At 41.0% G+C, this 72089-nt stretch overlaps 1 protein-coding gene and 1 long non-coding RNA gene across 4 annotated transcripts; one reads left to right on the plus strand and one right to left on the minus strand.

Moving 5' to 3' along the window:
* Positions 1–16903: 16903 nt before the first annotated feature.
* On the minus strand, positions 16904–47594 carry LOC149450130 (NELL2-interacting cell ontogeny regulator 1-like). Of its 2 annotated transcripts, XM_089692259.1 has the most exons (5): positions 47428–47594; positions 36600–36636; positions 30382–30532; positions 24700–24788; positions 16904–18007 (listed from the first exon to the last, which is right to left on the minus strand). In XM_089692259.1, the coding sequence occupies exons 3-5, from the start codon at positions 30503–30505 to the stop codon at positions 17936–17938; spliced, it is 285 nt and encodes a 94-aa protein (XP_089548385.1). In that variant the 5' UTR covers positions 30506–30532; positions 36600–36636; positions 47428–47594; the 3' UTR covers positions 16904–17935. The 2 variants fall into 2 exon arrangements, with proteins under 2 accessions (XP_089548385.1, XP_089548384.1); XM_089692258.1 differs by lacking the exon at positions 36600–36636 and having other exon boundaries at positions 47428–47589.
* Positions 45664–48015, plus strand: LOC149450131 (uncharacterized). Of its 2 annotated transcripts, XR_016315293.1 has the most exons (3): positions 45664–45775; positions 47286–47500; positions 47716–48015. It is a non-coding gene; the product is annotated as an uncharacterized LOC149450131 (long non-coding RNA). The 2 variants fall into 2 exon arrangements; XR_016315292.1 differs by lacking the exon at positions 45664–45775 and having other exon boundaries at positions 46815–47500.
* The last annotated feature ends 24074 nt before the right edge of the window (positions 48016–72089 follow it).

Here is a 72089-nt window from a genome sequence, read left to right on the forward strand (position 1 = left end):
GTTGACTTTTTGCTATTAAACATGTCCAGTAAAAAAATTAAAAACATTTTATTTTGTCATACATTTAGGCCAAAACGTATTCTGCTACATGTCTTTGCTAAAAAAAAAATCCCAATACGTTTATTTTAATTGGTTTACGTGAAATTTATAGCATTTAAAAATGGCAGTATACATACTGGTATTTTTTTGTATTTTTTTTATTTTTACTAGTAATGGCGGCAATCAGCGACTTATAGCAGGACTGCGGGACTGTGGCGGGCATTCTGACACTGGGGGGGGAACTTACTTGGTTTCATTGACATCCCCAGTGACACCAATACAGTGATTGGTGCTATTAAAAAAAGCACTGACACTGTACTAATACTGGGCAGGAAGGGGTTAACATCTGGGGCGATCAAAAGGTTAACTGTATGCTGGGAGTGTTTTTTTTTCTGGGGGGGGTGGTGTGTTTGTGCTTCCCGGCCGGGACCCAGTGATTGACAGCCGTGTCCGCAAATGTTCTGCTATAGGGTGGACAGGAAGCGGTTAATTTTATTGCTGGCACAAGGAATGAAAACATCCCTTGTGACAGCAATAGGCAATGACAAGTACTCTTTATTGAGAGATCTATTAGACCCCAGACCTCTCCTCTGGCCTCCAAAGCTGCTGATCAGGCACAAATCGGTCTGATAGGCTGCTTTACTGGCCAGCACATGGCCAGTAAACACAAAGCCGAAAAACCAGAAATGACAAAATAATCTTCTCTTCCGCTTTCTTAGACCATAGAGATCATCGGGGACCTTCCGTTGATGATCTTTATGGTCAGCCAGAGAAATCTCCAGCTACAATCCCCAGTTTCCCAATTGAGCTCTGATGAAGAAGGGATGCCCTTCGAAACGCGTCAACTGTACTGAGTGTCTACCCCCCATGATGGGACTCGTGCTGGCTCCTTATCTTTCAAGTCCCTCTGAGGACTTACATGCCTAATTTTATTCGCTGTTTGGGAGTATCATTTTGCATTAATAAATTTTGGTTACTGAAGTAATGCACAAGGTTGGTGCGCTTCTCATATTTGCATTCTTTGCAGTATTGGTCGGGCTTCCCCAGCCTTGTTTGGAGCTGCACAACTCTATATGCGCTGGTGGTCGATTTTTCCGGGTCTGGTTCCATCCATCCGCCACCTGCCTGGGTACTAGAGCGTAGGAGAATTAATTTCCAGCCGGAGAAATCTCCAGCTACAATCCCCAGTTTCCCAATTAGGGAAATACCCAAAGACAGCAATACATACATACATAAATAATAGCAGTCTCAACCATTCGCTATCATTTCCAAAATTAAGAAAATAAAAGATTTGGCTTCACATACATGTTCACTGTGAGTAAAGGTTTTCTTTAACTCCAATATATTCATGTGTACATTTTAAAATTTGTAAAAGTTTAACAAGCTGCACTCTCTTCTCTCAGTGAAAAGAATAAAGAAATAAAAAAATGGATAGCTGCTTGAAGTCAATATGGGTGCGCTGGTCTGGGGAAGCTTTAGTAAATCAACTGTTATTTTTCTTCTGGAATCGTTCGATTTATTTTTCCGGGTAAAAGAATAATGGCCACCAAAGAAGTCAACTTCACGGATGGTGGAAAAGCCATTTATTGTCTAATTCATTCAATCTGCTCCTAAGGAGTGGACAGTGGGGCTACTCTATTTCCAAGTCGCCAGGCTACAGATTTCATAGAGGTAGAGGTGCACTCCAGAGTGTCTAAGCAGCCTGCCTATTGTCTGATGGCTCCAGGCTTCTAGTGGTTTTTGTAAACTTCTCATTTTTATTACAACCCAGTTCTGTCCAGTTTCTGTTGCAGACACACAGCATGTCACCAAGAATAAGAAATGTGGCAGAATCTCCCTTGTAAGACACTGACAGAGTCTCTAACCCCTCTCCATGCTACCAAAAATTGAGTTTTTTATTACTGTTTGAGTTTGTGTTAAATGGGTTTTTTTTTGTTCAATTAAATATCAGTATCAGAAGTAAAGAAAATAAGGATAACCTTCCAATGGGAAATACATATATCAATAAATAACTGACAGAGGTTGGGATCCTTCCACAGGAAAACAATAGTTTTGAGTGGAATAAGAGTTTAATTAACCACTTAAGCTCCAGGAGATTTTACCCCCTTGATCCCTTTGACCAGGCCATTTCTTGCTATTCGGCACTGCGCTGGTTTAACTGGCAATTGCGCGGTCATGCAACACTGTACCTGAATGAAATTTATATAATTTTTTTTTTGCACAAATAGAGCTTTCTTTTGGCGGCATTTGATCACTGGGTTTTTCATTTCTTATTATATAAATTAAAAAGACCAAACATTTTGAAGAAAAAATGTATTACTTTCTGCTATAAAACATATCCAATAAAAAAATAAAATAAAATCAAATTTCATCAGAAATGTAGGCCAAAATATATTTTGCTACATGTCTTTGGTGAAAAAAAAATCCCAATATGTGTATTGGTTTCTGTGAAAGGTATTGTGTCTACAAACTATGTGGTATATATACTGGAATTTTTATTTATTTATGTTTATACTAGTAATGACTGTGATCAGCAACTTATAGTGGGACCATGGTAGTGCGGAGGGCAATCTGACACTGGGTAGGAACTGACTAATTGGCACTGACATCTTCAGTCATCAGTGATAATATTATACACTGTCACTATAATGACACTGGGTGGAAGGGGTTAACATCTAGGGGCAATCAAAGGGTTAACTGTGTGCCTAACAATGTGAAATGTATGCTGCTTTTACTAAGTGATGCATTTGTTTTTTCTCTCTGCAAAGCAGGCAAATCGCTGATCTACATACACAGCCCAGTGTTCTTAGTAAACCTCTGTACTGTCATTCACTAAGCCGATCAGCAGGTCCCGGCCATAAATCTTTGGTTGGGACCTGCAGACCAACTTGTGTTGTAGCGAATGACGACACAGATGGGGCGGTGTGCGCTCCCCCTACTTGGAAATGCCGGATCACGTACATATACATGATCCGGTACAGAGAGGCCGACTTGCTGCAGTATATGTACCTGTCGGCAACTGGTTAAAACTTGAAATATATATATACAACATTTTATTGATTGTGTTTTCTTTGCTTAGCATCTGGAGACAGTCAATGGGACATATATTCAGCATATATTCACACATTCAGCATTTCATACCCTTAAACAAACTATAGAGGTATCATTTTATTTTTTTATTTGTTTAAATTATATGTTTACGAACTGATGTTGTAGTATAACTCTTTCCTTTAATTATTGGTATGAATTATTTATTTTACAAGAAAAGCCTGATTACAAGTTACCTCCATGATTCTGTGTGTTCTGTCCATGCATGGCTATCTAATAGGAAAGCTCAGAACTAGGTCTGCACTAGCTGACTGTTTCTGCAGGCTGAACCTCTAAATGGCACCATCTCTACTAGGGGAAGAGATGGGGGTCCCAATCCCATCCAACTAACTCCCTCAGTGTGTTTGTGTAATCCAAGATTCTTTTTGACATATCTACTGTATATTCTGAATGCAGCTGCACACCTGGCCTTAATCAGTAAAGTATAAAAAGGTTGTAAACCTCAGACATGAAATATGAACAAAGCATATCCTTCTATAGTGTATGCTTGTTTCAGTCCAGAGTACTAGGTGTCATTTCACTGTGTGCTGCCTCATTTTTCTGCTATCTCCATGAGTCCCTTCTGATAAGTTTTCGTTACACCAAGAGAAAAAAGGTGACGGGAAGGGCACAGCCGGTGATTGACAGGCTTAGCTCTGTTTCTGTGTGCTGTGTGAAGGGGGGGGTGTCCCTTTCTCTCTAATCAGCTTTCAGAGCTCTCCTCACTGATATAAATGCAGCTCCCCACCCCTGCTTTTCAGAGCTGAGAGATCCTGTGTAAATTCTGTACTTTCAATGGATGTAGGGGGAAGACGGCCGCAGATACACCGGTACAACTTATGTAGGAGGATTTGTTTTATCTCTGTATATCACCTGAGGCCAGTCACTTCACTAAGTATATGTAAGGGTTTACAGCCACTTTAAATTAAGAGCTGAGCATTTTGCAAATACCTGATCAAAGACACCTGTATAAAGGAATCTCAAAGTTTGTAATTGTGAATCATGGATCTGGTTTCTTGTTATTGACTTTGTTTTTAATCATCTCTTTCTTGGCTTATCTTTGGAATCTGCTACTTCTGAGAACAACTCACACTGCTTTTGGTTTATGATTACTGCCCACCCTCTCCTCCTGCTGCAAGCCGTGACCACCGGTTATGCTGGTACCATATTCTGGGTCTGCCTGAACTGTCATCCAGCACCATAGGTAGTCCTAAAGATAGCAATCTATTATCTCCCATATAGAAGAAAAATATATTTTAAAATATTCTTCCCAAATATATTGCCATATATTTGAATTACTACAATTTTGGCCATATTCAATATTTTTAAAAATACATTTCAAATATATGTACAAATATATGTTAAAATGACTTTTTTTATATGTTAAAAAAAATCTGAAGAATATATTTTAAAAATATATATTTTTCAAAATATATATATTTTTTAAAATATACTCTTCAGATTTTTTTTAACATATAAAAAAGTAATTTTAACATATATTTTTACATATATTTGTAAATGCATTCCAAAAATGTAGATTTGTATTTTTAAAGACATACAGTATATTTGAAATGTATTTTTAAAAATATTTTTCATATATTTTGTAATGAAAACATATTTCAACATGCAGTACATATATATATATATATATATATATATATTTTTTTTTTTTAATATATATATTGAATATGGCCAGAATTGTAGTATTTCAAATATATTTTTCTTCCATGTGGGCTACAGCAGACTTTCTCAACCTTTGCAACACAGAGGAACCCTTGAAATTACTTTTTGGTCTCCAGGAACCCCTGCTAAAAATTACTGTATCTACAGTTCGTGGTACATTCGTGTGATGATCAGAGGTAAGAATGTTCCTCACACTTGTGGTTATTGGGAAGAATTACCCTCTTTATAGATAGCTAAACAAATCAATGGTGTCAGCGGTGGATATTGCTCGTTGCTCAAGGAACCCCTAGCAACCTCTGTAGGAACCCTGGTTGAGAAACCCTGATCTACAGTGTAACATCCAGGGGCGGACTGACCATTTGAGCACTCAGGCACTGCCCGAGGGCCCGCGTCAGTAGGGGGCCCCATGAGATGCCCCTGGTACCTTTCATTGGCTTTTTCATAGGCTTTTTTGGGTGTGGGCGAGGACACAGGGGCCCCATGATCCCCTATTGCCCGGGGGCCCCATGAGTTGTCAGTCCGTCCCTGGTAACATCTATGCCACTAACAGCTCTGGAGAAGACCAACAAGGCCTTGGTGAGAGCTTTCTGCTTCGTGTTGGTGGTGCAAATGTTCCACCTCATTCAGAGAAAGATACAGTACACATTATGGTACATGTTGATAAATTGAGACAAAGCAGATGCTTCTTTACTTTTTAGCAAACTTTTTGTTTCTGGTATATGAGGGTTGACTTATTGATCGGGTATATACCCTCCCTCTAGTTTGTAAGCAGGGCCCTCCTATTCCTTCTGTATTGAGCTGTATTGTAAGTGTACTGTCCCCCTTTATATTGTAAAGTGCTGTGCAAATTGTTGGCGCTATATAAATCCTGTATAGTAATAATATACACCGAATGGACCTCACTTGTACTGTAGTCTTCATCGACTCAATCTAAAAACAGTGATGTGTTTGTTCTGATCTGCTGCCTTTTGTTTCTTTTTCTGTATATACAGTACATCCCCATCTTTAGTTTGTAACAGATAAGATCTGGGAGCTAACAATTTAGATATTACGCTCTTTTGGGTTTTTGTGTGAACTGATCATCCTCTTCTAAAGCAGTTAAAATATATCTAATAGCAAAACTTATACAATATTTTGGATACAGTAGGGATGCTTTAAATCCCTGTATCTTCATTTATTTATTGTTTTGCTAGCTGCACCCCATTGAGGAGATTTCTATTCACTTCCTAATCTGTAAACCCCGTGGGGCCAATAGTGTAAGAAGAAATCCCCTCTTAGTCTAGGTTCACACCTATGCGTTTTCCACTGCATTTTGCAAAAACACACTACAGTCCATTTAACATGATTTCCTATGGGACACGTTCACATCTCCGCGTTTTCACCCGGTGCATTTTTTGGAAGGGGTCAGGGACTTTTTTTAAATGCAAAACGTTTTTTGTTCTATAAACTTCAATGGAGACGCTGCAGAAAAGCATGTAGCGTGTTTTTGATGTGTTTTGATGCATTTTTTATGTGTTTTGCATTTTATACTGCCCAGCAACAAGCTGGCAAACACTCCCCCCCCCCCATAAAACGCATCACAAACGTAGCAAAAATGCAAAATGCACCACAAGAAGCACTGCAGAAATGCATCAAACACAAACTGCATAGGTGTGCACCTAGGTTTAGACAGTTGTCACCAGAACAGGTGCACCAACTGGATGATTTCCCCTCTATTTTTAATGAGAGGCAAGGTCTATTCTGGTAAGAATGCCAAATTTGGAGCCTTTTTTTTTACTTTCTATCCCAGTGACGATGGTTAAAAAGGCTAAGCAAGAGAGAGAAAGAGAGGGAGAGAGAGGGGGGGAGAGAGAGGGGGGAGAGGGGGAGAGAGAGAGGTAGAGAGGGGAGAGAGGGGGGGAGAGAGAGGGGGGGGAGAGGGAGAGAGAGAGAGGGAAAGAGGGGGAGAGAGAAGAAGAGGGGGGAGAGAGGGGAGGAGGGAGAGAGAGGGGTGGGGAGAGAGAGGGGGAAAGGGGGGATAGAGAGAGGGGGAGAGGGGGGGTGTGAGAGAGAGGGGGGGAGGGGAGAGAGGGGGGGGAGAGAGAGGGCGGATAGAGAGGGGGAGAGGGGGGAGAGGGGGAGATAGGGAGGGGGAGAGAGGGAGGGGGAGAAAGAGGGAGAGAGAGAGGGAGAGAGAGGGAGGGGGAGAAAGAGGGAGAGAGAGAGGGAGGGAAAGGGAGAGGGGGGAGAGAGAGGGGGGAAAGGGAGAGGGGGGGAGGGATAGAGAGAGGGGGAGGGATAGAGAGAGGGGGAGAGAGAGAGAATCTCTAACAGGGATATACACAACAAAAAAATACCTGGCGGGGGTTCTAACCCCTCACCATATTGAGGAAAAAAAAAAGGTTTTGGAATTAGATACACTTCAAGGTAATCTTCTGCACATGTATATCTAAAATAAAATGTAAAAGAATTCTCCTCAGTTCTTCATCCCTGCGCCCCATTGTTTGATAGTGATAAGAAAGAAGATGGGGAAAGGACACTTGAGAATACCTTTGTAAATGGCCTGTGATCTCCTTTTAGTCCGTTTCTGTGCTTATGGCAGCATAAATTTCCCTGACCTTAGATAAAAAGCAAAAAGCTATTACTTTAAATGTGAAAGAAAGAATCCTCTGTGCCGCATAAAAAAATATATTACATAATCACACTGAAGAACACTTTACATTTCATGGCAGAAGCTGGCCACTTCAAAAGAGCTTCACATATGAAGCCTACAGTAAATTCTTATTCTGTTGGGCATGAGTAAGGTTCATCAATAAATATGTATAATGGATAAGCCGTCTGGATTGGCACATTATCAGAACAATAATTGTACAACTCCAGCTTTCCAGCATCATCCACAATGACTACAAGTGGGGATGAATTAATGCATAATTACTTTCAATGACCGATTTTCTCTCTCTACTTATAATGGACTGTTGTGTGCCAAAATAGATTTCTTATTTTCTTAATGGGTATTTGTTTTATTTAGAGTTGTAATACAGATTGAAACATGGTAATCGTAAAGAGCCCAATCACACCATTGCACTGCAGGAATAGGAATAACACAAGCCGATGGCTGCCATTACAGATCCCAGCTGGCTGTGGCCAAGTAAAGAGCAGAATTGGGACTTTCCCAAGTCTGCTTGGGCAGAGCGCAGGGGAAATGTTAGGGGTTGTATTAGACCCCTGATGTCTCCATATAGAGTACCTGTCACTTGAACAATGGGATTGTTACCCTCCTTGGTATAGCAATACAGTTAAGTAAAAAAATAAAATATGTTTAAAAAAGTATAAAAAAATCTCGCACACTAAATTAATTGAAACAAACATTTGTGCAAACACTGTTTTACATGCACAGATGCCTCCTTAGAACCCAGCTTGCTAAGGAGGCACCCAGAGGAGGGAGGAGTGGACAGCACCAGTGGGGGGGCTGCCAAAGAGGAGGTCTTTAGTATCACTTTTATGCTTGAGACATTCACACAGCAAATGATTTATATACAGTGCATTCATAAAGTATTCAGACCCCCTTCACTTTTTTAAATTTTGTTATGTACAGCCTGATATTACAGTGGTTTAAGTTCATTTTTTTCTTGTTAATCTACACTCAGTACCCTATAATGACAAAGTGAAAAACGCTTTGTAGAAATGTCTGTGAATTTATTAAATTTAAAAAAAAAATGAAATATCACATTGGCGACTATGGCTGGCCATACATTATACAATTATCTGCAGATTTTCTGCCCAATTTCCTTTAGATTTACCTTCAACTATGTAGTGCAAGGGCCTGCCTAATTGGATACAACTGAAAGTTTTGTTTAGGTTTGTCCTCCTATTATATGGTTTTTGGTAAATCTAAACCAAAAATCTGCAGATAATTGTATAATGTATGGCCAGCCTATTCAGACCCTTTGCAACCACCCTTGAAATGTAGCTCAGGTGCCTCCTATTTATCTTGATTGATGCTGAGATGTTTCTACACCCTTATCGGAGTCCACCTATGGTAGATTAAATTGGTTGGAGATGATTTGGAAAGTCACACACCTCTCTAAAAAAAGGCCTAACAGTTGACAATACATACTGTATCAGAGCAAAAGCCATGAGGTCAAAGGAACTAAATGCAGAGCTCAGAGACAGGATTATTGTAAGACACAGATCTGCTGTACTGAAGGGTCTGCAGAGCACAGTGGCCTTCATAATTCTCAAACGGAAGAAGTTTGGCACAACCAGGAATCTTCCAAGAGCTGGTTGCCCAGCAAAATTGAGCCCTTGGGGCTGAAGGGCCTTAGTAGGAGAGGTGACCAAGAACCCAATGGTCACCCTGACTGAGCTCTAGAGACCCTGTGTGGAAATGGGACAAAGTTCCAGAAGGACAACCATAACTGAAGCCCTCCACCGATCTGGGCTTTATGGCAGAGTGGCTAGACAGAAGCCTCTCCTCAGTGCAAAACACATAAAAGGCAGCTTGGAGTTTGAATAAAAGCACACAAAGGACTCTCAGACTGTGAGGAACAAGATCTGATGAAACCAAGATTAAACTGTTTGACCTATTGAGGTCTATTCTAAACTTTATGTCTGGAGGAAACCAGGTACAGCTCATCACTTGCCCAATACCATCCCAACAGTAAAGCATGGTGGTAGCAGCATCATTCTGTGGAGGTGTTTTTCAGCAGCAGGGACTGGGAGACTGGTCATGGTTGAGGGAAACCTGATTGGAGCAAAGTACAGAGATATCCTCAATGAAAACCTGTTTCAATGCGCAGAACCTCAAACTGGGCCGAAGATTTACCTTCCAACATAACAACAATCGAGGCCTAAGCACACAGCCAAGACAACACAGGAGTGGCTTAGGGACAATTCTGTGAATATCCTAGAGTGACCCAGCCAGAGCTCTGATTGAATCCTATTGAACCTCTGTGCAGAGACTTCAAAATGGCTGTCCAGGGACAGTCCCAATCCAAACTGACAGCTCGAGAGGATCTGCAAAGAAGGTCAGAAAATCCCCCAATCCAGTTGTGCAAAGCTTGTCACATCATACCCAAAAAGACTCGATGCTGTAATTGCGGCCAAAGGTGCTTTAAAAAAGTACTGGGTAAAGGGTCTGAATACTTAAGTACATGTGATATTTAATTTTTTTTTAATAAATCTACAGACATTTCTAAAATTCTGTTTTCACTTTGACATTACTGTATTTAAACAACTGTAGTATCAGGCTGCAACATAACAAAATTGAAAGCAATGAAGGGGGTCTGAATACTTTCTGAATGCACTGTATACAAACCCTTTAACAGTTCAGTAATTAATTCTCTTAATGCTGCTTAAAGTTTACTGGTAATAATACTTCACAGGAAGTAAGAGAATCCTAGATTCTGGTTCCAGTTTTTAGAGATAATTTTTATAATTTCAGAATGTATGTTTTCTGTGTACTCTTATTTATACTATTTATTTAGTCTATGCCACTTGCAAGCTATTGTTTTACAGAGACATACAATTAAGCATTTCAGATTAGACTGCAAACATGTAAACACAGCTGTTGTTTGTCTCATTAAGCATTTTTCTTTTCAAGTCAAGAAGAATAAAATCTGACATGCTTTTTTCTTATGTATTATTTCAATTATTATGATAGACTGACATTCTGTTCTATACAATTTTTTTTCATTATATAGCTGTATCTAGTTCCAAAAGCAGCTTAGATGATTCCCCTGCTCTCAAACCAACACCCTGATCACCGCCATATACCATACCAGCATCTGGATCACTGCCATACATCATACCAGCACCCTGATCACCGACATACACCATACCAGCTCCCTGATCACTGACATACACCATACCAGCGCCCTGATCACTGCCATACCCCATACCAGCACCCTGATCACAGCCATACCCTATACCAGCATCCTGATCACAGCCATACCCCATACCAGCATCCTGATCACAGCCATACCCCATACCAGCATCCTGATCACAGCCATACCCCATACCAGCATCCTGATCACAGCCATACCCTATACCAGCATCCTGATCACCGCCATACCCCATACCAACATCCTGATCACCGCCATACCTAATACCAACGTCCTGATAACCACCACACCCCATACCAGCGTTTTGATCACCACCATACCCTATACCAGCATCCTGATCACCGCCATACCCCACACCAGCGTTCTGATCACTGCCATACCTCATGCTAACATCCTGATCACGGCCATACCCTATAACAGCGTCCTGATCACTGCCATACCCCATACCAGCATCCTGATTTCCGCCATACCTCATGCTAATGTCCTGATCACCGCCATACCCCATACCAGCGTCCAGCATTTTAGGGTCTCAACTGATCAATTTTTAAATGTATCCAATAGTTTGTAGTCTCTATAGCTCTCACACAGACTAAATAATATACACTGTTTTGGGTTACCTTTACCCCAAAAATGTAGTAGAATACAGTTTGGCCTACATTTATGAAGCACAATTATTTATTTGCTAAATTTTATAACAAAAAGTAATCAAAAAATGATTTTTTTTTTCCAAAACTTTCAGTATTTTTTCATTTATATAGCAAAAAAATAAACGTACAGTGTTGCATGACTGAGTAATTGTCCCTCAAAGTGTGATAGTGCTGAAAGCTGAAAATTGGCCTGGACTGGAAGGGGGTGAAAGTGTCTGGACCTGAAGTGGTTAATGCCCTTATGTCACACATATGCATCCATGGCCGGCCAAGTTTTCTGTACTAGGAGTATGTGCGTGAATGCACACTCCCAGAACAGTGACCAAGCTGTCATAGAAAGCTGTTGATCTCTGGTCATAATCAGGCGCTGGCTGGCAAAATGAGCTCCTGATCATCGGCGGCTGGAACCGAACAGAATCAGCCAGGGAGAATGTCACCAGCACACCGAGATTCACCAATATGGGTCCAAAAGTTTTAATGAGTGATCACATAGTTACAGCAAGGCAATATTTCGGAGTCTCGCAGGTCCCCTTCTGGGTCACATGCCTGATGAAGGGGTCCTGCAAGACTCTGAAACGTTGCCTTGCTGTAACTATGTGATTGTCCATTAAAACTTTTGGACCCATATTGGTGATCCTCGGTGTGCTGGTGACATTCTCCCTTCCTCTTCTACTAGAAAGGCCCATAGCGTAGTGCAGAAAACATATTCAATATTTTTTAGTCCAAGTTCAGTTTATTTGTTGCATTGTCAGTCATTCAAAAACATAGCACAGTTGCAGCATGTAAAAAATAAATGGTTCACATAAAAAAAATTTCATATACAGCATACTGGAGTGACTAATGGAGAACGTAAAGCAGACCTGTCATGCAAAAAAGTTTTGCCATTAATACTGCAGAATTTCATTGTATAGTTACTGTAACACTGTCAGTTGTAAAATTCCCCCATCCCTCCTTCATACCACAGTGAGAGCTATTACACTAAACTTCACATGAGCACTCAGAGCCAGCCAAGTATTTTAAGGCTCTTGCAGGAAGGTTCTTGTACAGGTTCTGTAGTAGAGTGAGCATGCTCTGTTTATGTCAATGGGCTATTCACATAAATGAGGGCAGCAGAATCCTACGAAGATGACAGGTGATCTTGGCATTAAAGCTGAGCACCGGGCCATCAGCCTCATGCAGTCCCCTGTACATCAGCACTCAGCCTGGGAGAAGGGGAAGCTGAACAAGAGCCAGTGCTGTGGGGTTCATGTGATAGCAGGGGACATGATCATAGGAGGAGAGAGCAGAGAGATGAGCCCATTAGTCTGCTGCTTGTCCTTTCACTGTCCAGTCACTGGCTGAGGAAGGGACAAGACCTGTGAATGCTATTAACCGCAGCAGTGAAAAAGTAGGTCTTTTGTCCTACCAGACAGGGCTGTTCTGTGTGTTGGGGCTGTGTACATCTCAGGACTGGATGGACAGAAATTCAAACCCTTTGGCAGATAAAAGTGCTCATATGTTCTCTTTGTACTTAGCCTGGTGTTCATCTTTACGATGATCACTGTTCTACACAGTCAATATAATATATTTAATCTCATGCTAGGTTCATTCAGGCATTCTTTTGCTACGTTGTATTGGTGACAGGTCTGCTTTAAACCTTCCCTGCTATAAAAGCGTGCTCGTGCCTTCACTTCAGCCATCTAATTTGTTCAGTTTTTAACTAAAAATTACATAATTAACTGTTGTAAACAACACAATATTAAATAATAGACATATCCTCTGTATAATAATAAGTGGTATAGATACTGTAGATATTTGCACTCTGTACTTTTCAGATGTTTTACAATGAACGATTAAGGGATGAACGGTAAAAAGATTCGCCCTCACAGAAGAAGCATGCAATTTCAATTTCGTATAAAAACAATAGCAGTACATATATTTGGGACTGTTGCATTCACAATGCCATGTTGTTGTGCTCATCTAACATCGGAAAAAGTAACACTTCCAAAGTTGTATGTTTTAGTGCCTATTTGCACTATTGTACCATGAAGCTGGTGTGGTGAATGCCTTTTACCTTCATGATGGAAAATGCACCAAATTGTCATCACTACGGCCACCACAGAACAACCCTATTCAACTAAAGAATGCTGCTGTTTTGATGTGCTTTAAAGTGGTTGTAAATCTCAGACATGCACAGGGGCGGACTGACAACTCATGGGGCCCCCGGGCAATAGGGGATCATGGGGCCCCCGTGTCCTTGTCCACACCCAAAAAAAGCCTATGAAAAAAACAATGAAAGGTACCAGGGGCATCTCATGGGGCTCCCTACTGACCCCGAGCCCTCGGGCAGTGCCTGGACATGAAATATAAACACAGCATATCCCTCTATAGTGTGTACTTGTCTCAAATAAAAGTATCATTTCTGTCTACTGCTTCGATCCTCTTTTATCTGTATGAGTCACTTCTGACAAGTTTTCTTGACAGCAAAAGAAAAATGGTGACAGAGAAGGGACCTCCAGCAGCCTCAGCTTGACCTCCTGTAAGCTGTGTGGAGGGGTGTGTGTCTTGCCTCCAATCAGCTCCCAGAGCTCTCCTCACTGAGCTCTGCTCTCATACAAGCTTTTTAAATGCTGGACTTTGAACAGATGTAGAGAGGAGAAGGCTACAGATAAACAGGTACAATGTATGTAGGAGGATTTATTTTATTTCTGTGTATGACCAGAGGACAGTCATTTCTATGTCAGGGTTTACAACCACTTTAAAAAGGTGTGAACTGGCCTTTCAAATGAATACATTCTGTTACAATTAGCTACAAGAGGGGGGTCTAGCTGTGTTCTGAGGTTCTGATTGGTAGGTCTTTCACTGCTGGTGTTATAAAGTTATAACTGGCCAAAGATTGATTTGGCTCTCTGCAAATGTTTATTCTTTATGGTTTTCCCCAAGATGGGTGTTCTATTGAAATCAATGGAAGAGCATCAACAAAACCTGTCAACGCGCACATTTTTTAATTGCATTGCAATGCACTTCGTATTTGATATCAACATGTTTTATAATCCATTGCGCGTTTAGCTGCTTTATGACGCTTTAATTTGCATCATGACGCATTGATATGCATCTTAACACATGCATTAAGGTGCATTTCCATTTATTTAAATGGAAACCGCATCAAGCAAAAACACAAAGGTGTGATTCTAAAAAAACTGGTCCAGCCCTGTGAATGTTTTATTTCTCTAATTCCAATACAAGACTATATACAACAGGTGATGCTCTACGGCTACAAGATGGTGTGCCTCTATCAATGCATGAAATACAGCCTTAAGACTTTTTCTAGTGATGTGATTGGCCACGAATTGGTAGAGATCTGTGATTGGGCAGAGATCGGTTTAACATTAAAGGAAACCTGTCATGACAGAGATTTCACCCAGATATTGCTGGCCTACTCCTGAAATAGCTAATGACTGGACTGTCATGTTGCCTGTCAGTCCTTGACACATGAATACATATACAGACTATAATGTCAGAATGATCTGCACACTTGTTATGGGTGAGTTTTATTTTTCTTGTATTTAAACCATTAATGGAAACACATTCATGACTGATTAACACCGATTTGTTTTCATATTACTATGGGGTTCAAAGGCAGAAGTATGGCCTTATACTGTAGCACATTTATAAAGCACAGGAACATTATAAATGTACTTATTAAGATGAATGAAGCGGAACATCTGTCTGTTTTTTGATCGAGCCTGCTAAGATCCTCACCAAATAGTGACAATGGTACACATGCGCTACTTTGATCCTGTCCTCTAATATTGACAAGCATTCATGTTACTGGGGGCAGCTTGCCAGCGACAGGATGGCTAGGAAAGCAAAAAAGCCATTCGTCTGCTTCTACAGCATCACTGGCTGGACCTGGCAAACTACCAAGTCTAGTTGCGCAGCATTTCGGCAAGGTGTTACATTTATGCAACCTACTGCTGGCAAGTTGCTCGTTAGTCTGATGTGGGCCCTACTCAGACCTACTAGCAGTTAGATTTTCCATCAAGGCTCTATAATATCAATCACCTGGAAATCATTTGTAATTTTCAGGCTACACCATGCTTTACTTGTATGCTACTAGCTACTTCCATCCCCACTATTCACCTTCAATTTTCATTATCCTCCTTCCATCCACACTATCTTTCTTCCACCCCCATTACCTTCCTTCTATCTCCAGTATCTTTGATTCATCCTCCTTCCATCCCCAATATCCTTCTTCCATGCCTCCCACTGTCCTTCAGTCCCCACTTCCCTCTTTTCACCCCACTATACTCTTTCTATACCTACAATCCTCCTTGCATCCCCACTACCATCCTTCCATCCCCAATACTCTACTTCCATCCTCATTATCCTCTTTCCATCCCCACTACCTGCCTTCCATTCCCATCAGCCCTCGATCTATACCCAATACCCAGCTTTTATTCCACTATCCTCTTTCAATTCCCACTATCCTTCTTCAGTGCCCACTACCCTCCTTTCATCCTCACTATCATTTCTTTCCCTCCCCACTACATTCCTTCCATTCCCACTACCATCCTTCTATTCTCAGTATCAGTTCCTTCCATCCCCACCATCCTCCTTCCATCCACATTACCCTCCATCCATCCCCACTGCACTCCTTCCATCTCCACCACCCTCCTTCCATCCCCATTAGACTTCTTCCATCTCCACCCCCACTGCCCTCCTTCTATCTCTACTACCCTCCTTCCATCCCCACTATCATTTCCTTCCCTCCCCACTAGTTTCCATCCATTCCCCCTGTCAGTTCTTTCTGTCCCCACTACCATTCTTCTATTCCCAATATAATTTCCTTCCATCTGCACTACTCTCCTTCCATCCCCACTTTCCTCCTTTCTTCCACATTACCCTCCATCCATCCCCACTAACCTTCTTCCATCTCCACCATCCTCCCTCCATTCCCACCATCCTCTCTCCATCCCCGCCACCATCCTTCCATCCCCACTAACCGTCTTCCATCTCCACCATCCTCTCTCCATCCCCACTACCTTTCTTCCATCCCCACAATCCTCCCTCCATTCCCACTACCTTCCTTCCATTCCCACTAATCTCCTTCCATCCCCATTACCCTCCGTTCATTCTCACTAACCTGTTTACATCCTCTCTTTCCTCCCTTCATCCCCACTGCCCTCCTTCTATCCCCACTATCCTCTTTCCATCCACATTACCCCCTCCCCCCCTTCCTTTTATCATTGCTACGCTTCTTTCAACCTTCTTCCATCTCCACTGTCCTCCTTCCATCCCCACCACACTCCTTCCATCCCCACAACCCTCTTTCCATCTCCACAACCCTTCTTCCATCCTCACTAACCTTCTTTCATGCTCATTCACCCTCGCCCATCCCCACTATTCTTCCTGCATTCTAACTCCCTTCCTTCCATCCCTACTTTGCTCCTTCCATCCTCACTACTTTTAGTTTACACTTAGGCATACATGAGGAAATATATCGGTGCTCGGTATTAGTGACGTATGCTTACAAGCAAAACAATTCCCAGTAAAGAACAAGCAGTGCAGTTTTTGGACAGTACAATGAATTGGCAGTTAATTTCAGTGCTTAGAAGAAAATTAAAATGTATAATGAAGCTGAACTCCATCTTTCTGTAAAATTTTATTTTGTAAAGCAGTAAAATAAACTTGGACAACAGTAATGACTAACAGAATTGCTTTTGAGATCCCTGAGACAGGCTTCAGAAGTATCCCTTGTGACCGATGTGAGATGTTCACATTTTGCTTGTTGCAATGACTTGCTGCTTAGCATTGATGGTGGATATGTTTGAAATGCTCCTATTGATACAATTATCTATGGTTCTAGTTCAAAAAGGAAAATCTGAACAGACTCTTCTCTCAGGGGACACTTCAAGAGCCTGTACAAGCATAAAGTTGCAAGACAAATAATACTGTTTATGTTTTTTTATTATTTCGTTGCCTTGTATTTTATCATAATGAACTTGCCAGAAAGGTGGAGGATAGGCTTTAGATAATCAAAAGGGACGTCACAAAGCTTTAAAAGGATCACTTTACTCAAAATTAATATTTCATTTATACTTCATAGGGACTCCAGTGGTGCGATTTCTGTGCTGCCTACCTGCCACAATTATTACAAGAAGTCTCAATTATGATGGAATTTTTATTTATGTTACATTATATAGGAACAAAAAGGAAAACAAAATCAGAAAAGTTAATGGTAAAAAAAAATCTCACCTCTGGAATCCCCTAAAGAAAGAAGATGGCTGTTGATTCAACTCCACCATCTTCCATTCTTAACTGAAATATCAGTTTTGGGTGGGGGTGTACTTTTAATTACAATATTCGTGATTTTCAACCAAATGCAGTTCTAATCAAAACTGTGTTTTACCCCACAATAACAAAAGGAATACAATAATAAAAAAAAATCCTATGCATTTTTAAAAGAATTTCTCCACGCAAATTCCTCCTCGCACACATGCACAGTTCAGTGTTAGGATGGATTTGTCATGTGTATTTTTTAATTTGTGATATAAGCTGCATTTAACACTTGCGCTGCCAGAGGGAACTAGCCCACACTGCAGAGCAATGTGTTGCAGAACCCTGTCCAGCAGCAGAAGGGTTAAGATGGACGTCCTTGATGCTGTTTGTTCATCTTCAGCTTAGTCCCTCCACGGATATGCAGTCGCATAGAGTCCTCCGCTCCACTTTTAGAAGAAGTGTCTCCGTCTAAATGGGTAAATAGGGAAAAAAAAACACTTGTGTTATAGAGGATCACACTGAGTTTGATAAACAGAGAAGAGGGTAAGGGAAAGTCAGTGGTAGCCCACAGTCAGGTTCCAACTGTTGTATTTCTATTGCAGGTTAGAGAGCTGATCAGGATCATGCTGCCAATGAGGCAAACCAAGACGGCCACCTTAAGTGGCACACGGTAGGGACAGCACTGAGGCCTGAGTATTCATACTGGATGCTCTGTACTCCACGCATGTTCAGCCTTGTGTATGCTCAGCCCCTGGACTGCCCAGCATCATTGGTTCTTATGGCTCAGGCATGCCATCTAAGGTCCCTGTCACTGGTTGCTACGACGCTGGAGGCCAGGCTGCATGGCATCATCGGTTGCTATGAAGCAAGCTGCTGCCTGCACGATAGTTGCATAGTTAGTCTGGCTGAAAAAAGGCAAAAGTCTATCCAGTTCAACCATTAAAAAAAAAAAAAGTTATAATCCTACACTCACAGTTGATCCAGAGGAAGGCAAAAAAACCCAGCAAAGCACGATCCAATTTGCTCCTGCAGGGGAAAACAATCCTTCCTGATCCCACGAGAGGCAATCGGATATTCACTGCATCAACTTTACCTATAAATGTTAGTATCCAGTTATATTCTGTGTATCTAAGAAAGCATGCAGGCCTTTTTTAAAGCAATCCACTAAGCTGGCCAGAACCAACTCTTGAGGGAGTCTATTCCACATTTTCACAGCTCTTACTGTGAAGAAACCTTTCCGTGTTTGAAGATGAAATGTCTTTTCCTCCAGATGTAAAGAGTGCCCCCTTGTCCTCTGTCATGACCTCAGGGTGAATGACTCTACACTGAGTTCACTATATGAACCACTGATATATTTATACATGTTGATCATATCCCCCCTTAATCTCCTCTTCTCAAGAAAGAATAAATTCAGTTCCTCTAATCTTTCCTCATAGCTGAGCTCCTCCATGTCTCTTATCAGTTTGGTTGCCCTTCTCTGTACTTTCTCCAGTTCCCCAATGTTCTTTTTGTGAATTGGTGCCCAAAACTGAACTGCATATTCCAGATGAGGTCTTACTAATGATTTGTTATGATATGATATCTCTTTCTCCAGAGTCTATACCTCTTTTAATACAAGAGAGGATTTTGCTCTCTTTAGAAACCGCAGCTTGGCATTGCATGCCATTATTAAGCTTGTGATCTACCAGAACTCCCAGATCCTTCTCCACCATTGATTCCCCCAGTTGTACCCCCCCTAGTATGTATGATGCATGCATATTCTTATAGCCCCCAAGTGCAGAACCTTACATTTATCAACATTAAACCTCATTTGCCACATAGTTGCCCAATTACACAGTGCATTGAGGTCGTCTTGTAAATTGGAGACATCCAGTAAGGACGTTATTCCACTGCATAGCTTGGTGTCATCTGCAAAGACTGAAATGGGATTTACAATCACAGACCCTATATCGTTTATAAATATATTAAAAAGTAATGGTCCCAACACTGACAACCCTAGACCATTCAGAGTATGAATCGTTAACCACTACTCTCTGAATACGATCTTTTAGCCAGTTTTCTATCTATTTACATACAGATTTTTCCAAGCCTGTAGGCTTTACCTAACACATTAGCCATGTGTGGGGAACTGTGTCAAACGCTTTTGCAAAATCCAGGTATACCACGTCCACCGCCACCCGTGTCCAAGGTTCTGCTCACCTCCTCATAAAAAGAAATCAGATTTGTTTGACAACTTCTGTCTTTCATGAATCCAGGCTGTCTGTTGCTTAAAACATTTTTTTCCAGCAAGAACTCATCTATGTGGTCTTCTTTTATTAAACTCTCCAGTATCTTCCCAACTATAGAAGTTAAACTAACAGGTCTATAATTACTTGGTAAAGATTTTTTACCCCTTTTTAAATATTGGCACCACATTGGCCTTACACAATTCCAGTGGTACTATGCCAGGCATTAAATAGTCCCTAAAAATTAGAAACAATGGCTTTGAAATGACAGAGCTCAATTCTTTAAGGACCTGTGGGTGTATGCGGTCCAGGTGCTTTATTCACTTTTATTCTGTCTAAATATTTCTGGATCATATCAGTTGTGAGCCAATGTGGATCATCTGGAGCTATGACAATACCATGCCCATTATGGACAAGAGCTCCCCCATGCTCCTTTGTATACACAGAGCTGAAGAAGGTATTTAAAAAATTTGCCTTCTCTTTGTCCCCAATCACCCACTGTAGATTATTTTGTAAAGAGCCTACCTGCTCAGACTGAACCTTTTTACTATTAATATATTTGAAGAATTATTTGGCGTTGGTCCTGCTATCTTTTGTAATCTGTCATTCGTTTTCAATTTTTGCGGCCTTTAATTCCTTTTTGCATATTCTGTTATATTCTTTGAATGTTTAAACGATGATAGCGTTCCTTCATTTTTATATTTAATAAAAACTCTTTTCTTATTATCTATAGCTTTTTTAACTTAACAAACTTTTAATGATAACAACCAAAGAGGCTGTTTGACCCAACCAACTGCATCCTAGCAATCAATGAAGCTGTGTGGCCCAGCCACTAGCATCCTAGCAACCAAAGACAATGTGCAGCCCTTGCCTACTGTCCTTTATTGCTGAGATGTAGGAGTCCCCTGTTGCCCCACATCATTGGTTGCTATGGTGCAGGTAGCAACCAATAAGGTTGTGTAGCCCAGCTTCCAGTATCCTAGCAATCAATGAAAGGGCCTTAGTGCGTATCCTCTCCCAGCATGAGCCTAGTGCTGATTTCTTACTGCGGGCAACATTCCTTTTTTTTCCTGTGCCTTTATTTATAATCTTTAGCACTCTTTTATGCTTTTAATGCATGGCAATAATACACAGTAAAACGTATATTTTACTACACATCACAGCAAAGTAATTTTACAAATAAATTATAGTTAATAAAGGCAGTGTCAAATAAACTCTTTGTAATGTAAATAACTACATAAAGTCAATAAGATAACTAGTGTAAGCTATATATCCCAAAACTGTGTAAATGATCCTGTGCAAAATGCAAAACAATGTTATAAAACATTTACAAAAACATCTTTCATTATAAGTGTCCATAAATAAAACTTCCACACAAAAAGTGCCAAATATGCACGTAAGATAGAATTGAAAATTTGTCCACAATCATATAACAGCCATGTGAAGTGATGGAAATCCTCCTTTAGATGTTTCCAAAATTGTGTCCCCTCCACCTGGGGGAAGGGCACTCGCCAGAAGGTATTCAAATTATAGGTAGGTCATCAAATGCACTCAAGCAAAGTGAAAGCTTTATTAAAACTATATATGGTAGACAAACTCACATTTTAGTAGTGTATGTTGCACTATGCTTCAGCTAGCAATATAATATACCCCTGCATGAGGAATGTAGCATAAATTATGACATTAGTCTCACCCTACACATTTCATCATTATGACTTTTACAGGAACACAGAAACCAACAGACTCATCACACTCTATTTCAGCCTTTCTCAACCAGGGTTCCTTCAAAGGATGCTAGGGGTTAATTAAGCAATGATTAATTTCTGACTCCCAGATAAGTAAAAATTGAATTTGACACTAGTTATTTTTTACAGCTACTGTATTTGCAAGGGAGACATTCTATTGATGACCAATGTAACTGACCACCAAGGTAAGGGACATTCTTTCCACTGGCTACCAGTTTAAGGAGCATCCAATCTAAGGGCATCCTTCTCTGTTGACCTTTAAAAGTAGGCACTACACTATTCCAATTTAAGTGGGCATTTCACTGACCACCAGCGCAAGAGGACACTTTTTCATTGACCATCAATGTGAGGGAACCCCATGCTTTTCACTGTTAGCATTTCTTTTCTGATTATTATTGAAAATTATTTTGTCATATAGAGAATCCATGGATGTTAAAAGTATGTCAAGTATGCCACAATTCTTATTTTTTTAATTATTCTTATATCTTAACTTACTGTTCATGCTAATTTTGTGAGTTGTAGAGTTCCCTGAGACCTGACAGTTATTTCAAGGATTCCTCTGTGTGAAAAAGGTTGAGAAAGGCTGCTCTATATTCTGACTAAACTCAATCCTTTACAGTCAACTGCAAACAGTGTATGTTAATCACCAGATACTTTTAGAGATGATTTAAAAAAAAAAAAAAAAAAATATATATATATATATATATATATATATATATATATATATATAGATTCAGGACCCTCTAGCTGCTGAAAATTCAAAATTTAAGCGATCATATTTCATATTACTTTATTTTAAAAAATATACCTTGAGTATGCACAATGACATACAGGAAATAAAATAATAAAACTATAGCATTACATGGCACCATAAATATAAATTTATGTCACATAAATGCAAAATAAATGCAAGTATGTACATAATGATAACAATGTATAATGTATAAAAGTGGCAACAGTAAATATATATAATATTTAAGTTACAATAAAGCTATTTTATTGTATTAAAAATGACAAGAAAAGCTGTTATTATCAACCCTCATATTAAGACCTTTGGGACTAAGGGTATCCAATTAATAAATTCAAAAAAGTCAAATTTTTTCGTATCTCTCTGTAAGATTTTTCCCCCCTATCAATGCAACTGCAGACAATGTGGGTCCCTCCGGTGGCACGGTCTGAAATGTAAATTATGGGCTTTAAGACCTTTTCTAATATTATTAAGAACTTCCCTTAAATGGACCCTCAATTGCCTAGTGCAGTGTTTCTCAACTCCAGTCCTCATGGACCCCCAACAGGTCATGTTTTCAGGATTTCTCTCAGATGAAACAGCTGTGGTAATTACTAAGGCAGTGAAACTGATCAAATCACCTGTGCAAAATAATGGAAATCCTGAAAACATGACCTGTTGGGGGTCCATGAGGACTGGAGTTGAGAAACACTGGCCTAGTGGTACAACAAACATACTGGTAGCCGCAAGGGCAATCCAGCAAATACCGGTAGCCACATGGGCATTCCAGCAAATAAGAAATATAGGTTTTTTCATACAAAATAAAGTGCTCAAGTTGATATTTCCATCTGTTACTAATAGATCTAAAAGTATATTGTCTCCTGCCCCAAAAATATTTATATTTGCACATCTAATACCTTCCACAAGAAACAAATCACACCTTATCTATAAAGGTAGACAATAACCTTAGGGGTAATATTAAGCATTAAATGGTTTAGTAAGTTATTAGCCTTCCCCAAAATACACTTAGGTTGTTCTGGTAAAATAATACTCAAAAACTTGTCAATTAACAAGATGGTCCAATATTTTTTTAATTACCTTCTTTTGCTTTATATTGTGAATTCAAATCAAAGCTTGATTCATTCTTATCTTCATCCTTCCTATATTTAATTAAATATGCCCTACCAATACATACTATTTCCATAATATTCTTATGAATATTACATTTAATATCCTTTTTCTATAAAATATAATATCCCTTTTCTTAAAACATCTGCCTGTTTGTAAACTTTGCCCAGTTTAGTGCAATTCTTATAAATTGGACCCTCGGAACAATATTTTATTCAATTAGTTTGGTGACCATTATGTGTAGAAAAATAGCTGTTATGATCAGTTGTGAACCTTATGAAATATTTTTGCCCCCTGCGTGGGTGAATCTTGTGTTGTATTGCCTTTAAATCTCAATAAAATTTTTGTACTAGAAATATATTTTGTATGTATTTGCATTAGATGAGAATACAATTCTTTTGTTATTGTTATTGATGTGATAAAACTTATTTAGACTATCCTGATTTTCTTTACGAAGAACACGTCATCTGTATACCGCAGTAATGCCAACATATAATTTTATATTTCAGGAACATTTTTTCCCATGCTCCCAAGGTAGTCATAGTGATGAAACATGTAGGGCAGGACTAACTTACATCATCATGCATGCTACACACTGACTTCTGGAATTCTACTGATCTGATAGGAAGGGATTGCAAACATGTGGTTTAACAGCCATGTTTTTTTTTTGTTTGCTGAACTCTAGTGTAACTTAGGCACTACTAAATGAATTACTCTATGGTTTGCAGTTTTAATAGTCTTTGAATAAATACAGGACTATGCTATGTGGGGTTTCTACGTTATTTGAGCAACTTACTTCTGATGAGGAAGCAAGTGTTTTAGGAAGAGCTATTCATCTATTAACATCTAAAAAGCCTGTGTTTGTTTGGTAATCTGGGAAATTTGATTGGGTGACATGTTATGACCTTCCTATAACTTAGAGGTCATGCCCTCTGTTGGGTAATAATCCTATAGGTGGAGGGTCTCGCATGTTGTAAAATGAACACACTTTTGGAAATATCTAAGGGAGGATTTCCATTATTTCACATGATTGTGGACACCTTTTTGTATCTTAAAGTGATTCTAAAGGCTTATTTTTAAGAAAAATGAGCAAGCATGTCTATACTTACCTGCTGTGTGCTTCTTCTCGGGTCCCCCACAGGCTCTCCTGGCCCCTCCCTCCTGTTGGGTGTCCCCACAGCATGCAGCTTGCTATGGGGACACCTGCTGCTCCGTGTGTCTATTCACACATGGAGCCATGGCTCAGCCCCGCCCCCTCTTTTTAAAATGCTTCCCTGGTTATAAGGAAACATTTATTGTATTGCAGTGTTATTGAGTATTTTGTACTGTACCTACCCGTGAGTCTAAGTTGTATGCTGTCTTTTTGAGGTCCTGCAGTGCTCTCTGCATGAATTCAAAGGCATGGCAGTCCACACAAGGCCGACCTGGAAACACAAAACAATTTAAACACTCCGAAATGGCTCTCAAATCTAGCTATTAGTCAGTATCACAATTTATCATGCTGCATTGACTGGCACTGATGTAACCATACTAGTCTATGTTACTGATAGAAAGTCCATTGAGCCAGGGTCCTGTATACATTCATTCTGCCAAAGTGGGTAGTGTCACAGGAAAACCTCTGTAGCAAACTGCGCTTTACCTGCTCCAATAATTTTGTAGTGAATTCTATTAACTGCCCTTGTGGTATGAAGTACGTGGGCTGATCTTATAAGATCACTTCAGGTGCTGTTTGGCGAGCTCCACAGAAGTGTAGAGAATGGTTTGGTCAAATTCAGCATCTCCAGACATTTTTTGTTGCATCATGATGTAGCACCGTCCTAGTTTAGCTAGGGGAAGCTAGACCCTGATGGCTAGTGAGGAGCTGATTAGCAGCTCAGGCGAGATAGTCAGTGGGGTCAAATTCTGGAGTGGACTGAGAGACTTTGCAGGCCAGTCCCTCTGGAATTTCCCCCTGCTCTGAGGCTTTCGGACGATGGCCTTGAAGGCAGTGTATGGATATGAGGAGTGGTTGGCTGCACTTTTGAGGGATGTCAGCCAATCTCCAACAGAAGGCTTGGCATGGGGCTGGACTCCCTTAAAAAGTGTTGGGGCCTATTCAGTAGGAGGAGAGTCGGGTAGAAGAAGGAGAGAGGAAGATGTGAGATTGAGGTGTAAGGCTGCCAGGAGGCCTGGTGGATGGGGACTGCCTACGAGCCTGGAGCTGGAAAGGAGAAAAACTCAGGACTTACTGGCCTCCTGAGAGAGGAGCACCTGTATGACAAGGAAGGAGCAGCCTAGCTGATAGGACTGGTAGCAGCAGCCTTTCTGCAAGCAGTACAGGAGAGGATCTGAGTGAGTACACCTGCACCCCCTGAGCGGATAGGGGAAAGTGCACCCTGGTGGGAAACCAGATTAGCCCTCTGCTAGGAAGAGGAGTCAGATCCCCTGCTCAGGAAGAAAGTCTCCAGATTGCTGGGTGAAGAGGAGTTCATCTAGGGTCTGGAGTAGTACAACTGGAGCTGCTGGCTAGCACTCCAACAAAGACTGTGTCAGAGAGCAGAAGCTGCGAATAGTTCAGGAAGTTGTCCTCAGATTTCGGTTCCCTTGGGCATCCATTACCTCATCCAAGTTTAATCCCCTCAATAAAATAACAAAACCAACACTCAAGGCCTGATTTCTGTCTATGGATGAAAGCTTGTGTGGGAAATGCTAACTAACTGACTATAGGGGGACTCAAATTCATCAGCAACCCTCAAGGGGGTAGTACTACAATGATAAAAACCAAGATTGTTTGAGAGTTCATGTCATTTAATCCATTTAATCCATTTTTGCCTCTCTGCCGTTAAACGATGTTTTAAATCCTTGTGTGCCAGAGAGACATATTGGATTTTTAAACTGCACACCATGTCTCCCGACGGTCTCAATGAGGAACTTGATGTAAACACCATTCTGTAGTCCACACATTGGGAGCAGCCCCCAGCAGCACAATCTGATCAATCACCCAGTTGATCAGGTTTGTAGTTCACAAGGTCCAATGGTGACACAAACCTTTGTCCAACTGTCCAGCTTCTTTTTCCTTACACTTTTCCACAAATGTAATCACTGATCATTGTCAACCGTGCAAATCGTTGTAGATATACAGTACATGCACATGGTTGCATATATGCGTATATGTGTACATGCATATAGACATATCTTCACATATCTACTTGTATGTATATGCTACATCTCTTATTCCTAAATGTATCTTACTATTTTTGATATTCAGTCTACACATCATCCAATATCATGTGTCCATTTACATTATTCATCATATTATGAATATCTTTATTGGTATTCATGTATTATCTTTTATCATCATTTCTTTGTTTACCATTCTCTCCTTTCATTGTTTTCATCTATATCAGCTAGGGTGGGAGTTTAAACCTATTCACGGTCAGCTCCTGACAGGTTAAGTTTATATCCATACAACTCTACAATCCTACTGCTGTTTATTATGTATCCATTTTATTTTATTGACATGATAGCTTGTCGTTTTGATATATTGTCTACTTTTGACAATATGTATTTATTCTTTGACAAACTCCATTAGTCTCTCATTCCTTTCATATTGCTTTTATTCTATGGAGAGATTTGTGTCCATTGTTTATCTAATGAATTGGCATGCAGCCCTTTTTTTATTTCATCTATTTTTATATATTTACATTATAGGATATAGATTATCTTTTTATTATGTAGGTTCACACAATAAGCTGATTTTTTAAGTGAATGAAGTTTCCACATAAAAAATATTTTTTGAATGTCAGGTTTGTTGAGGTATGTCATTATTTTTTTATTTATTTACTGAATTATTTTAACAAATGATACAAATTCTAACAATTTTATGAAAGAAAATATATTACATTGTTTCCCATTTTGGATGACATTTCCATATTATTGTTGTATTATGGTTTATACAACCCCTTCCTGGGGCCAGTGGCTCCTGACAGTTCTGCACTTCCTCCTTCCTGGGAGAGCTGCACAAGCTTTTCTGGATCCTGCCCCCGAGTCAGCCATTATATTCAGCAGGTAGCCCACTTTTTTTACGGGTTGAAGCAGGATTGCTTTAAAACACGTCCCTGTATTTTAGGGTATACAACAGTTCTTTGACTCCAAACAAGGGTTGCCACCTCATCCCTTTAAAACCAAACACATATTAATCACACAGGTTCTGAGGCTAATTTAATGCAGATAAGGCACAAAGGGGTCAATTCACTAAAGATTACCACATGCGATAGCACTGTCACTTAACTCATTTGCATAAATTATCGCACGCGTTAACAAAATGTCCAATTCACAAAAAAAAAAAAGATTCTGCGGTATTTAACACAAAATAAAAAAAAAAAACATGCGGTAAGCTCTTAAGTCCAAATCACAAACACAACAGAAAGTAAAAAAGATGCAATATTTATCACCAGGGTTTAGCTGGCGGTATCACATGCAGTATTTTTTCAGATGCAGCGAGGGGGTCCCCCCAACCCCTAGGGGTCTGGTATGGACATTAAGGGGAACCCTACGCCAATTTGTTTTTTTAAATGGCATGGAGTCCCCCCTCAGATCCATACGAGACCCAAAATCCCTTTGTGAGAGGACCCACACTCCATTTTTAAATTTTTTTTTTTTTGGTGTGGGGTTCTGGTATGGATGGGTGCTGGTGCCCCGCACTGTTTTTTTCATTATTTGTAATTGCTGGCATGTTTTGTTTTTATTCAGCTGTCAGTGGGATACCCGCTGACAGCTGACGAGTTATCCGTTGTTAAGGACACTGCGTCTGGCTCCCTTTACAACCAGCTACTGTGTGATAAATTACCGCATGAAAATATGTGGTAATTACTACAATACAGATATTATACCACGAGAGGTATTTACTGCAAAATTCTTAGTGAATTGCACATTTGCAAAAAATTTACCGTATGCATTATGTTAAGTAAATATAAATGGCGCCACAGAAAAGATCTTAATCTTATTAGCCAAATGGCCAATGCCTATTCTACCAGCTGCAAAATCTGCCCTATAATCATAAGGTGCTCAAACAAAAAAAACAAACAATTTGCGCTAGTAAAAAAATATAAATACAAATATATGTGAATAAATGTCCCAAACAAATATATATATAAATATAAAGTCTAATAGTGTCAAAAAATGCACTGAAAAAAACGTGACAATCCACCACCAGATATACTAAATTATGTTACTGCATTTTTTTCACTTTATTTAACTCTTAGTGAATTGACCCCAAAGTGAGTTTAATTATCACCTTAATCAGCCACAAAAACTATGTAATTATTATGTGCTCGGTTTTAAAGGGGGCAACCCTACTCCAGACCTTGCAGCAGCGCCATCCATCTCTGCCGGCAGTGTCATTTCCACTTCAGCCCGTGCTTTCGCAGCCAGTGGCCAAGGCAGGGATCTAGAATAACTAATACACTGACTCTGGACTTATCCTCCAAGCCTCTTTACCCCATACTTGTTTTTGGGTGCAACTATTGATTTTATTTTGTCCATTAAACTTTCATATGCATGCTACACTATGGGGCGTGCGCTCCTCTCTCTCCTTTCTTATTATAAAATCATTCTGCATTTATTTTAGGCCTCATTCACACAGACATACTGATCCATACGCCCGTGTGAAGGGCCATCTTCATTGTATTACATGCAGACATGTGCCGACAACCTGTTCAAGTCAATGACAGACAACCAGCTGCACGGACTGCACAGATCTCCATGCACTTCCCAGAGTATACATCAGTGCAGGTCTGATGCACAGATCAGAATGATGATTTTCTAAGCACAGTACATGTGACAGGTCCCAGAAGACTACGGGGCCATTCACAAAGCGCAGCGCTTCTCATGCATGTTCAGTGGGCACCCGGCTGTGAAGCCGCAAGCTGTCATAGCCGGGTACCCACACTAAAGATGCCGGCGCTGGGGAGAGAAGACGGCCGGTGAAACCAGCAGTGGTGAGTACATCGCTGGACCGACAGGTAAGTGGCTGTTTTTTAAAAGTCAGCAGCTACAGTTTTTGTAGCGGCTGACTTTTTTTTTTTTCTTTTCAGCTGGAAATCCTCTTTAAGCTGCCTGTGGATGATGCCAAGTCAGCAGGTGACTAAACTGACCAGCCAGACTGGGTTTAAGGAGGTATGAGGTTCTTAGATTTTAAGCTTCAAGGAGCAGGGCCCTCCTATCCAGGGGAGGACTGACAACTCATGGGGCCCCCGGGCAATAGGGGATCATAGGGCCCCTGTGTCCTTGCCCAAACTCAAAAAAGCCTATGAAAAGGTACCAGGGGCATCTCATGGGGCCCCCTACTGACCCCGGGCCCTCGGGCAGTGCCCAAGTTTCCAAATGGTCAGTCCGCCCCTGCTCCTATCCCTCTTATATTGAACTGTATTGTTGCTGTATTGTCTCCCTTTATATTGTAAAGCACTGAGCAAACTGTTGGCGCTATATAAATCCTGTATAATAATAATAATAATAATGTCAATGCCTAAAGTAGCAGTTGAAGCAGAACATTCATTAGGATCTGTGACACCACAGTAATGAGTACACCCTGTATTAAATGCTTATGTGTTCAATATAAGATTTGTTTTATACATAGTAAAAAAAAAAAACACATATAAAAACTTATAACGCTAAATAAGATAAAGTTACCCCAAACCATTCTAGTTCCCCTTTTACATGTTAGTTATGCTCACTGGTTCTATTGTTTCCCAGGCTATACATGATTTCTATTCTAGTAAACCCTTGATATAAGTACCCCAGAATCCATCTGCCATTGATAAATGTCCCGTATCCTACAGTGGCAGCTAAACCTAAAAATAAGTAAATAAACTTTTCCAAAAACCGATATAGTTTTCCTTTCCATTACAATTCTGCCATGTAGAGGTGGACTAGAAGCCATTTTTCTTTTTGAAGAGGCTTATTTAAATCGCCCTCCCAAGGAGCACAGCCTGAAGTCTCCCTGCTTGTACTTAGTATTCCAGTAATAGTGTGACATACTTTCTGGCGGGATTGTGGTTCCATGCAGTTCCTCCGCTAAGACGAGCTTCACGAAGGGCAGCCCCACCGTTATCATCAGCAGAAACAAGGAGTAAATGCAGGATGTCGTGCTCCTGTAATACATTTTATAAACTCCGTGTTTGTCGTCCCCCTACAAAGAAAAACAACAATTTATCTTGTTAAACACTGCCAGCAAGAGACAATGCACAGCTGTGCTCCCCACTATGGATGTGATTAATAACAAAATGGCTTCCTGACCTCCATTCATAATGTTCATTACTGTAGTTTGGAAGGTCATTGGTCACGGCTAGCAGTTAGTCAGATGTCTGCAATACCAGCTGTTAGATGAAGAAATGATTGCATACAATTATTTGGCAGGATGACGGACAAATGGAGGTTGAGTTGCAATACCCCCTCCGACAAACATGGACGTTCTTGGTGAACACAATTTTTGGGATTCTTAAATAGGCTAGAGGTATGCAGAGCAAGTAATCATAAAGAAAAATAATACTGACACCATTTTTAAAGACCCAAAGTCATGAAGTGGACCTGAACTAAAAAAGTATATCTTGTAGGGAACAGAAATGTTATACAGCACCAATGGAGCAACATACTGCACCCCAAAATCAGCATACAAGGTGGTTTCAAATGTTTAGAGACTAGTTTTTTAACACGCCATTGGGAGCTGTGCAACTGGTGCTATTCTGACCACGTGCGTTACCACGTCTGCTATTTCATCATGGACAGCAAGTTAGAACCAAGAGCAAACGTGAAATTCTGTGTGAAACTGGGAAAATCTACCACAGAGACGTTTGACACGTTTCTGCAAGTTTACAGCACTGCTGAAATGAGTCCTTCGAGATGTTTTGAGTGCCATGTGTGCTTCAGGAGCAGAGGAACATCACTGGGAGATGAAGAGAGATCAGGAAGACCTTCAACAAGCTCAACCCCTGAAAATGACCCTTTCCCGAAGATGAAGATCCAGCTCAAAGTTCGCCATTTTGATTACATTGCAGAGATCCAGTGATTTGCCCAGTTTTACATGGAATTTCACGTTTGCTGTTTGTTCTAACTTGCTGTCCATGATGAAATAGCAGACATGGTAACGCATGTGGTCAGAATAGCACCAGTTGCACAGCTCCCAATGTACACATGACAACGTCTTTTGGCACACTGAAGGTCGTTGCTCCCTGTGACTGTGCTTGCACCCTTGTGGGTGTGTTACAAAACTAGTCTCGAAACTTTTTGATACCGTCTTGTAAAATCCACTTTATTCATTTGAATGGTGACTAGTTATTCTTTTTATTTAATGAGTTTCACCCAATAAGGGTTTAAAGTAATATTAAACCCAAACCAGAAAATGTGGCGCTGGACTGCAGCGGCAATGCAGATGGTAGAGGCAGTGGAGGGAAATTGGGTTTCTCTATGACTTCCTCGGTCACATGGGACAGTGATCCGGTTGGATGATCTGGTCCCATGTGACCCTGGTGGGCATAGTGGGTCAAGCAGAGTCTATTTAACCACTTGCCCTCCTGAGGATTTGCCCCCTACCTGACCAGGCCATTTTGTGCGTTATGGCGCTGCGTTACTTTAACTGACAATTGCGCAGTTATAAAATGCTGCACCCAAATTAAATTTACGTCCTTTTTTTTCCACGAATAGAGTTTTCAGTGGTATTTGATCACCTGTGTGTTTTTTATTTTTTGTGTTACAAAAAAAAAGACAATTTTGAGAAAAAACTTTTTGACTTTTTGCTATTAAACATGTCCAGTAAAAAAATTTCAAAAAATCAAATTTCGGCATAAATTTCAGCCAAAATGTATTCTGCTAAATGTCTTTGCTAAATAAAAATCTTAATCCGTGTAAATTAATTGGTTTAGGTCAGTGGTCGGCAAGCCGCGGCTCGTGAGCCACATGCGGCTCTTTACACACTTCAATGCGGCTCTTCTGTGTGCCGGGCGCCCGCTCCCCTCCCTCCTCTCGGGCGGCCGCCCCAAAAGTCAGGACTCTGCAGCTAGCCCAGCAATGGGCATACTACGGCCCGGCAGACCTTTTAATCCGGCCCGCGGAGCATGGCAAACATTGGCTGTCAGGATGTAGGCGGGGCAGTGTGACGAACTCCTCTCCTCTCACAGTCCGCCCTGAAGACCGGAACGGCGCGGGAACACGGCGAGAGGAACGTGCGGAGCAAAGGTAAGTGAATTGACACAATATGGGGAATGAATTACTATAGGGGGGATGAATTACTATACGTGGGATGAATTACTATGGGGATGAATTACTATATGGGGGATGAATTACTATATGGGGGATGAATTACTATATGGGGGATGAATTACTATGGGGGATGAATTACTATATGGGGGATGAATTACTATGGGGGATGAATTACTATATGGGGGATGAATTACTATATGGGGGATGAATTACTATGGGGGATGAATTACTATATGGGGGATGTATTTTCAGTTTTAAAAATGTGGCTCTCAAAATAAATTTCAATCGTGGTTTTGGCGAGATTTGGCTCAGTTGAAAAAAAAGGTTGCCCACCACTGGTTTAGGTGAAAGTTATAGCGTTTAAATGGCGGTATAGAAACTGGAATTTTTTTTTGTACTAGTAATGGTGGCGATCAGCAACTTATAGCCGGACTTCGGCGGGCGTTCTGACAGTGGGAGGAACTGACTTGGTGCCACTGACATCACCAGTGACACCAATACAGTGATCAGTGCTAAAAAAAAACAAAAACACTGACACTGCACTAATGGCACTGGGCAGGAAGGGGTTAACATGAGGGGCGATCAAAGGGTTAACTGTGTGCTGGGAGTGTTTTACTAGGGAGTGGAGGGGGGGTGTTCTTCACTGTAAGCACACTGATCGGGATGACTGCCCTGAGCTGACAGGGAGGAAGATTGTTTGTAAAAGTTAAAAAGTTATAACATTTACAAATGGCGGTATAAATACTGGAATTTTTTTCTTTTTTTTTACTAGTAATGGCGGCGATCAGCAACTTATAGCCGGACTAAAAAAAAGCACTGACACTGTACTAATGGCACCAGGAAGGAAGGGGTTAACATGAGGGGCGATCAAAGGGTTAACTGTGTGCTGGGAGTGTTTTACTGGGGGACGGTGTCTGTGTGCTTCACTGTAATTACACTGCTCTGGATGGCTGTGCTGTGCGCAGCCATCCAGAGCAGTGTGCCCAAGCTGACAGGGAGGAGGACTGTTAGTAAACAAAACAGTCCTCCTCCCTGTCAGAGATGCTCCTTAATCACCGGGCGCCGGTGGGTAATCACCGCGCGGGTCTATTCAAATGAATGTGCTCTCATGCCCGTGCAAAACGCGGCCGCATGCCCGCATATATGTGAATCTAGAGTTATATATGCCTAGTTACATCTTTCTTTGTGAGTGCATTTACTTATGACTATTAAAATATTGATCCTAATACAACACCTAGATGGCGCTTGTTTTCCCTTTTTCTTGGTTCATTTTTGAGTCATCTCTTGCTCTAATTACAAGCTGCCTCCTAGTGGATGTATTGACCTCATTAGGTCCTTTGGACTTTTTTAGGTAAATATGTATTTCAACTGGGTATGTGGTGTTCAGCATTAACCCCTACAGGTGAGCCCATTGTTGGTCAATACACAGCTGCCTGTAAGAGAGGGTTTTCCCACAGAACAGATTATCAGGGGACCCTAAACACTTTTGGAGGCATTGTTTGATATCCAGTCTCTTAGGCTGGCCATAGACGGGTCATTTATCGGCCGAATTTTCAGCCGATAAAAGAAAAATCGGTTGTTGCTGGCAGCGATGCTGCCACCAATGTCCACGAAAAATGGCTGTTTTTCGTGGATTTTCCAGCATGACCGATAAAAGTAAACGAGAAGATCCGCGAAAAGCGGCCAACGGTATTGCCCCACTAACGGCGTGAATTTCGGCCAACTTTTCATGCGGATGGAAATTCGGCCGATAAACGACCCATCTATGGCCTGCATTAGACATAAACCTTATCTGAATTGGTATTTGTAACCCAGTGGAAACCCCAAGAGAAAAATGTATGATCAACTGAAATAAATTACACATTGGTTTATGTAAACACATTAAAAGTATACTGCAGACTAGCAGCTTCATAAAGATATTGCCACCATGACCATGGACTACTGTGACACCTGGGTCTTGTTGAACATATTTTTTTTATGTAATATATTATTTATTATGTTTTACATCAATAATTTTTTGTGGTTACAGTTTTATTTGTATTTAAAGCGGAGCTCCACGCAAAACGGGAAGTTCCGCTTCAATGCTTTGTCCCCCGCTCCCCATTAAGGATTGGCACCTTTGGGGAGTGGGTACCCTAATTTGACAGGTACCCGCTCCCACTTCCACTGCAATCGCCTAGGTCAGTGGTCGGCAAACCGCGGCTCGTGAGCCACATGCGGCTCTTTACACACTTTAATGCGGCTCTTCTGTGTGCCGGGCGCCCGCTCCCCTCCCTCCTCTCGGGCGGCCGCCCCAAAAGTCAGGACTCTGCAGCTAGCCCAGCAATGGGCAAACTACGGCCCGGCGGACCTTTTTAATCCGGCCTGCAGAGCGTGGCAAACATTGGCTGTCAGGATGTAGGCGGGGCAGTGTGACGAACTCCTCTCCTCTCACAGTCCGCCCTGAAGACCGGAACGGCGCGGGAACACGGCGAGAGGAACGCGCGGAGCAAAGGTAAGTGAATTGACACAATATGGGGAATGAATTACTATAGGGGGATGAATTACTATAGGGGGGATGAATTACTATAGGGGGGATGAATTACTATAGGGGGGATGAATTACTATATGGGGGATGAATTACTATGGGGGATGAATTACTATGGGGGATGAATTACTATGGGGGATGAATTACTATGGGGGATGAATTACTATATGGGGGATGAATTACTATGGGGGATGAATTACTATATGGGGGATGAATTACTATATGGGGGATGAATTACTATATGGGGGATGAATTATTATATGGGGGATGAATTACTATATGGGGGATGAATTATTATTATGGGGGATGAATTACTATATGGGGGATGAATTACTATGGGGGATGAATTACTATGGGGGATGAATTACTATATGGGGGATGAATTACTATATGGGGGATGAATTACTATGGGGGATGAATTACTATATGGGGGATGAATTACTATGGGGGATGAATTACTATATGGGGGATGAATTACTATGGGGGATGAATTACTATATGGGGAATGTATTTTCAGTTTTAAAAATGTGGCTCTCAAAATAAATTTCAGTCGTGGTTTTGGCGAGATTTGGCTCAGTTGAAAAAAAAGGTTGCCCACCACTGGCCTAGGTGATCGGAAGTGGAAGTTGTCCTCCCTCCTTCCCTCCCCGTTGTCTTCTGGAACACATGACAGGTCTCAGAAGACTACGGGGCCATTCACAAAGCGCAGAACTTCTCACGCATGCGCAGTGGGCACCCGGCTGTGAAGCTGCAAGCTATCACAGCCGGGTGCCCACACTAAAGATGCCAGCGCCAGGGAGACAAGACGGCCGGTGAAACCAGCAGTGGTGAGGACACCGCAGGACCGAGGGACAGGTAAGTGGCTGTATTTTAAAAGTCAGCAGCTACAGTTGTTGTAGCTGCTGACTTTTAGTTTTTTTTCAGCTGGGACTCCGCTTTAAGTGAACAAAGCCAGTGGCATTTAATTTATGTTTTTATTAACCCCTGTGATAGGCAATAACTATTACTACCAAAACTTGGATAGTAAATGCAAAGGCAAATTAAATCAGTATTAAACCCAAAACCAAAAAAGTAATATATTGCACCTTACCAATCATTAAATGTGGCGGCTACATTATTTTTCTTTTTTAACCTTTTTTCTCCTGGCGATCTGGCCAGTAACACCCCTCCTGTATTAGAGTACCCCCAGTCTGGATGGAGCACAGAGGCACCTTTGGACAGCAACATTGTCAGTGTGAGGGAGAGGAGTGTTAGATGTACTAGCAGATTTAGATACACTAACAAATTGAAGCCAAATTCCAGCTAATACTGCAAGTTACAGCAAACTGTTTTTTTTGTTTTGATATAAAAGTTTTATGAATAAATAAAAGCTGATCATTCTAAGCACCCCTGTCAGTGGTAAATAGTTTGTCTCATCCTTGTAACTGATACATTCTGTTGGAGAACGTGTTCTTTTGAAAAACAACAGACTTACTGGCTGGATCACCAGATGAAAATGGAGGACAGAAAGCCTAAAAAAAGAAAACGAATACAGTCATCACATCTAAGAACTGGTAAGCTGTAATATAATACATGTTTGCTTTTGGGTTTAATACTGCGTTAATTATAAAGTACTCCTAAGCAATTCATTAGGACAGCAGAGTAAGGAACAAAGTACAATGCCTAAAATGTGTGTTTTTCTTTGATATCTTCCTCATCTACACTTCTGGGCAGTTATAGATAAATTCACCAACAAAACTGAAGTGGGAGGGGTGCAGGGCTAGCGAGGGTAGTCACGAGGCTTTTTGTAGGTCAAGATTCAGGCAGGCACTGCATTTAACTTTGATCGTATATTGAATATCCCAATGGGGCCTTTGCAGATACAAATTTGCTTAATTCCGTTCCAAGCAAGGGAAAGTAAAGCTGGCCATGCACGGAGCAAATGTTGATGAACCAGCCAAAATTCACTCTGTGGGCGGCCCTGTGAAGCCTCCCACCTGTCATCCTGTCATGGAGCCAGGCAGAAAACTGTTGGCCAAACATTGCTTGCATTCAATCAGATACAGGCAATGTTTGGGTATTTTGACAGCTGGTGGGGCAAGATGTCAAAATAACCACAGCAGTAGATCTATCCATCTACTCTGTTCAGCATGAATAAAGGAATCTGTTTGACTTCATTACTCAGCCTGCAGGCCGAACGGAAAATGTACATGTGTATGGCCAACTTTAAGAGTATATGTAGCTCTACATTCTTCCTCCTCCTTTCCTTCACACATGTGCTGCTCCATCGGGAGCCAAATTACCGGCATTTCAGGGTATAGATAACTGTGTGACTCTATCCCATGTAATGGCACTAGGTGCCTTCTGATTGGCCCTGCGCTGTCATATGGGGCCAGGGAAGGCATCCATAGGTCTGTGTTAGCACCAATATGTTGGTATGGTGCTTACACAAGGATTTCTGTCCCAGGCCTGGCAGCATAATGGAGTGGTGAGAGAAGGAAAGCTGAATATATGCTGCTGGGAAGAAGTAAAAGCTAAAGGAATGTGGGACCAAAAAAGCATTCACAGGTTTCTTTTGGCACCCCCAAGTATGTCTGCTTCTTACAGAGTCCTGGCGGCTTAATGGAGTGACTTGGCAGTGAAGAAAGGTTAATATATCCCACTGGGAAGGGGAAGAAGCTAAGTCAACCTCTTACTGTGTCCTGCAGGAGCAAACAAAAAAGATCACCTTTCGAATGTCCACTAGGGTTACCTTAATCTGACTTCTGGGTTCTCCCAGCACTGCTTTACCCATCACGCTTCTAGGGGCAGGATGGGAGGGTGTCTGCTGGTTAATAAACAAACTGTGGGGGCAGAGGGAAACTCTGGGGGTAGACAAAATAGAGCCAAGCATCCAGGAACTATACTGGTAAGGCCAAGAGAGCAGAGAGGAGACTGGCTGACAGTGGAGGGTGAAAGGGAGGACATCAGCCCAGTGCCATCTTCCAGTGTACTCATGTCACTTCCAACAGCACAATGGCCATAGTACATACTGTTACAACATACAAAGCCATCCAAAACTCTGCCCTCAGCTACACCACCAGCCTCATCTCAAAATATCAGCTGTCCTCTTCGCTCCTCCCAAGACCTTCTGCTTTCCGACCCCCTCTGTTGGTTATGTGTTAGAGAAGACACTAGTAGCTTGTGATGAGGCAAAACTTGGTTTACTTGTGTGGCTTAAGTTGCAAACATACAAAACATTTCAGCAGACTGTAACAGCAGACATCTTGGTTATAAAAAGAGAGAGAGAAGAGAGAACCAACAAGTTTTTCAGATATGCACAACTGGTAACCTTAGTGTACAGTGCCATCTACTGGTCAAGTGATATTAGCACACAATACTGTATATAGTACATGCTGTTGCATACCCAACACCTTCATCATCATCTCCTCTCATGATCACCTCCAGGTCTTCGCCCAAGCCTCTCCCATACAATGGAACTCCCTATCCCAATCTATCCCACTATTTCCTACTTTGTGTGCCTTTAGGTGATCCCTGAAAATCCTCTTTCACAGAAGCCTATCCCACCTTTAGCTAACAAATTAATTTTACTTTCTCAAATACCTCATCTCTTTACAGCTATTACCTTTTGTATCTCTCTCCCTCTCACAAGCAGAGTCCTCCTAACCCTTCCATAATATGATTTGTATGGTAACTGCACTGTCTTTTTTAAATTGTGAAGTGCTGCCCAAACTGTCAGCGCTAAAATTCCTGAATATTAATAATTTTTATTCAAATAATGAGGAAGTAAACACCAGAAATGGCCAACAAGAGTTTTATGGGCTTAATACACTATGACAATGTCTGCGGGAAAAGCAGAATGGTTAATCTCCTCTGTATATTTCATGTCTTCATTCCTAGTCCTCACGCACACGGGACGTTTTTACAGCTGGTGTTTTTGGCTTTTGGCGTTTTTTTCTACAGCTAGTAACTCCCCAGCATGTTATCCTATGTGTCCGTGCACACATAGACTGTAATCAGTGTTTTTTGGCAGGGATGTTTTTTGGGTAGAAAAAATACCCAGAACTAGTGGGTTTCTAAAGGAGCCTTTTAGCTGTAAAAACACTCTAAGTCCTCATGCACACTGGATGTTTTTACAGCGGCTGTTTTTGGCTTTTGAAATTTTTTTCTATAGCTAGTAAACCCCCCAGCATGTTATCCTATGTATCCATGCACACATAGACTGTAATCAACATTTTTTGGCAGGGATGTTTTTTGGCTGGAAGAAAAACCCAGGACTAGTGGGTTCCTATAGGAGTTTTTTAGCTGTAAAACCGCTCTAACGCTGAAAAATGTGGCAAAACGCTGCAAACCGGCATTTTCGGACCTTTTTTTACCAAAAAAAATTTTTTTGTTTTGTAAAAAAAAATGCTAAAAACCACAAACGGGGGAAAACACCGCTAAACGCGGAAAACCTCCAATGCAAAAACGTTAAAAAAAGCTGAAAAACTAACTTTACCAGCGTTATCAAAACGTCCCATGTGCATAAGGACTTATGCTGAAAAACGCAGTAAAACAAGGCAAACTGGCGTTTTTGGGCTTTTTTTGAGCAAAAAAAAAACTGGGGGGTAAAAAAAACGCTAAAAACCACTATCATGGAAAAACGTGACAAAACACTAATGCAAAAACGCTAAAAAATGCTGAAAAACTCATGTTTTTAATGCGACTTTGCACAGCTAACGTTACCAGCCTTATTAAAACATCCAGTGTGCATGGAGCCTAATTGTGACTATACACAATTGATTTCTTTTCTGTTCATTCTCTTTCAATAGGAATGATTAATATATAATTGACAGCCCATTCTATTGATATGCCACACACAGGGAAGTGGATTTCAATTAATACTTGGGATAGGATCATAAATCATCGATCATATCTCTGTTTCAATCATGTAATCTCACAATCTGGTTGATCAAAGTACAATTGTAGTCACAAACAAAAGGGTAGATATACTAAAACTGGAGGTATCTGGTGCAGCTGTGCATGGTAGCCAATCAGCTTCTGACTTCATCTTGTTTAACTAAGTTTTGGCAATAAAACCTGGAAGCTGATTGGCTTCTATGCAGAGCTGCACCAGATTTTGCACTCCCCAGTTTTAGTTAATAACCTCCATAGTATCTCAGTGCTGATGATTATTGATGCCAATCGATCAATAATATTCCACCCCGGTGAACTGAATAAGCATTATCGTATCCAATTTAATTTAAATCTAAATTGATTGGAAGCAGGGGCAGACTGACCATTCGAGCACTCGGGCACTGCCAGTCAGTAGGGGGCCCCATGAAATGCCCCTGGTACCTTTTTTATAGGCTTTTTTGAGTGTGGGCAAGGACACAGGGGCCCCATGATCCTCTATTGCCCGGGGGCCCCATGAGTTGTCAGTCCGCCCCTGATTGGAAGGGAAGTTTATGGCTATGCAATTGTTTTTGGCCAAATTGCACATTGATCACATAAAATATCAAGCATGCATGGACACCATCGGATTGAATTTCAGTCAGATTTGATCAAACTGGGTCATTTGGGAGGGTGGAATATTATTGATCATTTTGCACCAATCACCAGCACTGGGATGTGTTGTTCAAGAATGCGATCCTGTGTTGTTCAATCAGAGTATGCGATTACAAGGTGAAAACACAGATGCATTCGATTACTTATGATCATAAATTACGATCCTATCTTAACTATTGATCGAACTCCACGTCCCCACATGTGGCATATCGAACAAATGGGTTGTGGAATATAGATCAATTATTCCTATTGGATTAGATAGATTGAAAAAGAAACCAATCATTTATCGAAGTGTGTATGGCCACCATTTATTAATCAGAAGGAAAGCTTTGGCTAATTTATTGTTTGCGGATTAGATTGTTTTGGTTGATTCGCATATCAACCACATTAAAAATTGAAGTGTGTATGGCAGGGGCGGACTGACCATTCGAGCACTCGGGCACTGCCCGAGGGCCCGGGGTCAGTAGGGGGCCCCATAAAATGCCCCGGTACCTTTTTATAGGCTTTTTTGGGTGTGCTTTAAGTGTGGGCAAGGACACAGGGCCCCCATGATCCCCAATTGCCTGGGGGCCCCATGAATTGTCAGTCCGCCCCGATGTATGGCCATCATTAGTTCTGAGAGCAAGATACTTTAATTTCCCTGACAGTAATCATGAATATTTATGGTGATAAATGGTATGGATCCTGTATGAAGAAGGAACATGGGACAAACATAAGTCCTCATGCACACGGGACATTTTTACAGCGGCTGTTTTTGGCTTTTGATGTTTTTTTCTACAGCCAATAAACCCCCCAGCATGTTATCCTATCCATGCACACACACTGTAATCAGCGTTGTTTTGGCTGGGACATTTTTTGGCTGAAAAAAACCCCAGGACTAGTGGGTTCCTAGAGGAGTTTTTTAGCTGTAAAAATGCTCTAATGTTGAAAAACGTGGTACTTTTTTGACCAAAAATAAAAACGCTAAAAAGTGCAAACGCAAAAAAAAGTGAAAAAACGTGGCAAAATGCCGCTAAACGCTAATGTGAAGATGCTAAAAATTGCTGAAAAACTCCTGTTTTAATGTGACTTTACACAGCTAAGGTTACCAGTGTTATTAAAACACCCCGTGCGCATGAGGCTAAAGGCGGCAATTACATGTCTTCTTCTGAAAGTACAAGTCGCCTGGCTGTCCATCTAAATGGTTTGTGTCCAATCCAAAATTCTGTCTTTTACATCATTTATTGTATTTTTGTTCTCGATCACTTACTCAGAAAATACTGAAACCAGAGATCACCAAGCACCAGAGATCACCAGAGATCACCAAGCACCAGAGATCACCAAGCACCAGGGATCACCAGAGATCACCAAGCACCAGAGATCACCAAGCACCAGAGATCACCAAGCACCAGAGATCACCAGAGATCACCAAGCACCAGAGATCACCAAGCACCTGAGATCACCAGAGATCACCAAGCACCAGAGATCACCAGAGATCACCAAGCACCAGAGATCACCAAGCACCAGAGATCACCAGAGATCACCAAGCACCAGAGATCACCAAGCACCAGAGATCACCAGAGATCACCAAGCACCAGAGATCACCAAGCAAAAATCATTTCCAGAACATGATGAGCAATCACAGGCCCTGTTAGAACATTGGGGCTACTACTGTTTGCCCCTTCTGAAAAAGCTAGTTGCCTGGCTGTAAGGCCCCATTCACACTCGGGCGTTTTGAATCACAGGCAAAATTCATGAACTTCTTTTGGGTGACACGCATCCTATGATGCGGCTTGCCGCGACCCCAGTGTGATTAATAGCGGCAGAACCACACCATGTTTTCAGGTGCCATTAAAATGAATGGTGACCGAATATGCGTTTCTGCAATTTGTCATTGTAGCAGAGCGTTTTGAAATCATGGCGATTTTTCCCATTATTCAAAATTCCCTAGTGTGAACGGGCTTCATGTTGACCCCCTAACATCAATGCTTTGAGTCACTAATGTAGAACAAGAGTGTAGGTCAGGGAATCTGTCAATTTTCTGGCTTTTCTAATCTCAGGTCAATATAACAGACAGGCAACTTCCACTTTCAGAAGGTCAGCAACAGCACCCCCTCCCCCCCATATATCTCTCATGATTGATTTACTTTAAAGCAGTATTAAACCCAAAAGCAAACATTTAGTATATTGAAGCTTACCAATTCCTAGATGTGGTGGCTGCATTTGCTTTCTTTTTTTTAGGCTTTCTTTCTTTTATTTTTCATTAATACGTCTGTTGTTTTTTCAACAGAACAAGCTATCCTGCAGATGTAGGAGTTAGAGGGTTGAGACAAGCCATTTACTACTGACAGGGGTGCTTACAATGATCAGCTTTCATTTATGTAAAACCTTTATCCCAAAAGGAAAACAAAATGCTGTAACTGATTATAAAGAATTAGCTGGAGTTTTGGCTTTAATGTGTTAGTATATGTACATCTGCTTCCATCTAACACACCCCTCCCCTGACCCACATTGAAGAAAAATATATCTGAAATATATTTGAAAAATATTCTTCCCAAATATATTGACATATATTTGAAATACTAAAATGTTGGCCATATTCAATATATTTCAATAAGTATATATATACTGTATGATGAAATACATTTTTATTACAAAATATATGGAATATATTTTAAAAAATACATTTTCAAATATACTGTATATCTTTAAAAATACAAATCTACATTTTTGGAATGCGTTTACAGATGTATGTAAAAATATATGTTAAAATGACTTTTTTAGATGTTAAAAAAAATCTGAAGAATATATTTTAAAAAAACATATTTTTTAAATATTTTTCATATATTTTGTAATATATAAAAAATGCATTTCAACATACAGTATATATATATATATATATATATATTGAAATATATTTTGAATTATATTCAAATATATTTTTCTTCCATATGGGGAGACTGTTAATGCTACTGTCCAAAGGTGCCTCCTGTGCGCCTTCATCCAAAGTGGGGGCACTCTAATATAGGAGGTGTGTTACTGGCCAGATCACCAGATGACAACAGAAGGGAAAAGACACAGAAAAGAAAACTAATGCAGTCACAACATCCAATGGTTATTAAGCTGCGATATAGTACATTTTTTCTCAAGTTATTTTAATAAGACAATGTCGACTTACTCAAGGATTTACAGATTTATCAGATAGAGAGCTGAGATAATATGGCACAGTAAATTTTATTAAAGCAATAATATTTATTCTTCATTTATTATATTGCAGCTTTCTTTGTTCTATGTTCATCTGGTGAATCAGCCAGTAAGTCTGTTGTTTTCCAAACAGAAAAGTTCTCTTGCAGTTACAGGGATGAGGCAAATCAAATGTCTACCCCAAAAAAAACAGCTGTAACTGATTATAAAATATTAGCTGGAGTTCAGCTTCAATTTGTCATGTATTGTGTTCAATTTGTCAATGTATTGAAATCTCCCACATGGAAGAAAAATATATTTTAAATTTATTTTTAAAATATCCTTCCCAAATATATTGACATATATTTGAAATACTACAATTTTGACCGTATTCAATATATTTCAAAATATATTTCAATACATATATCAGCGTACCCCTGATGACATGCATGCGCACGAAACGCGTCGAGTGGAGCCTACATTGCTGACGTCACACCGCCACTGCTGAAGGACGGAGCGACAGCCATTTTGGTATTTGATTTTATCATACTCCATGTGGAATTTTATGTATGTGACTCATTGATTTGGATAATAAAATACTACACTATACTGTATTAGCATTTCTGGCTCCTGTGGTTGAGCTATCTTCCTAGGACAAGGGACTCCCCTTCCATCTTTACTTGGATGAAGCAGTAGAATTAACCCCTTGGCTGCCTCTTCACCTCCAGATGTGACATGTTATAATAGACGCCTAACATCCTATATCTTCTGGTGAGTGTACATCCGTCCAAGGTGGTGGATTCCGTTTGTGAATATTCACACGTTCACACTCTGCACTTGGCAATATTGTACATGATCAACAGAAGGACGTTTTTATGAATATTATTCGCTGGATGGATGATATGTATTATTTTGATATATGCAATCACAGATATTATTATTGATTCACTATATTGCACTCTATTGCACAGAATAGCACTTTTCCTTGCGGACATCATTTATTGCGGTGTTCTTAAATTTCTATAGACGCAAGACCATATATATATATGCTGCACTTTACTGTTCCACTTTACTAATATATTGTGTGTTTTTAGCTCTGCACTTTTACATGTATATATATATATATATATATATATATATATATATATGTGTGTGTGTGTATACATACTGTATGTTGAAATGCATTTTATTACAAAATATATGAAAATCATTTTTAAAAATATATTTTCAAATATACTGTATGTCTTTAACAACACATTCAATCTACATTTTTGGAGTTCATTTACAAATATATGTTAAAACGACTTTTTTATATGTTAAAAAAAATCTGAAGAATATATTTTAAAAAATATATTTTAAAAACAGTTTTCATATATTTTGTAATATATAAAAACACATTTCAACATGCAGTATGTGTATATATATATTTATATATATATATATATATATATATATTGAATACGGCCAAAATTGTAGTATTTCAAACATATGTCTCATCCATGTGGGCTGCTAGCCTATTATGTTAAAAAAATCTGGAGAATATATTATAAAAAAATATATTTTTAAAAATATTTTTCATATATTTTGTAATGTATAAAAATGCATTTCAACATGCAGTATATATATATATATATATATATATATATATATATATATATATATATATATATATATATATATATATTGCATACAGCCAAAATTGTAGTACTTCAAATATATGTCAATATATTTGGAAGAATATTAGTAGAATATATTTAAAATATGTTTTTCTTCTATGTGGGCTGATAGTCTATTTAACACTCCCCTCCACCCAGACTGACAATGCTTCTGTCCAAAGTTGCCTTCATCCAGAGTGGGGGCACTCTAATACAGGAGGTGTGTTACTGGCCAGATCACTGGGTGAAAACAGAAGGGAAAAGCCACAGAAAAGAAAACGAATGCAGCCACCACATCTAATGACTGGTAAACTGTGATATAGTACTTTTTGGTTTGGGGTTTAATCTTTACCCATTTATGAAATGTTTTTAATCCTGAATCGTTACCCATTTCTGAAATCTTTGTAATCCTGAATCTTTCCCCATTTATGAAATCTTTGTACTCCTGAATCTTTCCCCATTTATGAAATCTTTGTACTCCTGAATCTTTCCCCATTTATGAAATCTTTGTAATCCTGAATCTTTCCCCATTTCTGAAATCTTTGTACTCCTGAATCTTTCCCTATTTATGAAATATTTGTAATTCTGAATCTTTACCCATTTATGAAGTCTTTGTAATCCTGAATCTTCACCCATTTATGAAATCTTTGTAATCCTGAATCTTTGCCCATTTCTGAAATCTTTGTACTCCTGAATCTTTACCCATTTACGAAGTCTTTGTAATCCTGAATCTTCACCCATTTATGAAATCTTTGTACTCCTGAATCTTTCCCCATTTATGAAATCTTTGTAATCCTGAATCTTCACCCATTTATTAAATCTTTGTAATCCTGAATCTTTCCCCATTTATGAAATCTTTGTACTCCTGAATCTTCACCCATTTATGAAATCTTTGTAATCCTGAATCTTTCCCCATTTATGAAATCTTTGTAATCCTGAATCTTTCCCCATTTATGAAATCTTTGTACTCCTGAATCTTCACCCATTTATGAAATCTTTGTAATCCTGAATCATTCCCCATTTATGAAATCTTTGTAATCCTGAATCTTTCCCCATTTATGAAATCTTTGTACTCCTGAATCTTCACCCCTGGGAGTACAATCTCTGCTGCCTGAAGTGTATTAATAGCAATAAATCGAGTCATTGCATGGCCAGGTTAGACATGTGAATGAGGAATGAAATATAATGATACATAATTCCGATATAGCAGATCAAACATAAAACTATACAGAAATAAACAGCGTTGATCCAATCTCCTCGTTACTTTTTCATTGATAGGGAACATCACCCGAATAGCGCGAAGCGCAGTAAATCCCGGCGTATAAAGTGCGCGCCGTACAGTTTCCAATGCAGCAAAACAGGCGACCGTCTATCTGCAGTGTCAGGGCTGTTCATAGCCAGTCAGTCAACGCCGATCACTCATTAACCACTTCATTTCTGGCCTGCAGAGCCCCTCCCCCAGCACCCCCCCCCCCCCCGTCCCATTTCAAATCCCATACAAGCAACACATGCATAATAAATAGGCTGGCGCCCTAATAGCGCACTAATTTGTATTATGAGAGCCGATAGAACTGGAGGGGATTATTAAGCAGCAAAAAGCTATGGCACTTAGCCCCAACGAGTGCTAATCCAACGCCGGCGATGGAGATACGTTTTTTTCTTCTTTAGCACCTTAATGCGTGCAGACGGATAGAAGCAGATTTGTGATTGGCTGCTGCTGGCTTCCCCGAACGCTGGCTCCATGCTCTTGCATTATTAACTATGTCTATGTATGTTGCTGATTGCTTCCATAGAAAGCTCAGCTTTTTGCTTTTCAGGCTGAAAGCAGACTTGTCTGCAGATGCATCAAGCCGTGGTATCTACCCTCCAGAAGCATGCAATCATTTCCCGGCAAAGGCTGACGACCTGAGCCATGACGCACGGCTCGTCGCACGGAGGATCTGCCAGCATGCACAGTACCTGTGTCCCTTTCTTTCTTTTGTCTTCTGGGTATCAGAAATGGCTGCTTCAATCTGCTAGCAGACCAGCATTGGTGAGCCAGGGCTCTCTCTCTTCCCTGTGTGTGTGTGTGTGTGTGTGCAGTGAATTAGGTGATGCTTGTTGCCATGGTGATCAGTCATAGCAACCGAGCAGTCTCTGCAATGGTGCCCAAAAGACATCTGACACGTTGAAGGGCGGCAGGGGGGGGGGGGGTTCTGGTGGGAGTTACACATTAGCATGCAGTCATAAAATATGTTTCTTCTACAGGCAGGGAGGTCCATGCTCAATGGTAGATATCCCAGTGCTTTGACTGCCAGCATGCCTGGTCCATAGGAGGTTTGATGGCGTTCGTGAGAATTGGAGATTCGCAGCCTAAAGGAGACGCCGAGCTGAAAATACAGAATTGGAAAAAAATTCTGATGACATACAACAGAATCTGAAACATATTTTTATTATTATTATTATTATTATTTAATCATTATTAATATTATTATCTGAATTATAATTATATTATGATTAATTGTAACAGAAAATGATTTTAAAAATTAAATTTCAATGAAATGAAAAGCAGGGAGCTGGTTACCAGAATCTGTGTGCATTCTTTATAGGAGTGGGGATACAGTAATGCTCCGCTGCATGGTTCTGCATGGTTCTGCATGGTTCTGCATGGTTCTTCATGGTTCTTCATGGTTCTTCATGTTCTTCATGGTTCTGCATGGTTCTTCATGGTTCTTCATGTTCTTCATGGTTCTTCATGGTTCTGCATGGTTTTTCATGTTCTTCATGGTTCTGCATGGTTCTTCATGGTTCTGCATGGTTCTTCATGGTTCTGTATGGTTCTTCATGGTTCTGCATGGTTCTTCATGTTCTTCATGGTTCTGCATGGTTCTTCATAGTTCTTCATGGTTCTGCATGGTTTTTCATGTTCTTCATGGTTCTGCATGGTTCTTCATGGTTCTGTATGGTTCTTCATGGTTCTACATGGTTCTTCATGGTTCTACATGGTTCTTCATGGTTCTGCATAGTTCTGCATGGTTCTTCATGTTCTTCATGGTTCTGCATGGTTCTTCATGGTTCTTCATGGTTCTGCATGGTTTTTCATGTTCTTCATGGTTCTGCATGGTTCTTCATGGTTCTGTATGGTTCTTCATGGTTCTTCATGGTTCTGCATGGTTCTTCATGGTTCTTCATGGTTCTGCATGGTTCTTCATGGTTCTGTATGGTTCTGCATGGTTCTGCATGGTTCTTCATGGTTCTGCATGGTTCTTCATGTTCTTCATGTTCTTCATGGTTCTGCATGGTTCTTCATGGTTCTGTATGGTTCTTCATGGTTCTGCATGGTTCTTCATGGTTCTGCCTGTTTCTTCATGGTTCTGTATGGTTCTGTATGGTTCTGCATGGTTCTTCGTGGTTCTGCGTGGTTCTTCGTGGTTCTGCATGGGTCTTCATGGTTCTGCATGGTTCTGCATGGTTTTGCATGGTTCTGTAGCAGGAAAAAAAAAGCCTTTGGCCTCTTTCGCACAGGGTGTACTACAGCGCAAGCCGATGTGAGGACCATGTGTATCTGTGCGGGGATTCACATCAGACAGAAGGCAAGAAGGTCCCCCAACCAGAAACAAAACCGAGGGAGTAACCTGTCTGCTGTTGGCACGAGCTCGGACTGAGCTCCGAGAAGAGCTCCCTCCCTTCTATACATTATAAGACACTCCCTATGCCTCAACCCCTCCAATCCTAGAAGCCCAATATATTACTGAAAAATCACCCCACTAATACTCCACCTTTCCTGCTTGCCCAGGTCATGTTGGCCCTCCTTGTGTTCTCAACCAAACTGTCGAACCATCAAATGACTAGGTTCATAACTGGTCACATGTGCAGCACCATGGCAGTTGAATATCAAACAGAGGCTAAGATGACAGCTTCCTTGGCTGAAAACTGTAGTAGGGTTTAGTTCAGCTTTAACCCCATAGATTTATTAGGTTCAAAAAACAGTTACATTCAAGGCATGCCATGCATGATAACTGTTACAGTTGCTTGTGCTTTCAACGGAACTGTCAAGCCATCAAATGGCTGGTGTCATAACTAATTACATGTGCAGCACTGTGGCAACTGCAGATCAAACAGAGGCTAAGATGGCAGCTTACTTGGGTGCAGGATAGGAGGGTTTAGTTCCGCTTTCAATTTTCCTGAAAATGCTATTGCATAGAGTAGAGTCAGGCAGAAGGTCTTGAAGCCAGAGGCAGGCTATATTTTTTTAATGTATAAAACTCAGCAGTTGAAAAATTCATATTTTCGCTTCTTTATTCGCGTTAATGGGGACTGGTGTAGTTCACAACTCAAAGTGGGCCTTGCACTAGAAAGTTAGGTCTTCCCCCTCCCAATTTAAAAATGGCTTTATGATGGATGTACACATACATATTTATAGGGTAGAAAGAATGCATACCTATCTTTTCCCCAATTTTCCTTCCATGGCACCTAGGCAAGTGTGATATAATGATTTTTCCTAAATGATCCTGGGAAGGATGAGGATCTCAAATTTTGTGAGAAGCATTGTACTGTTCCCAAGTGCCATCTTTTGAAATTTGGGGTGCTCAACATTCCCGGGGCTGTCATCAGGGGATAATAACTGCACCCCCTGCAGTGCAGAATTTGCAGGAATGGTAGGTACTGTACCTATCTTTTTCTCCATAGGTGCATTTTTGTACATCCAACATAAATCAATGAATAGTGTGGGATCCAGAGGAAATGAGCGGGTCTTGCTTTCTCTTGCAAAGTCCACTTAAGAAAACACCCAAAAACATCTTTCACAGGGCATATGTAAAAAACTCAGACAAACCCAGGAACATTTGTTTTCCTGGATTCTCCCATTCATGTCACAAATGTTCGAAGATCAAGTATGGGTTTGTTAGTGTAGCCAACAAACCCATATCTGATCAATTTTACAATATGTTTCCTTGTAATTATGGGATAGGTCTTCCATTTGATGCAGCTGGTCAATCTTTATAAACCATAGTTGGCAGGGTAGCTGATACCTGCTGTTTTGGTTATACTTTTCTATCAATCCTGGGATATGGAAAAGCTATCATGTGGCCTAAGGAGTCATTTGAAGTGTTGTTTTCAGTGCTTACACCCACTCTCAGCGATAGATGCGATGGGTATGTAACAAATATGAGATGCATCTGTAGTGTAGCGGGGGAGCACATCCGTTCATAGCTCATTGTTGTCAGGCTCAGTGATACATGTGGCCCACTTAGGTGATCTAACATAGGATTCCCCAGGATTCCAAGCATTTCACTTGTAAGGAACCCAGCCTGGCAGGACCAGGACCCCAGGGCCCTTCTCGCCTTGCAAGCAACAGACTCCACTGTGACCCCAGTGCACCACAGCCACCTGTCCAGAGTTTCCCACTACCATTTCGGTAGCAGCATGGAACAACGCCGTGCATATAGCACGGGCTCCGGACATGCACTTGACTTTAACTCTTGATCATTCGTACCTCCGTACATGATAGGGACCTCTGCGGTGCAGTTCCTTTCCGGATGCTATGGGCGAAAAAGGCGGTGTGGGGAGTGCTGACATCTCCCTCGTGGCTAGAGGCTATTCCACCAATAACAGGCACATGTTTACGACAGACTGCAGGCTGACTGTATCGTCCATTGCTCATGGCAAGCACATGCGTAATGTGCATTAGAGTGACTCTTCCTGTGTTAACTCTGTATACCCCATGTGACCGTGACCCAAGTGTAGACTAAGTGTGTGAGAGCACCAGTTAGGCAAAGTTTAGTTCTTTACTTGAGTTAAAATGCAACACTACAACATTGTCCAAAGCAGACAGGACGGTTCAGCAGAATTTCACTAAAATGGTCAACATCCTTATGTCCCTAGTTCCCGGTGAACTGGTGTACCTGCACAGGTAGAGTCTATGTAAACTATGGTCCAATAGTGGCATACTCCAGTGGTTGGTATCTTCTCCAGGAGGGAACCGGGAAAATGGCAAGAGAAGGCTTGGCATGGCTTTAAGACTCGACCCACTGTCCCTATATCCACAGGAGCAGTGGGTCATACCCAAGGATCCCACCAAAAACCAAAGAACTGGGAAAAGCATTAAGCCCTGCCCTCACGTCTGGGGCAGCACCTAACTCCTTGTGTACAGGAGTTCTTTAAGCAGATTGTTAGGGTAAATGTTCTAAGTACAGATTTTTTTACATTTAGATTTTTTTACATTTTGCATTATCCAGCTAGATCTGGACATTTGTAAGGAATTCCAGTTTAGGATAGAAGTTGAAAAGAAGTGCAAGAAAGGTGACAAGCTCTCTATACCCCAGGTAAGTCATAATTTGCCAATTTCCTTGGTAAAAAAGGATATTGTAGTGGGACAGAAGACCCTTTAAGTTGCAGTCACACTTACAGTTGCTCTCTGAACCTCTCCCTGCCACTAAAGCCATTGTTACAGGGATATATAAGTAAAGGTAGGTGGAACATCAAGGTAGTTGGTGGGTAGTGGAACAACAGAGGGTCTTCTCATCGAGAGCCAGCAGCTAAGACAACAAGTAGCTGAACGCAGAACTGGGTTATATGCTCCCCTTGAGGCGGCATCTAGACTACTGTCTATGGAGAGGAAAGGGAGACCATGGGACCTCTTAGCTGGGAGGAGTATCTATCAACAAGTTCAGATAATATGTTGACATGGGCCTGTCCAGTAGAATTAGTTGCTTGCAACCTTTATAAAGAGTATGTACCACAGAAGTGACTGTAAAGTAATTGTTATTTGTTGTACGTTATGTTCACTGATGTGTCCAGTAAAACCTTTATCTTGGCCAGTGATTATTTCCTCGGGGGGGGGAGTTCTCTTCATTGTGAATTGGGTACGGTGAAAAACAGATAGATGTCGATGAACAGCTTGGGCTCGATAGTGGGGCTAAAATCTGGCTAGACCAGACTGGGTCTTACCTAGAGTTCCCAGGGGGTGTGATGTTCTCTCTCCATTTCCAATCATAGAGTGCGGCAACTCTGGGGAGCCCAAAGCAAAACATTACAATGATGCCTTGCTTATCTCTCCAAACCGAGGATGTTGTTCACAGAGAGTTGATGGCAATGGGAGGTTACCTTTGTGTGCGCTGCTATGTTACCGATGTAAGAAGATATGAATTGTAGAAGTCTTTTTAATTCTGGTTCAAATAGAAGTGAATGCTTTGGTTTTGGTTTTGCCCAAATTTGCTGAAACAGAACATGAATGCTGTTTAAAACTGCCTCCTTGTGAATATTGCATGAATTGCTATAAGCAATGTTTTTTTTAGCTGAGACAAGACTGTTAATTGCCTTACATACATATGCCATAGCTATACCTTGCACAACACCATAGTGCTAATTATCAACTAAGATTCTCACGGAATGCCCTGGTTGAGGATTAATTTTGACTGAAAGTCAGAGATGGATGCATTGCTCAGGGTATTTTATCTGATACATACTAAAGACTGTAGGCAAGCTAGGTAGGGCATTTGTAAAAATGTTAGTTAAAGTGTATGTAAACCCTCACCTTAAAACAACCCATTCAATTTAAAATAGAAATAAAAAGGCAAAACATTTGTATATAGATCAGGGGCGGACTGACCATTTGGAAACTCAGGCACTGCCCGAGGGCCCGGGGTCAGTAGGGGGTCCCATGAGATGCCCCTGGTATCTTTTTCATAGGACACACGGACCCCATGATCCCCTATTGCCTGGGGGCCCCATGAGTTGTCAGTCCTCCCCTGGTATAGATAAAAAAAAATGATAAATACATTTTACTGTTTTTCATACGTGATTACATACCCTCTGTTTTAAGTTGCATAAGAGCTAGGGGAAGAGAAACAGCAGTACTTCCCAGTGAAAGGATGTGCAGGGTATGGGGGGGTGTCAGGACAACTCTGATCATTGGAGGAGAACACACTCAGTCTCCAGCACTCCCAGAGAACTGACCACGCTGTGCTCTAATGCTTAGTGTGATCAGTTTTTAAAAGGAAAGCAGGGGGACTGGCAGGAACACCAGGGGTTTCACACCAAGGAAGCATGCAAAGCGAACAGGATACTTTTAATACAAGTACATGGTACAGCAGGCACATATCAGGAATATGAAATGTTAGGTTTACATACTCTTTCACCTTTGTTTAAAAATAGACCCCAGTATTTAAAAAAAAAAATTATTCAGTGTAAAAAAAAAAACTAGATTACTTTAAGGTTATATTCACACTTGCAAATGGGGCCCTTAATGGTTGCATGCAGGAGACACAGCAAGGATTCTCAGCGATTAACTATTTGCAGATGCCCCATTGAAAGCAATGTGAGCCCTCATGCACACGGGACATTTTGATAACGCTTGGTAATGTTAGCTGTGTAAAGTCACATTAAAAATGTGAGCTTTGCAGCTTTTTTATGAGCGTTTAGCGGCATTTGTGTTTTTTAGAGGTTTTTTTCACCAAAACGTCCAAAAATGCTGGTTTACTGCATTTTACCATGTTAGAGCATCTTTACAGCTAAAAAACTCTTCTAGAAACCCACTAGTTCTGGGGGGGTTTCCAGCCAAAAAACTGCCCAGCCAAAAAAATGTTGATTACAGTTTATGTGTGCATGAACATATAGGATAACATGCTGGGGAGTTTACTGGCTGTAGAAAGAAACAGCAAAAACCAAAAACAGGCGCTGTAAAAATGTCCAGTGTGTATGAGGACCAGGGGTGGACTGACCATTTGAAAAATCGGGCACTGCCCGTGGGCCCGGGGTCAGTAGGGGGCCCCATGAGATGCCCCTGGTACCTTTTTCATAGGCTTTTTTGAGTTTGGGCAAGGGCACAGGGGCCCCATTATCCCCTATTGCCCGGGGGCCCCATGAGTTTTCAGTCCACCCCTGATGAGGACTAATCCTGACAGCTCTTGTGGCTAATCGTGGCTGCTCACATGTGATTATTCAAGCAGTGATTACCTGTGAATGTTCAGGGCTATAGAGAACCAGGACATGTTACAACCCAAAACATAAATGTACTTTATTGGGATTTTAGGTGATAGACCAACACAAAATGGCACATAATTGTGAAGTGGAAGGAAAATGATAAATGGTTTTTAAACTGTTTTACCAGTGTGACCAAAGACTAAGCTTCCTGGTTGGCTTTTGCAGTACCGCTGCTCAGGCCTTAAAGTTGAAGTTCACCCAAAACTTAACTAACTCTAAACCTACTTGCCGACACATTCTAAAACGAATCTATCTAGCCATGTAAAGAAGAAATCACTATACTTACCGATTGTAAAGCTGATTCGGTCTCCAGCGGCGGACGCTGTGTGCAGGAGAGAACCGACAACGGCTGTGAAATGCCTGGGAAGGTACGTCACTCATAGACTTACTATGGGGCTTCCACTGTCATCTGCCTTTACTGCACACGCCTACACACTAAAGCCACCACTAACAACTCAACATGGGACAGGAGCGGAGGGGCTGCAGAACAGGTATGATTAGCGATTTCTTCTTTACAAGGATAGATAGATTAGTTTTAGAATTTGGCTGCGAGTAGGTTTTTAGTTACTTAGGTTTTGGGTGAATGTCTACTTTAAGCTTAGGCCTCTTCTATGGTCCTTCATAGCACCCCAACTGTACTTTTTTGCAGCTCTGACCCTAAGACTCAGGGCCTCTGTCTGTTCCATCGGTTTCACTGCTTCCTTGCAGCCTCATGGACTCCTCAGGAAGGTGGAGCCCTGAACTATACCTAAGCAGGGGAGGACTGACCATTCGGACACCTGGGCACTGCCCGAGGGCCTGTGGGTCAGTAGGGGACCCCATGAGATGCCCCTGGTGCCTTTCATAGGCTTTTTTGGGTGTGGTTTGAGTGTGGGCAAGGACACAGGGGCCCCATGATTTCCTATTGCCTGGGGGCCCCATGAGTTGTCAGTCCGCCCCTGTACCCAAGCCTATGATTATAAAGGCTGTGCCCACCGACACACACAGCCTGCAGGTCTTTAAAAAGACCTAAACACAGGATTAGAGGCTTCTTCCCTTCCATAGCTCTTCGAAGCCTCGGTACTCCAGACCGTAATCTGAAAATTACAAAATCAATATCAAAATCCATTCAAAATCAATATTCTGGAGCTCCGCATTCTGCATTCATGCAAACTTTGTGTCAATTTTGCCTATTCTTACACAGTGGCAGGGCCTAGCACTGTCACAATCCATGTCAAGGATGCTCATACCTCATTGGGAAAGGTGTTAACAATGTGAGGCAGATTTGAGGCTTAATGTTCTCTACAACATAAACAAGAAATTCTCCATCTAATTGCAGTAGATTAAAATGATGTAATATTTAACAGGGTGTGATTGTACTACATTTAACAAAATTACAGCTAAATACACACTGAGCGATCGTTAAATATGTAACAGTTGTCTGCTTTAAATGCCAGAAAGCGTTCTTTTCTGTAATCAAAATGTCAAACATCTCTTTTGAATGTTAAAGAGAAGCTATGGAGTTAACAGATAGATTTGTTATAATTGTGTAGTATCCCCCTGACCCAAAAAAACATGTGCGGTACCTCAGAGGCAGGGTGGCCTAGCATTTTTCCTCAGGATATTGTCCTCAGCAATAGTGGAAGAATTTCACATTTCAATGCAAGCAATGGGGTTTATTGACTCTCATGCAACACTCCTGGGGGAGAAGGATATGTCACAGGAAAACCATAGACTTAGCAGACTCCAGATGAGGGACAAAAGTACTTACAGTCTTCACATATAGAACACATTTAGGCCAACCTAGCATTCTGTGATATCAGAACCTGACTGCAAGCCATTTGCTGGTTTAGCTACTGACCCGCCATGCTTTGGACAACGACCAAGCTTCACCCAGTTTCTCAGGTTCCCAAATCAGGCTGAAGTTCCTCCATGGTGCTTTAGTCAAGGATCAAGCTTCACCCAGCTTCTCAGGTTCCCAAGTCAGGCTGACATTCCTCCATGGTGCTTCAGTTGAGGACCTAGCTTCTAAGGTTCCTCAATCAGGCTGAAGTTTCTCCGTGGTGCTTCAGTCAAGGATCAAGCTTCACCCAGCTTCTCAGGTTCCCAAATCAGGCTGAAGTTCCTCCATGGTGCTTCAGTTGAGGACCAAGCATCACCTAGCTTCTCAGGTTCCCCAATCAGGCTGAAGTTTCTCCATGGTGCTTCAGTCAATGACCAAGCTTCACCCAATTTCTCAGGTTCCTAAATCAGGCTGAAGTTCCTCCATGTTGCTTCAGGCGAGGACCAAGATTCACCCAGCTTCTCAGGTTCCCCAATCAGGCTGACGTTCCTCCATGGTGTTTCAGTCAATGACCAAGCTTCACCCAGCTTCTCATGCTTCTTAACCACTTCTGCTCCAGAAGGTTTTACCACCTTCATGACCAGGCTATTTTTTGCTATCTAGCATTGTGCTACTTTAATTGTTAATTGAGAGGTCATGAGACAATGTACCAAAATGAAATTTATACAATTTTTTTCACACAAATAGAGCTTTCATTTGGTGGTATTTGATAACCACTGGGCATTTATTTTTTGTGATGTAAGCAAAAAAAGACTGAACATTTTGAAAATAAAAACAATATGTTTTCTATCCAATTAAAAAAATATCAAATTTCGTCATAAATTTTGCCCAAAATGTATTCTGCTACATATCTTTGGTAAAAAAAAATCCCAATAAGTGTATATTGATTGGTTTGCGTAAACGGTATAGCATCTTTAAACTATGATATATATATTGGAATTTATTTTTTATATACTACTAATGGTGGTGATCAGCGACTTATAATAGGACTGTAATAGTGCAGCGGGCAATCTGGCGCTAACTGACACTGGGGGAGAACTGACTAACTGCCACTGACATCAACAATGACACTTATACAGTGATCAATGATAATACTATACACTGTCATTGTACTAATGATAAATGCTGGGAAGGGGTTAACATCTAGGGTGAGCAAGGGGTTAAATGTGTGCCTAACAATGTATAATATGCAGGGGCGGACTGACCATTTGGAAACTTGAGCACTGCCCGAGGGCCCTGGGTCAGTAGGGGGCCCCATGAGATGCCCCTGGTACCTTTTTCATAGGCTTTTTTGAGTTTGGGCAAGGACACAGGGGCCTCATGATCCCCTATTGCCAGGGGGCCCCATGAGTTGTCAGTCCACCCCTGGTAATGTGTATAATGTGTGCTGCTTTTACTAACATATCCCTTTGTTTCTTATTCCTGCTTTGCAGGCAGAAGCAAATAATAACCAGAGCCCTGGAGAGACCCAAGCAAGCTGAACTATTGATCCATCTCAGACTGACTACAGCCCAGCAAATACTAAATTTAAATAGACAGGTTGGCTGATTATAATGTATTGCATGTAGGAGGCAGAATTTATGTTGTTGATTTTATAGGAACTGTATGTCTGCTTTGGTCATGTTCTGTAGATAGTTATGTAGATCAGTGTTTTTCAACCTTTTTTGTGCAAAGGCACACTTTTTTCATGAAAAAAATCACGAGGCACACCACCATTAGAAAATGTTAAAAAAATTTACCTCTGTGCCTATATTGACTATATATAAAGTAATTCTCTTGAATAGGAATCAAACACAAAGAAATTATTTTATAATTACTTTATTATGAAATAATAAAGTATTTTATAATTGGACCCGGGGGCCGGACCAAGAGTAGATGAATGATGTGTATGTGTCATCCATAGTAAGTATAGTAATATTCCCCCATAGTAAGCATAGTAATTAATCCCCCATATAGTAATTCATCCCCCATAGTAATTAATCCCCCATATAGTAATTCATCCCCCATAGTAATTCATCCTCCATATAGTAATTCATCCCCCATAGTAATTCATCCCCCATAGTAATTAATCCCCCATATAGTAATTCATCCCCCATAGTAATTCATCCCCCATAGTAATTAATCCCCCATATAGTAATTCATCCCCCATAGTAATTAATCCCCCATATAGTAATTCATCCCCCATATAGTAATTCATCCCCCATAGTAATTCATCCCCCATATAGTAATTCATCCCCCATAGTGTAATTCATCCCCCATAGTGTAATTCATCCCCCATAGTAATTCATCCCCCATAGTAATTCATCCCCCATATAGTAATTCATCCCCCATATAGTATTTCATCCCCCCATATAGTATTTCATCCCTCATATAGTAATTCATCCCCCCATATAGTATTTCATCCCCCCATATAGTATTTCATCCCCCCATATAGTATTTCATCCCTCATATAGTAATTCATCCCTGATATAGTAATTCATCCCCCATATAGTATTTCATCCCCCCATATAGTATTTCATCCCTCATAAAGTAATTCATCCCTCATATAGTATTTCATCCCCCACAGTACTATTCCCCCCCCCCCCTTCTAGTAAGCCAAGTCCCCCGTGTCAATTCACTTACCTTTTGCGTTCCTCTCGCTGTCTTCCCGCGCCGTTCGGGTCTTCAGGGCGGACTGTGAGAGGAGCCTAGCTCCCCTCCCCTCACGTTCGGCACGCTGCCCCGCCTACACACATCCTGACAGCCACATCCGCAAGCCGGATTAAAAGGTCCGCGCGGACTTTTGGGGCTGCCAACCGAGAGGAGGCAGGGGAGCGGCCGACCGAGAGGAGGGAGGGGAGCAGGCGCCCGGCACACAGAAGAGCCGCATTAGACTGGGTAAAGAGCCGCATGTGGCTCGCGAGCCGCGGCTTGCCGACCACTGAATCATTAGATTCTAATGATTGGTCTATTTGTGAGCCGAAGCCACATGTTACAGATGAAATTGGAATTTTTCCCACGGCACACCAGACAATATCTCACGGCACACTAGTGTGCCGCGGCACAGTGGTTGAAAAACGCTGATGTAGATAGTTATACTAAACTTTCCAAGACAAGGGAATAACTTACCTTTCCTGCCACCTACACCAACAAACACTTTTGGGAGTATCAATCTCCTGGGTACCGTGTGGCTCTTACTAATTCCTTTGGCTGACCTCCACATTTACAGCTCCCGCTGGTGAAATTTGGTTTTGCAATCATAATAACTAGCCAGACTTCAATGCTTAAAGCATATTTTCACCCCCTCCCTCAGTTTTTATCTAAACTCCTACTTACCTGGGGGTGAGATCTGCACATTTCAGATATTCACCCATCCAGTGGGTCCTCTTCTCTTCTTGCAGTACCTGGTACCACGCTGCCATGATTTGGTGTGACGTCATTAAGAGGCTGCCAGCTGTCCTGGGTTCAGCCACTACGCCTCCCAATGACACTGTGCTATACCCACCCCCTCATCCTTTACTGAGTGAAAGGCTTTATAAGCCACATATCCCATATCATACATCATTCACTTAGGAAAAAAAATAGCCCTTTTCATGCAGAGGACTGGAGGAGGGGTAGAAAGGAGGGATAATGTACTGGAGGGTGCAGATCCACTTTAAAAGGATCTTCGGTCACTTTAAAAAAAATTAAAAGTGTCTTACCACTTACCAGTTCAAGGGCTGTCCTCACCTGGGACAGTTCTTCGCTAGTCTTTGGGTCTCTGGCTTCCCACTGCACATGCGCAAGCCACACTGCACTTAGTGAATGGTCCCGTGGCCTCCTGGAACATCTGATGTGTTCCAGGAGGCTACAAGCAGTGAGGGGGGCCAAACCTCTGCCTGGATCACCTAGGCAAGCTAAGTGGAAGTCGGAGTGGGTAACCGTCAAAAGTAAGTACCTGATACCCACCAAAAAAAGTTTACATTAGTGGCAGAGGAGGGGGGGGGGGAGGAGTAGGACCAGTGGAACTTCTGATTTTAACTAAAGTTCCACTAAATTATGCTAAGGGGACCTTAAAGTGTTACTAAACTCCGGATCCTGCATTCAGTATATCTGGTCTTCCACAGTACACAGAAAATGGAAATATTTTAGTAAATATAAACTGCTAAATACCTTTTCTCATCAGCGGTATATAGCAGTCTTGTGACTTCTATCAGAGTCCAGCTGAGCACATGTTAAAGATTGTAGGAAGAGTTTTCATTTTGCTCTAGAAGGATGCAGGACCCCTGACCTCTGTCTGGACAGTGCTGATTGGCCCTGTGCTGATTATATGCATTCTCCCAAGAAAAACAAAAACCTCTCTAGCAATACACACCAAACTGAGCATGTGCAGAGTGACTCCACATGATATGTCCTATCAAGGGGGGGGGGACACTGGAAGAAGGGGAGGATCAGAGAAGACAGGATCAAATAGCATTTTTACACAATGCTGAGGAGTAACCCTTTAGGTTCCACAGTGAGAATATCAAGCATGCTTTACTGCATATACAGACTGATTTTACTACTGTGGGTTTAGTAACACTTTAATGTAATTTACAGTACAAGGGGGCTCAGGGAGGTAGAGTCCTCCCAAAGTGGAACTCCAGGGAAAATAATATTAAAATTTTTGGTAAAGTGGGGAGAAGATTGTACCTTCTCCAGGTTCCCAATGCCGTTTGTGTTCTTTTGGAATATTCGCTTTTACTTCCTGTCTTGTTGACAGAGAAAACCTGAAATTTAAAGTTGTTGCTGAGTAGTAGAGAGGACATCGGTTCCAGTTGTCAAAGTTCTGATTTCCCCTCACTCCCTGTTGTGCAAAGAAAAAACCCTTATCTTTCCAGTTTTCATCCAAATATGATAATAAAAGTTTTGGTTGGGCAACGACCGTCAGAGTCCCCCATTCACCGGTAAGGAAGGGGAAGCACACCCAGGCCCTGGCCTCATAAGCTAGTGGCCGCCTGGGGCCTTCCCCTTCCGCCCACCTGGGGCTGCCAGCCTAAATCCCAACCAAGGTGGTGGGTCCCCTGTTCCAGGCAGGGAGGGGTCCCCGGAGGCCTCCCTCCACAGTGCAGGCAGTGAGTCTGCCAAGACCCGAAAGAAGAATCAAGCCGGCCACAAGAAAGATGTCACCACCAGTGTGGCTGAGAGGGAGAGCCAACAGCGGGGTGGTGGTCTTCTCTCTCCCCCGTTTCTCCCCCGACCCCAGCTGCCTGCCCCAGAGTCAGAGCGCCATTTCGGAAGGCCACCTCCCACACACCCTCCTTCTCAGGCGCAAGGGCCCCTGGTTTATAAGAAAAAAAATGGAGGTTGGAGTTATAACTCAAGTACCATTCATAGGAGTGAATGAGGGTAGATGGACTGTTGCATTCAGATAAAGCTCTGTGCTATGGACAATTATCTGCAGTATGTGTGTGTGGCCAGAGATGCCTGCCTGTGTCCAGGACTGGTCAGAGTCCCCATTCATATGCAACCACTTGAAGGAGTGATATCATGTGAACAGCAGTGGGCACAAGCCTCTGGTTTGTAAAGAGTACAAATCTGCCTGCGCCCCTGCTAAGGCCTCATGTACACTGCAGCTGATAAACTCACGTTTAGGATCTTTAGCATTTTTTTCAGCAGCCCCTGAAATCTCCCTAATGTTTTCCTATGTGTCCATGTACACATCTTCGTTTACAGTCATTTGAGTTTACAGTCGTTTTTTTGAACGCAGAAAACTTGCATTCAGCAGTTGATTTTATCAGCGTTTCAAATGCAAAATGCGGCTAAACGCAGCTAAACGTGTCTAAGCGCTGCAAATCGCATTTATTAGTGTTTGCGTCTGAAAATTTTTTTTAACTCTTCCAGTTCCCAATGCTGTCCAGAGCCTTTTTTAATCATGAAAAATGCATGTAAAACATTTTCAATGAACTCAGATGGACAAAACACTGAACACAGGATGTTCCAACCAAGATTGTCACACATTGTAATGACCAATTCACACCTCAGACCTCTCCCACCCTTGGAAACAAAAGATATGTTAATGACTATGCACACCTCCAATTCCTCATGAAGACCCCCTGCCAGGTGACCTTAATGACTCACTCCACCAGACACCTTCCCACCCTTGGAAACAAAAGAAATGTTAATGAGCAACTCACACCTAGCTAATCTCAACACATACTTCTGTCTCTGCTTCTACTCTCTGTATTTCTCTGGAACAGTCTGAAATAGTTACTAATTTACCACTTTTCAGTGCATTATGGGCATTTGGGAGGTTCCCCTATGCTTATCTTTAACCATTTGACGCCCAGCTAATAGCCGTATGGCGTCCTGAAAAATGTACTAGCTTTCCGGGAGGCCGCCATATGGTGTCCTCCCGCACATGCGCAGTTCGCGCGCTTGCAGAGCCACGCAGCGGTGCGATCTGTCACCGGCTGTGTACCTCGGACACGACCGATGACAGATCTGAGTACCGGCCCCTGTTACCGGTACCATGACCAATCACAGCAGGTCACATGACAGTTGTATACAATGGATGGCTTCATTCATGCCATCCATTGTATACTAGTGTCTAGCTGTGAATGGTCACAGCAGGTCACATGCACATGTCATGTGATTAGCTGTGGCCAAATCACAGCTAAGCACAAAAAAAAAAAAAACCCTGAATGAATCGATGTCATTCAGGTAAATGCTTGCTTATAGCAAAGTAATTCTTTGCTATAAGCAAATTGTGTAAAAAAAAAAAAATACTGATCACTTCCTCAAAGTAGTACAATGTTACTATGGTAACATTGTACTACTTTGGACGTAGTGAAATATGAAAAAAAAATCTTAAAAAAAGAATATATATATATTACATATATATATATGTAATAAAAAATTTTAAATAATAGTAAAAAAAAATATATATATATATTTTTTTTTTCCACACTGTCACCAGTCAGTGTCCCTGTTCACCGCCATGCCAGTTATATGATGACGCTGTACTGCACTGGTGACAGGATGTAAAAAAAAATAGTGAAAATAATTTTTTTAATTTTTTAATTTTCTGAAAAATTATGACAAAAAAAACACAACTTCAAAAAACTCGCCATGCCTCTTATGAAGTACGTCGGACTGTCTACTTTGCAAAAAGGGGTCATTTGGGGGATATCTGTACTGTTCTGACATTCTTGGACCTCAAGAAATTAGATTGGCTGTCAGTACTTCAGGATTGATCAATATTCAGATCTATCCCACAGTTTGTGAACTCTATAACTTTCCTACAAACGAAATAATACATCCTAATTTGGGTTATTTTCACCAAAGACATGTAGCAGAATACATCTCGGCCTAAATTTATGAAGAACAATTATTTATTTGCAAACTTTTATAACAGAAACAAAGAAAAACGTGTTTTTTTTTCAAAATCTTCGGTCTTTTTTTGTTAATTTAGCAAAAAATAAAAACGATGATTAGATACCACCAAAAGAAAGCTCTAGTTGTGTGAAGAAAATTATAAAATTTTAGTTTGGGTACAATGTTGTATAACCACGCAATTGTCATTCAAAGTGTGAGAGTGCTGAAACCTGAAAAATAGCCTTGGCAGGAAGGTGTAAAATTGCCTGGTATTGAATTGGTTAAAAACCACTTCTAAAATGCAAACACGCATGAACGCGCATAAACACGTTATGCAAACGCAGCTAAACAGACGTTTTTTTAACCTACGTTTTCCAGCAGTCAGTTTCCATCATTCAGAAGTGTCCCGTGTAGATGGGGCCTAACTGCAGCTGTTCTTGCCGGGAGCCACCTGTGTGAATGGGCCCCTATTAGTTATATCTAGTACGTTTTATCAGCCCCCCCTCCCGATTGTTAAACAATCAACCTCATTTTCAGTATACAAAATGCTTCTTGAATGTAAAAAATAATGTATGCAAATATATTTCCAAGGCGCATCTCCCAATTACGGGCTTATAATGGATGTGTGCGTCTGTACAGAGCATTAGCAGGAGGAACATCGAAGCTTCCACATTCCCTCCCTGAGACTGCTGTAAAAGCATTCATTTCAAGGGATTATTTCTTCATGACAGTAATAAGCTCAGCACTTTGTCATCCACTTTCTAAGCGGATCGTGTCTTTTTCTTTGTGTTTTACGTGAGTTCATAACAATGAAGCATCCATAGGTTAAAAGCATGCATTAAATGAAAGCAGTGCCATAGCGTCCTAGTGCCACATGTGTAAAATGCTCATCATGAATGCAGGGAGCCGTCTTCCCATCAGAGCGAGATGCTAATGCTGAGAAATCGTGTTGAAAAATAAATCTGGCAGATATTTTGGTGTATTTTCTTCTCGCTAATTGAGAATGCTTATTCAGTGGAAGAGAATCTGCTGGGAATCCACCACGAAGGACAGAAGATAGATTAGCGCTCTCCACGGCGGCGTCTGTCTTTGCAGTATTTCCAGGAGTGGAAATAATGGGACGCAGGCACTAATTGCAAGCTACACACCTTCTCCTGCCGACATGCAAATTTGTACCACCTTTTCATTTTAATCAAAGTTACGGCTTGCCTTACAGCACTTTTTAATGGACTGAAAAGCCACATATATTAGAACTATGAGCAGTGGCGTCCTGAGGCAGGTGCGGGGGGTGCGCACTGCACCGGGTGATACCTACCACATGGGGTGACACCGGACCCGCTCCACAAAATGTAAGTTGTAAAGCAAGCCAACGATCCCGGCAGGAGGAATCCGATCCATCCTGCGGGGATCGTCGGCTTTCTTTGCAACTTACTTTATCGTGGACCGGGTCCGATGTCACCCCACATAGGTTGCATGCCGATGATCTGCGGATTGGGGAGCATAATGGATCGGAGTCCGATCCATTATGCTTAATCCGCAGATCCGATCCTGCGGGGATCGTTGGAGGGAGTGTCACCAAGTGTTATCGCATCGGGTGACACCAACCTGAGGGACGCCCCTGACTACGAGTGACACAAGAAGAAATTTAGGTGGCTGATCGAGGTGGCTTGTCAAATCCTAAAGCAACCTGTCACCAGAGGCATCCCTAGGGTTGGTGTCACCAGGTGCAGTAACACATGGTGTCACCCCTCCAGAGAGGAAGGAACGGTGCTGGTATAGCAGTAAAATGAGTATCCCGGACCTGTGAAGATATGTATCCCTGAAGCAACTGCGCATGTGCTGAAGAAGCCGATCTCTGACTTTAGCACAGAGCTGCCACAGTTAACCCCTTACAGGCTGCAAACTGCTGAAGCTGATCCTGCGGATCACTATGGGTTGCAAGATCAGTTAACCCATAGGTTATAGGTTGAACCCATAGTGATCTGCTGGATCAGCTTCAGCGGTTTGCAGCCTGTAAGGGGTTAACTGTGGCAGCTCTGTGCTAAAGTCGGAGATTGGCGATCGACTTCTTCGGCCTGAAACCGGCACATGTACAGTTGCTTCAGGGGATACATATCTTCACAGGATACTCATTTTACCGCTACTCCAGAGGCAGGGGTGTCCCTAGGGATGGTGTCACCCAGTGCGATAACACTTGGTGACACCCCATCCAATGATCCCCGCAGAATGGATCGGATCTGTGGATTGAGCACAGTGGATCAGAGTCTGATCCATTATGATCCCCAATCCGCAGATCCGATCCATCCAGCATGCAACCTATACGGGGTGACACTGGACCCGCTCCACGAAATGGTAGGTTGTAAAGAAAGCTGACCATCCCCGCAGGAATTTTGCAACGTTGACATGTGTTAGTAAAGCCGTACATATCATCACAACTACTTTGTACATCCAGGTGGATTATACCTTGTTTTTTCAGAACAAATTGGGCTTTCATTTGGTGGTAAATGGTAATGGATATGTCCTGATTTTTTTTTATTATCAAAGGAAAACTGGCCCAAAATAGTAAAAAAAACAAATCTTTTTTTTTTCATTTAGCTGTGTGTTTCTTGTTGCTACTACAACCTACCACCAAAAAACAACCCAAAATAAATTTCCCAGCTCTTGACAATCGCAGCAATACCATATATGTGTATGTTATTTGTTTGTTGTACCCGTAATACAGCCCAGAAACAATAGTGCGCATTTTGTTTTTCATTTTTTTTTACCTAAAACACACTGACACTGATACCAATTAAAAAAAAAAAAATCCTGACCTTTGACCCTGACCTTTTTTTTTCATTTAGCTGTGTGTTTCTTGTTACTACCACAACCTATCACCAATGAACAACCCAAAATAAATTTCCCAGCTCTTGACAATCGCAGCGATACCATATATGTGTATGTTATTTGTTTGTTGTACCCATAATACAGCCCAGAAACAATAGTGCGCATTTTGTTTTTCATTTTTTTTTTACCTAAAACACACTGACACTGATACCAATTAAAAATAAATAAATAAATAAATAAAAATTCCTGACCTTTGACCCTGACCTTGACCCAAACACTTACCCTGGCGCTGAACTAGATCAAACCTTGATCTAGGTATTTTATTTTTTAATATTTATTTATTTATCTTCTTTTTTTTTAACAAACATTTTTTTCCCTCTATGCCAGGAGTTAGAGAGATACAATGTATCTCTCTCCTCCATTCAAAGAGAAAAGAAAAAAACAAGGGGGGCAGGCTATACAGTGACTGATCACTGTGACAGCCAATCAGAGGCTATCACAGCGATCATGTGACCTGGAATCGAGAGTCCCGGGTCCCGATCGTTAGAACCCAACCCGGGGCTCTCAGTGACACTCCAGTCTTCATGCTGGGAGTGTGTTGTGCGGCGCAATCCCAGCAGAAAGACAGATACTCAATTATGCGGCCTCACGAAAAAAATCCCAGTTCTGTGATGCATAATTGTGTGACGTCGGCACAAAGGGGTTAATACATTCCTTGCATTAAGGTAAAAAATGTTTTATGATGTGTATCGCCCCCGCGCCTCCACCCGCCATACATACCTGAGCCTGATCTTGATCCAGCGCTGTGCCCATTGGTAGCAGCTCTCTCCTCTTCATTGGCTTCCGCTTCTGTCAGTCAAATCCTGAGGAGGGAGCGTGGGGAGGGGCAAGCCTCGTTGTCTGTGTCTAGGGATGCAGGTAGTGGGGCTGGGATTGAGCCTGCAGTTGTGCCAACATTGAAATGGTGGCACACAGAGAAGAGGAGGCGCAAAGAGTGCCAGCAAGGGCCAGAGAAGGAGGGTGAGGGCTGCTCAGCTGTGACCATTATTAGGGGTCCCTCTTTCCCTGCAGGATTTTTATTAATTTTGGAGAAAGGCAGACATAACACACAAAACTCCCCCATGGACAGAAAAAGAGTCAGGAATTTTGGTAAGATGACCTTGCTGAGTACCCAAAAGCCAAGGACTGACTCAGCCCATCAGACTCTTCTTATAACTAAACAATCACCTTTGGCTGGGCTGACCCTATAAATCCCAACTACAGACATTTAGTTTTAGTTTTGTACATAATGAGGAAGGTACAGAACCTCTGCCAGGTTTTTATTGCTGTCTGTGTCCCCACATAACGTCCTTTATCAGTAGCAGCCTGTTACACCCTCATACATAAGTGGAAAAGGAATTGAGGAGAGGGTGCACTATGCTGTTGATCTATTATATTTCATGGCACTGGGATCTAGAATAGAAAAAATCAATGTCCAGAAACCTATTTCATGCAGATCAAGAACCATTCACAAATAAGTGGATGGCTGGAACATGCGTAGTCTGCTCATTGCTCAAGGCTAGGTTCACACCATACAAGTGCAACCGAGCGTGCATGTGTTTCTGCACATTTTACACGCATCACGTGTAGAACAGCCCAGTCATTTCAATGGGGCATTTCAAATTGCGCTGCATGAATCCCATACCCACATGGAAGAAAAATATATTTGAAATATGTTTTTAAAATATTTTTCCCAAATATATTCACATATATTTGAAATGCTACAATTTTGGCCATATTCAATAAATTTCAATATATATATATATATATATATATATATATATATATATACTTTGCATGTTGAAATGTATTTTTATTACAAAACATATGAAACGTCTTTATAAAAATACATATTAAATATACTATATGTCTTTAAAAATACAAATCTACATTTTTGGAATGCATTTACCAATATATGTAAAAATATATGTTAAAATTACATTTTTACATGTTAAAAAAATCTGAAGAATATTTTAAAAAAATATATATTATAAAAATATTTTTCATATTTTTTAATATATAAAAAATGCATTTCAACATGCAGTATATACCACCCAGGGGCAGACTAGCTAACCATACCTGTCTAAAAGCTAAATTATGATTTGTTGTGTTGTACTAGGTTATTAACTATTATTATGAATTATAATTTTTATCATTCTTATATTATTATTAAAGTAAGGTGTTTGTTTGGGAAGCGCTGCACTCTATTTTTGTAACTTCTTATTTATTCAGATGATATATTGTTATCGTGCTGGCAGCTAATAGGCGTATCAAACAGTTGACATGCTGCTCCAGGAGAGATCAGGCTCCATACTGCACAATCACATCTCAGGTGTTGGCTCATCTCCAATTGTACTAGCAACAGGAGTGCCGCACACTGGGATGCAATCTAATATTCTTCCTTTATTAAAAATAGCCAGCAGGAGCACTGCACTAGGCACAGATATTTCTCTAGAAAATGAAGTTAAAGGGGCCTGCACCTGCATTAGAGCATGGTGTGTAAATGGGCACTCCGCAATGGTATCAGAACCTGTAGTGGTACCAGCCTTCTCTAAGGCCTTACGCACAGGGGCGGACTGACCATTTGGAAACTCGGCACTGCCTGAGGGCCTGGGGTCAGTAGGGGGCCCCATGACTTGCCCCTGCTACCTTTTTCATAGGCTTTTTTAAGTTTGGGCAAGGACACAGGGGCCCCATGATCCCCTATTGCCTGGGGGCCCCATGAGTTGCCAGTCCGCCCCTGCTTACGTAGCAGCACTCAGCTCAGGGTTAATTTCATTAAAGATTATTGTCAGAACTTTTATGGAAAAGAACTATATTTTATCATTTCTCTAGTTTGGATCTATGAAACATATTCCAATTCAGCTCAGAGACAAACGTCACATTAACATTTAACTTTCGCAAGAGGCAATTTGGTCTCCAAACAAACTGTGAACAAGTTAATTAAATACCCTTACAGACTCTGAACAAATGAGTTTCTGGTCTTCACACAACACCTGGAACCAAAGAGAAACTGGGCAATAATTACGAGACTTGAGAACTCACACACATGGTATTGTGGACAAGGCCACATCTGTTTGCCCAGGTGAAGAAGAGTCAACAGTCTTGTATAGGACACTATAGTATACACTCACCGGCCACTTTATTAGGTACACCTGTTCAATTGCTTGGTAACACAAATCGCTAATCAGCCAATCACATGGCAGCAACTCAATGCATTTAGGCGTGTAGACGAGATGAAGACGACATGCTGAAGTTCAAACCGAGCATCAGAAGGGAAGAAAGGGGATTTAAGTGACTTTGAATGTGGCATGGTTGTTGGTGCCAGACAGGCTGGTCTGAGTATTTCAAAAAGTGCTGATCTACTGGGGTTTTCATGCACAACCATCTCTAGGGAAATCGAGACTCATCAGACCAGGCAATGTTTTTCCATTCTTCTATTGTCCAATGATCCCCTATTGCCTGGGGGCTCCATGAGTTGTCAGTCCGTCCCTGTTTCAACACTTAGTCTTTCTGCAGGAGAATACCAATTGGATTCTGTAAAACACAGATTGTTGTCTGCTAGGTAGTTATCAGTGGTTATGCTATCTAAGAGGGGAGATTAACTATTAAATGTAATCCAATATATATACTCCGCTATAACAGATAATTTTATCAATTCATTGTATGGTTTTCGTGTCTTTGTCAACCTCTCAATCCGACTGTTATATGGTGTTTGTAAGTGACTTCTGTAAAATAAATATTGATTTTTGTTTCATAGCCTGCAGTCTATACTTATCAAAGAATTTTTGCATGGGCAAATTAACTCGGTAATAATTAATTAAGTCAGCTTTTTTTATAACTATTTGTGTATTGGAGGCACTGTTGTCCATCAATCTATTAAAAGATCGATATAGCTAACCAAATTAATCATTCAGACATTCTCTGACAATATGTAAACACAACATTTCATATTCCTAATATGTGCCTGCTATACTATGTACTTGTATGAAAATGTATTCTGTTCTCTTTGTATTGCTTCCTTTGTGTGAGATCTCTGATATTCCTGCCTGTTCCCCTGCTTTCCTATTAAAAACTTATCACTCTAGGCATGAGAGCACAGCATGGTCAGTTCTCTAGCTATGCTGGGAACTCAGCCTGCTCTCCTTCAATGATCAGACTTCTGCTGACATGCACCCCCCTGCATAGCCATTCACTGGGAAGATCAGTGTGCTGCTGTTTCTCCTCCCCCAGTTATTATGCAGCTTAGAGCAGCTGGTTTGTAATAAATTATATAAAAGGGAAAAAAGGTATTTATAATGTCTTTTACATCTATACACAAATGTTTTGCCTTTCATTTTTATTTTAAACTGAATGAGTTGTTTTTCGAGGTAAAGGTTTACATGTACTTTAATGACCTGCTGCTCCTTCACTATCCAGTCAAGGGCTGGAAAAGGTACTGACCCAGGCTGCTTTGTTTCCCTCCTTAAATCTGTACTTTAACCTTTCCCAGCACAATGACCTGTTCTTGGGATATGTTAATAAATACCCTCACTTTGAGAGTTAGCAGTGACAGTTTGCATGGCTGGTTTCTCTCAATATCAGCTGTCAATGACAACTCCATTCCCCACTGACAGCCAGGAAGCACAGTAGTTTCTGATTATGTGATTGACAAGGAAGCTACTGAATTCTGTATGTAGCAGTGTTCATTTGTTTAATAGTGTAATCATCAGATACAATTACAGTATTAAGAATACATTTTACAAAACATAGACAAAAGCATTTATCTGACATTTTATTATGTTTCAATTTCAATATAAAACAGTGTACCAAATTAATGCCTTATATGTCATTAAGACATTTATAAAAAATTGAATTACTTAAGTATGCATAATATTCATAGAGATACTGTCAAGTTAACCACTTCCAGTCCAGACACTTTCACCCCCTTCCTGTCCAGGCCAATTTTCAGCTTTCAGAGCTATCACACTTTGAATGACAATTGCGCGGTCATGCAACACTGTACCCATATGAATTTTTTTAGCATTTTTTTGAGACAGATAAAGATTTATTTTGGTGGTATTTATTCACCACTGGGGTTTTGTTTGCTATATAAATGAAAATGTCCAAAACTTTTTTTTTTAAAAGTGTTTTTCTTACAACATTCTGCAAATAAATAATATTTTATCATAAATCTATCTTGGGCAAAATGTATTTAGTTATCTTTTTAGAAAAAAAAAAAATAACCCAAATTCGTTTATAACCAAAAATTATGATTTTTAACAAAATGTTTTTACATTTTTACATTTTTATTTTTTTTATATTATTATTTATGGGTTTTTTTTTATATATATACTGTCACCCTAGCAGTACAGTGTCACCATGGTGACACTGTACTATTTGTGGGGGGTGATGAAGATTTTTTTTTCTTTTTTTACACTGATTGCTTTTACACCCATAAAGGTTGTAAAAGCAATCATTTCTCCTTCTCTCTGGCTGCATTTTTGCAGCCTTTGAGAAATATTGTGTGACCTGTGATTGGTCACAGCTTGCCACATGGTACAAGGCTGTTGTGAATAGCCTTGTACCATGTGACCTTTGTGATCATTCACAGATTTCACACGTAGTAAGCAATGATGTCAGGAAGTGACATCTTGCTTACTACTCTGCATGTGATCAC

The sequence above is a fragment of the Staurois parvus genome, unplaced genomic scaffold, assembly GCF_062004578.1.
Source record: "Staurois parvus isolate SC_StPar_1 unplaced genomic scaffold, SC_StPar_1.0 ptg000581l, whole genome shotgun sequence".
NCBI classification, from domain to species: Eukaryota; Metazoa; Chordata; class Amphibia; order Anura; family Ranidae; genus Staurois; species Staurois parvus.

Excerpts from the sequence above, each read along its gene's own strand:
- LOC149450130 (XM_089692259.1), bottom strand. The coding sequence starts at position 30,505 with ATGTATTACAGGAGCACGACATCCTGCATTTACTCCTTGTTTCTGCTG. Across the intron at positions 24,789-30,381 it reads AACCACAATCCCGCCAGAAA|GTCGGCCTTGTGTGGACTGC; the intron begins GTATGTCACACT and ends TTGTGTTTCCAG. Across the intron at positions 18,008-24,699 it reads CATACAACTTAGACTCACGG|ACGGAGACACTTCTTCTAAA; the intron begins GTAGGTACAGTA and ends TTACCCATTTAG.